General features: G+C 43.2%; 3 long non-coding RNA genes across 3 annotated transcripts; 1 reads left to right on the top strand and 2 right to left on the bottom strand.

The window, feature by feature from the left end:
* Nucleotides 1–17318: 17318 nt before the first annotated feature.
* On the bottom strand, nucleotides 17319–46011 carry LOC310678755. The gene is made up of 3 exons (XR_014511939.1): nucleotides 45937–46011; nucleotides 44869–44915; nucleotides 17319–17449 (listed from the first exon to the last, which is right to left on the bottom strand). It is a non-coding gene; the product is annotated as an uncharacterized lncRNA (long non-coding RNA).
* Nucleotides 46012–59200: 13189 nt separating this feature from the next.
* Nucleotides 59201–60771, bottom strand: LOC310678010. The gene is made up of 2 exons (XR_014511559.1): nucleotides 60659–60771; nucleotides 59201–59442 (listed from the first exon to the last, which is right to left on the bottom strand). It is a non-coding gene; the product is annotated as an uncharacterized lncRNA (long non-coding RNA).
* A 42-nt stretch (nucleotides 60772–60813) lies between these two features.
* On the top strand, nucleotides 60814–65347 carry LOC310677968. Its single transcript, XR_014511539.1, has 3 exons — nucleotides 60814–60875; nucleotides 62483–62617; nucleotides 65082–65347. It is a non-coding gene; the product is annotated as an uncharacterized lncRNA (long non-coding RNA).
* The last annotated feature ends 6742 nt before the right edge of the window (nucleotides 65348–72089 follow it).

Here is a 72089-nt window from a genome sequence, read left to right as displayed (position 1 = left end):
CTTTCATCTACCCTATTGATTGTGTTTCTGCATGCCGCTCCTCAACAATTTGGGAGGGCAAATTGGGAACCCCTGCACACCAGCACACTGCCCCTGTCACTCGCCCTTTCTCTGTCACCACCATCATGTACCCATCTTCTGCCTTGCCTGCCTGCCTGCCTGCTCCCTTCCCACCTTCTAATTTTCTCCGTCTCCTCCGCTGCTTTCTCCTCTGCCTCACAGTGGCCAAAGTGTCTTCTGAGAAGGTGATCATGAAAAGGTCACACCAGAGCGGAGGCACTTTGTTGTGTCCCTTTCACGATTGCCAGAGCAATACCAGAAGGCACTCTGGCGCTCTTCAGGAGTGACCCTGCTGACTCACACCAGGGCACCAGTCTTAAATGGACATTCTGGCATCAGAACTGAAGCCACAATTGACTTCTGTGATCCGGGATGTCCCACTTAAAATGGGACAGTTGCGGGGTATCTTTCTGCTTCCAGTCCTTTTGGGGCTTCGGTTCTGATGCCAGAATGTCCATTTTTACTGCACTCTGAAAACTCAGCACATTGCTATTTTTTAAAAAAACCACCTGTTACTTGTTGAAGCAAAATCTATTTTGGGAGCAAAGGGATGTTCCGTGAGTGGAATGCTGAACGCACGCACAGATGCTTTCCATCATTAGCATTTCAACCATTTAAACATTATCACTTGAGAACAAAATATTTATATTTGAAAGTGGATGGGGGTTAATTCTTTATGCTAATCACTTGAACTTAAAAGACGGTTTGCTGTTTTTCTCCTGGCCCTGCTGACGCATACATTATGGAGGGTAGGTTTTGTAGGAAATCTTCAAATTAGTAAATCAACCCACCTCTCCAAACATTATTACTAATCAGAAGAAAAATTATGGGACTGACCTCCAGCAGTGGCTAATAATAGAGAAACTGCAACCACTGGTAATGTTGAATGGTAATGTTTCAGGTGGGTGATGATGTACGCTGTCTGTGTTATTACGCAGACAAAATAGCTGGCTGGGGTCCCCACCCTCCTTATGAACATTGTGTCCAAAAGAAATTGTCAGGGTCACAGTCTACTCCATGGGGAGCTTTTGCACCTATTAAATACATCCTCTTTAATCTGTAAGAGGATGCATTAATGCTTTGTGCTGTGTGTGTGTGTGTGTGTGTGTGAGAGAGAGAGAGAGAGAGAGAGAGAGAGAGAGAAACTGTGCCTGTTCCTTTATTTAAAGTCATACTGAACATTTTTTTCTGAGGTGTTTGCATAATAATAATAATAATAATAATAATAATAATAATAATTTATTTATACCCCGCCCATCTGGCTGAGTTTCCCCAGCCACTCTGGGCAGCTCCCAATTGAGTGTTAAAAACTATACAGCATTAAATATTAAAAACTTCCCTAAACAGGGCTGCCTTCAGATGTCTTTTAAAAATAGGATAGCTGCTTCTTTCCTTGACATCTGATGGGAGGGCGTTCCACAGGGCAGGCGCCACTACCGAGAAGGCCCTCTGCCTTGTTCCCTGTAACCTCACTTCTCGCAATGAGGGAACCACCAGAAGGCCCTCTGAGCTGGATCTCAGTGTCCGGGCTGAACAATGGGGGTGGAGACGTTCCTTCAGGTATACAGGACTGAGGCCGTTTAGGGCTTTAAAGGTCAGCACCAACACTTTGAACTGTACTCGGAAACGTACTGGGAGCCAAGATCTCGCAGGTGTTATGTGGTCCTGGCGGCCACTCCCAGTCACCAGTCTAGCTGCCGCATTCTGGATTAATTGCAGTTTCTGGGTCACCTTCAAAGGTAGCCCCACGTAGAGCGCATTGCAGTAGTCCAAGCGAGAGATAACTAGAGCATGCACCACTCTGGCAAGATAGTCTGTGGGCAGGAAGGGTCTCAGCCTGCATACCAGATGGAGCTGGTAGACAGCTGCCCTGGACACAGAATTAACCTGTGCCTCCATGGACAGCTGAGTCCAAAATGACTCCCAGGCTGCGCACCTGGTCCCCCACCAGCGCCCACCCCCTGTCCCCCCAAAACAGTACTTCTGTCTTGTCAGGATTCAACCTCAAACTGTTAGCCGCCATCCATCCTCCAGCCGCCTCCAGGCACTCACACAGGACATTTACCGCCCTCACTGGTTCTGATTGAAAAGAGAGATAGAGCTGGGTGTCATCTGCATACTGATGAACACCCAGCCCAAACCCCCTGTTGATCTCTCCCAGCGGCTTCTTACAGATATTAAAAAGCATGGGGGAGATCTAAGCTGTAAATTATTTTATGCTTCTCCTTTGCAAAGTGGGTTTTTGCCCCCAGATTTTCATTGTTTGTTGCTGGTTTTAAGCCGCTATTGTGTACTGTGTGTTTAAGAATTTGTTCCAAACCTCCCAGTGAATGTTTATGGATGGGAAGCCATATAAATCTAATGAAAGAGAAGTAACAATAACATACCAACATTTGGAATTGCGTGCATGAAAGCCCCGGAGGCCACCACCGTAGATAGTAGCTATTGTATGTTATATTTAAAAGAAAGGTTCTTATGTAAGTATGCTAGGATTAGGTTCACAGTAGCACAGAATAGGAAGAATAAGATGAGGAATTGAATATGTATCACAATCCTTCCATAAAGGTGCTCTAGTTTATTTATATACTGCATTCAGGGCCCAAAGGGTGCAAAGCAGTAAACAGCAAGATACAATTAAAATACAATGAATGCACCAAAACAATATAAAATAGCAAAAGCGCCAAGTACTCATCAGTCACACTGGATATGCATTTGTAAGATGAATTCATGCTGTCACTACAGGCACAGATCTTGGGCATTCTACCTCTCACTCGGAAGCCAGGTTCACACACATGCCAGCCCCTGCCCAACCCAGCTGCTGCCCCCTCTCCCCTAGGAACAAGGTCAGCTAAGACCAATCACCTTGTCACATCCTGAAGGAACAACCAGAAAAGGAAGCCTTGTTGGTGGCCCACCAGGGCTGGCCTACCGAATAAATAGTTTTCCTCCCTGGAAACCAGCTACAGCTGTGGCAAAATTCTTTATGGCTGGTATAGCCAGGGGCAGCGAATTCCCTTTTGCTGCTTGAGGTGAAACAGGAAGTGCCACCCACCTCAGCTGTCTCTGTTAGAATCCCTGATCTAGGATTGCAGTCATGGGATTGTTGTCTATCACATGACGGTGTACGTTTTGACTTCACAGAGTGGGAAGTGACGGAGACAGGATGTTTGTGTTATTGTGTTCCGTGAAGTGGGACTATTGTCCTTTGTTCTTCTTCTCTTTGCTGTCTGATGCTAGAGAGAGAGGGAGCCATGTTGCAGTGCTCCGTGTGTGTTTATATGTGAATAAAGTAGATTAGCCAAAATGCTGAGTTGCTGAGGTCTGTTACGCAACTGTGCAAACTCTGCAGATCCCTAAGTGTGCTGGTGTCAGTTGGCATCAGTCGCTGTGATGTTCGGGCTGAAGAAAGCTTTTGAAGCTCCCGAACGATTGACCAGGAGGGAGAGAACATGCCAGTCGGGCATGTGTCTCTACCAGGGTCCTACTCGAGTGTAGGCTGAACTCCTGACAGTCTCTTCTAAGGGCGCCACCGCCATGCCACCAACCTCTGCCCATGCTGCTTCCGCCGGCCCTGTGTGTAGCCAACAAGCTGCTGTTTTCCACATATAGCAAAGTTCAGCTTGTGTCATATTCTTAACTTTTAAAAAACAAAGAGTTCAGATGTTCAAGACTGTGTTGAAGGGTAATGAAAAATGTTGTTTCAGAGCCAATCCTCTGTAACTTCTTTATCCAGCTTCTGGGTCAGATTATTTAGTATGCTCATATAGTAGAGAGACGGTTTTAATGATCGAGCAAGGTTTTTCCACTGGTAGTGTGATATTTAATTAGAACATCATGAAACAGACCATAAAGACATAATTAAGTACACATGCTTTAACCTTTCCTGGCAGAGCACAGTGTGTTTCAAAAGAGGCAACCACAGTAAAGCTTACTAACTGCATTTTTGGTTAAAGGGGGGAAAGGACAAAATGCCTATGGGTGGAGAAATGTCCATTTAAAAGCACAATGTCAATTTCACTTCTATAATTTATTTTAATCTTATAAATTCCATATTATTTCAGAATTGATATACTGAAGGGTACATAGATGTAAAATAACATACATAAAATGCCAAATGCCTCCTCCCCCTACACTGCGACTCCTATTCAGTTCTTTCTTCCTCACCCTTCAGCTGCTTTTAAATTTTATGGATTTTTCACCAGTAACTGAATATTTGTTGATCTATTGCATTCACATCCCAGCCTTCCTTCCTATCTGCTACCCAAAACACACAAACTAAGCAGCAAATGCTCCACAGTTTCAGGCATCAGTACCAGTGCCTTTTTCTTTTTAAAAAACATGTTTAGAGGTACTCTCATTTTGACTCAAGAAAATCACCATTTTATAGTTCAAATCAGGAAAAATAAATGCATTGACATGAATTTGTGTGCACTAACATCTTCCCGATTCCTCTGCTTGCTGTTGGTGTCCATCACCAGATGTTGTCCTTTCAAAACCATGAATTCACGGAAGGCTTAAACAAACTCAAAGGAGGGGAGGGCCTACCAATTTTGTAAACATCCACATTCCACACTGTTTCACACATTAAACACCCGCTTCCATCTGAGACTCAGGAAACCAGAAATGAGGGCGCCATCAGGGGTAGCCATGGAACTGACGATTCACCATGCTAGAGAAGAAACTATATTTTAAAAAATAATTTTTAGTTTCTTCTCTAGCACGGTGAAATTTTTAGTTTCTTCTCCAGTTAGATTCACAAAATGTTTAGGGGTATGTGTCCCCCTCTGTCCCCCCAGAAGAAAAGCACTGATCAGTACCATCACAGTGGGGGTGTTTGGTTGTATGAACTCCATTTCCAGACCATATGCCAACTATACTCCAAGTTACGTAACTGACTTCCTGACACAACTGACTTCTTGAGGAAAAGACAATTTCCAGGAGAACAATTTCCTAGCTACATGGATACTGTGACTTCTGCACTAACATCACCCACGAAGATGCATTATTGTTGGGGCTACAGCACACCTATCCACCAAACCCTACCACTTTGTTCTTATCCACATGCACTTTTCGGGAGAACATACATCTCCAGGTCAGTGGCATTGCCCTGGGCACTCACATATGCACAAACTCAAAGACTCCAAGTTTGAGCCCAGCAGCTACTGACAGTGTCTTCCATTGTAGGCTCTTCTTTCGCAGCGTTTCCCAAACATGGGTCTCCAGTGGTTGTTGGACTATAAATCCCATCATCCTTTGCTAGCAGGAGCAGTGGTTAGGGACTAAGGGAATTGTAGTCCAAAGACAGCTGTAGACCCAAGTTTAGGAAACCCTGGACTAGAGGATGCTTCCAGACTGTCACCATTTTGCAGGAAGGATTCAAGTGTATATCAGAGATTTTAAAATTTTGCAATTAAATTGGACTAAAGTTGCCCTAGTGCAACAAATCCTCTTTTATCAAAGAAACAAACAAGCAACAACAGATTTTTATTTTTATTTTTTGCAGTTAGGACAGTGATGGGGAAATGCACTGGCAATTCAAGACAACATGTGTAACCAACCCACGAGCAAATCAGGATGAATTCTCATTGTCCAAACACCTTTAGCTGTTCCTATTTTATCTGTAAGCTGCCTTGAGTCTCAGTCAGGGACAAAAGGTGGGATATAAATAAATATACAACAACAACAACAACAACAACAACAACAACAACAACCAGTAAACAAATAATGTGAATGCTCAGTAAGTCTAACCAGCTTTATGCAGACAAATCAGGATGAATGCTGAATAAGCAGCTTGTTTGGAGGAACCCCAGGAATGACCCCAAATAAGCAACTTTTCCCAAGAGAGGTGTGTTTCCTTGATGCACGGTTTGTGGGGTATGGAGGTTATAGGATATAAAGGAATCTTTTTGAAGTGCTAGAAAAGGGCTGATTTTCCCACAAAGGCTCATCCAGCTCCCTGCATTACATATCTTTAGGCTCCTGGTGAAAACGTTTCTCTGTAACCAGGTCTTTGGTCGATTAACATTCTATGTCCTTTTAAATGTTTGTGGAGGGGATGGAGTTATTGCTTTGCTTTTGTTTTACTGTGCATTTTGTGTTCTCATTTTGTATTTTTTATGTTATGATCTTTGGATGAAGGGCGGTATACAAATTTAATAAATAAAAAAATAATAAGAAAGCTACCAGGCTTTGTAATGTAGCTCCACTTGCCGGTTTCAATTGCAGTATTTTCAGTGGCTGCTGCCAGTTTTGCATATTAATGGACATGCTGCCTTCTAACAAGCTACTCACGACAATTTGCCCTGTTGGAACGGTGTCGGGAAAGCCCTCTTGGCACCAAGTGATCAAAACCTTCCCTGTTGTTTTGGCAGACATCGCATCCGAGCAGTCGATGGTGGCTGTTATTGCACAGCTGGCAGAGAAAAAATCAGAAGGAGGAAAGCACAGGGGCCTTCAACCCAGATCTCATGCTGCCCATGCAGTGCTGAGCGATTGTATCTGTATAAGTGGATTGACTCAACAGATGCATCCACTCCCTTCTCACCGATGGCCAGCTGTCTAGCACTATGTGAACAATTCCCACTTCCATTGTGCTGGATGCTAAGAATTACAGCTGGGAATTATTCAGGCCGTACCCTTTGCACACATGATTCTGAATCCAGTAGGGGCGTGTGTGCATACATAACCCTTGGCGATGGTAGGAATCATAGTCTTATCCACAGATGGCTTAATAATCAGATTCAGATGAGGAGCAACTTTGACAACTGCAGACGCTCAGGAGCAGAGGAAGAGAGCTGCTCATGTGAAATTATGAAGTATTCTACATATGTAAAAATGTCTGCATGAATATGGACTGCATAGGAGCCAACTCCTAGGGGCCCCCCAATAAAATATTTAAGGGGCTGCCCCCAAGTTGATGGACATTGCCATTCAAATGGTGTGTATGTGCCGTCTTGTGATTGATTATGTGGGGTGGGGCTTACCTGCCTTCCCCCCACTATTTTATTCAAGTTGGCAGCCCTGATGGGGTTGTGTCCAACCAAGTTGTCCCATTCATTCACAGACTTCCTCTGCTTATGCAATGGGGCTTCTCTTCCACCTGCACGTACCCAAATCTGTTCTGGAGGCTCCTCAGCTCTCTGCAGCAGATTTGGGGGGCACACAGGGAGATGAGACGGTAAGGTCACCTGTGCAAGCAGAAGTCCTTGCAAGGATTGGACACCTTGGCTACAGCTCTACATTTCTGGCAGCACAGTTGTCACAGCTGAGATAGGCTGTGGGCAGAAAGGCAGAGCTCTTCATTTCAGTCACTATGCTCATTTTCCCACCCTCAAATAACATAAACAAATGAGTAAATGGATGGGGAATAATTAGGATTTGAAGTATGGAAGCAGATCATAAAGGCTTTCTAGCAATTATGTAAATAATGTGGATTATCTTTATTTTGAATCCATGGCAATGCTGAATGACTTTTCATAGTTTGGAAGACTTATCAGGCCATAAATCATGTTGAACATTAGGCTGTGTTATTATTTCTAAAGCTGAATATCGGCACATGTGGGGGATTTTTCTGGTTTTTGTTTATGTGTTATATTTTGGCACACAGTATCACTGAAGATTTCCATTCCTCCCACAGGTATGAAATTTTCTCTTCTATTTGCATTGTTGTACTCCAATGCATGTTGTACTCAGATGAGTTCAGTTGGACTTACTCCCAGGAAACTGCGTACAGGGCTGCAGTCTTAATGTTAATATTAGGACAGTGTTTGGGCATTTTTTGTTCATTTAGGTTTATTTCAGTTTATTTATTTAAAAGCATTTCTAAACCGCTTAATATTTAAACATCCCTAAGCTGTATACAAAAATACAATTCAAAGACAATAAAAGAGTGTCATAAAAGCGAAGATACAAATGTTAAAAGCAACATTAGGAAGAAGACAAATTCAGCAATAACAAGGATCAATTATAGATCAAGGAAAGCCTGGGCAAAATGATACGACTTTGCAAAGCATCTGAAGCAAATCCAGAGGCAATGGTGGACAATGCCTGTTTTCAGGTCACCATATTCTATCGGTTGCAATGGCATGAGTAATTTTTTTACAGGTGATCTAAGTGATGCTAATATATAAAGCCCTGAACGTCTTGGGACCAGGTTATCTGAAAGCCATAGTATTTGACAATGAATCTCGGGTTTGAGTAATGTTGTCACTTTGCCCAACATCCGCTAAGCTTAATTTCCTTTAGTTGACAGTCCTGGGTTTCATCTTTCTGTTTCTACCTCATTCTGACCCTACAACATTCCTGTTTTTCTGACACTGCTCACCATCCAAAGTATTTGTAATGTTCTCAACTTTCTGGTTACTGTCATCTCCGCACAATCCTTTGGAGGGTTCCAATTACTCTGTCACCATTTGCAAGAATTTTTGAGAGTGATTAGGTCTCTCCTCCTGTGTATTGTCAGGAAACAAATTCCTGTAATTTTTCTTACTTTTTTTCCAATCCTTTGAAAAATAGTGTACTTAACTCCCATCATGTCTATTGTTGGTTTAATACTTCTTATTCAGTGGCTGAGCTCAGGCTGTTTTCTAAAGACTCTCCTTTCTTAAGTAAACGAGAAACATTATTTCCATATTATTTTCAACTCAGCAGGAAAGCATAGGAAGGCCAGTTATGCACCACAAAAGAGGACTCAGATTTGCATAAAAATAGCATATGCTAATTTGTAGGTATGAATGCAACTTTAGAAATAATTTAAATAGAAATGCAATACATCTTCCCATAGTGAGGAAGACAGACTGAGTGACCTATAGCTCAGTTGCTCAGGCTACTGTCCAAGGTGCTAACTGTTGATGGGCAACTTCAGGGCTCCCTCTCTAGTTCATTACCTTTAAACCAGGCATGGCCAAACTTGGCCCTCCAGCCAACAATTCCCATCATCCCTGACCACTGGTCCTGTTAGCTAGGGATGATGGGAGTTGTAGTCCCAAAACAGCTGGAGGGCCAAATTTGGCCATGCCTGCTTTAAACCAGACATGGATTGGGCAGCCCTTCAAACAAGAATACCATCTTCTCTAAAGCGGGCCACACAGCTACCCTAGAAAAGCAACATAAGCTATATTGCTTAAAGAGAATTAACCTTCAATATTGATATGTCAATGTGCAGCACATTATCTAAATTCATGTGTTGCTTCCCTTCCATTAAAGTTAAAAGCTACTGAAATTATTTAAATGCATACAGTTTCTGTATTGACTGGGGAAATTAGTAACAGAACACTGGAAAAGCTTGAGCTGCATCTTGATCCTAGCAGGAGCCACAGTGGAGCAAACACTTCCATCGCAGCTCTCTGCTCCCATCTCTGGTCAATAATTCCCCACCTCCATGAACCTCAGCAGTCAAGAATGAGCAGTTAGCTTCTTGGGCAGGAAAAAAAATAATCTTTAGCTTGGAAGATTCACTTGTTGCCACCTCTTGTGCATGTGTAGAGATTTGCTTAGATTTATATGTGGCATATAGGCATATATAATATGTTTCATTGTGCATAATAAAACTGTTTTCTTTAAACAGGCTTTGTTCCATTGATATAGTCATACTGTGTCACAAACCCAGAAGTGATTGTTCTGGTTTGCGAACTACTTTTGGAAGCTGAATGTCTGATGGGGCTTCCACGGCTTCTGATTGGTTGCAGGAGCTTCCTGCAGCCAATCAGAAGCCATGCTTTGGTTTTCGAACATTTTGGAAGTCGAACAGACTTTTGGAACGGATTCCATTTGACTTCCAAAATACGACTATACTTGATTATATTAGAAACTGATGGAGGAGACCAGGGAGGCAGAGCTGCTTGGTGGCAATCTTGTATTTGTCAGAAGGAAGATGCTAAAATGTAGTGATGACTGACCAGAAGTCCTTCTGGACAGAAATCCTGTGCCTTTATCAGTGGCCTGTTGGAGACAGATTCAACAGGTGCAGCTTTCCTATCAGTCATTGCTTATAAAGTTTGTTGATTTGAGTTTTCAACAAATGTTAAAGAACTAACAATCTGATTTCTTCTCGCTGCATGGACCCAACTCTGTAGCCAAATACCTTAATGAAAGACTTTAAAATCCCTACAAGCTGAGTGGGTGAAAATGTACCTGCCAAAAGGTTTTGTGAGATAGCAGGCGGACAGAACACACATTAGCCAAATTTGCCTCAGAGAACATGTTCTGCCTGGCTGCAGAAATTCAATAGTATTGACTTGAAAATAAAGCCCTTAACTGAGCAGTTTGAGCAATTTAATACTTAGGAGGAAAAGCCAATGTTTTCAGCAAAATGCAACAAATTCTTATTGTGGGCAATGCACACAGGGATTATCCATTCACCGGGGCTGCCGTTTCCTTTCAATGATGGCAGCAGAGCTGCATGAGGATTCCTTTGGAACAGAGACAAATGCCTTACCTGGACTCAGAACATTGGTCCATCCAACCTACACTGACTTTTCCAACCTTACTTGGATTTGCCAGGGACTGAACAAAGAACATTTTGCATGCAAAACATGTGATCTACTACTCAGCCACAGTCCTTCTTCCCAAACATCAAATCCTAGTACTCTTTGGATCAGTGACTTTATTCCAGGCATAGGCAAACGTGGCACTCCAGGTATTTTGGGACTACAACTTCCATCATCCCTGACCACTGGTCCTGTTAGCTAGGGATGATGGGAGTTGTAGTCCCAAAACATCTGGAGGGCCGAGTTTGCCTATGCCTGCTTTATTCAAAGGAGCATCAGAATCTGCCTTATTGGTTTATCAAGCTCAGTATTGCCCATTGGCAATGGTGCTCCAGGGTGTCAGATGGGGATGGGGCATTCAAAGCCCTACCTGAAGATGTCGGGGATTGAATCTGGAACTTTTCTGAATGTGAAGTGCATCCTGCACTGTACAAAAATTAATCTCTGATGTCTCTCTGCTTCTTCCTCCCAAGACCACTCCTCTACCTCTACCAAAGTTCCTTTACAAACTGTGCTGGCTTCTGGGCCAGTTCTGCCAAACTGACACCAGCAACAATAGAGATAGAATCACAGTCTCTGATTTCCCCAGAGTCATTTGTGTTCCTGAGGAGCTTGTTGTCTGGTGGTGGTGGGAAAAGAAGGTTTTAGCTGTGTGTAGAGATGCAAGTCCCAAGTAAAGCATGTGTGGTAATAGATCTTCCAGGTGTTCCTATTTTCCAGGGAATGTCCCAGATTTAAAGATGCCATCTTGATTTCTGATTTGACCCTGGAATGTCCTGCTTTTCCTTAGGACATCCCTATTTTCATCAGTGAAAGGATGGAGGTTATGGTAGGACGTCCCTATTTTCATTGCAGAAATGTTGGAGGGTATTTAGCAAGCTACAAGTCCTTCCCACCTTATCTTTGCAATGTGAAGCCACTTAAGCATGCTTCCTGCTCATGCTGCAAAGGTAGCAGGAAGGGCCTCAGGTCACATGAGAAAAACTTAAATTACAGGACGTCCCCTCAGCAGTGTCACTCAAGTTTCCAGGAATGAAGATTCTCTTCAGATGAGGAGCTACACCACTTGGTGGTGTCAGATCTTCTGAAGAAGTATGGGAAGGAGCTGCACTCCTATACTGGAATTCTGGAAACCTAGTATGAGAAGGGAACTTCTGCCACCACAGGATTCTAGAAGCCAATATTTATTTAATTATCAAACACAAATTTAAATTAAGCCAAGCTGTTTCCCATAGACAATTAGCACACATTCCTTTATATTTTTGTACATTATTCTCTCTCCTCATTAGCAGATGGCAACGAGGTCATCATGGTCTCGTGTCAGACTGACCTCAACCAGCCAGCCCCATTCCTATAATTTGTTCAGCATAGTGACAGAAGCAACTCAAATCACTGATGAAATCGGATTCAATTATTACTATGCTGAAGAAAAGTTCATCTCAGTATTTTGCTAATGACTGAACTGGAGATCCAAACATGTCTGAAAGAAGATAACATATCTGACATGGCTCTGGTGGAGATCTAATTAAGCATTGTCTCTAATTGGACTGTCACGGTCAGGGCATGGAGACCATTTTATATCTTTAGCTGATCTGGAAACAAGTTCAATTTCCTGAGAATCTTCCAGCTGCCTGTCAAGGGCACATAAGGCAAATGTTTCTGTTAGGAAGATTGCAGAATATATATGTGTTGGGAGAAAGGAAGTAAGGTTGCAAGAATTTTATCCATCATTTTTAAGAGGGAAATGCAAAGCCGTCTGGCATGGGTCAGCTTCAGAATTCAAATCCAAATCTCCCACCTAACCTGAGTTGCTGCCTTTGTAATTTTGAGGTTTTATTTTGAAACAGGGAGGGAGGGAACCTTTGCTCTATAAAATCCCTGGAGAGAAGAATTGGGGGGTGGAGCCAATGTTAACCATAGCTGGAGCCTGAGCCATAAGTGGGTGGAACATGAACATGGACACATGTCAACAGATACCTTTTACATTGGCAATGGTCTCATTAAGACACTGTAGTAGTGCATTTACAACACACACACACACACACACACACACACACAATCAAAACCTTTTTTTAAAAAATAATAATGCCCTGATTCATATATTTGTGTCTTAGTGAGGCTGTTACCACCCACTCACCTTCACAATTAGAGGGTTCCATACTGAGTGTGTTTTAAATTGATTGTAACCATATTTTAACTAGTTTTTGTTCATTAGAACTGCACTTGCTGAACCTTCATGGATCACTGCCTTGCCGTGGTGAAGGGGCTTGAAGAACTCAGAGAAGCTATGAACTATGCCGAGCAGGGCACCCAAGATGAACAGGTCATAGTGGAGAGTTTTGACCAAACGTGATCCACCTGGAGGAGGAACCGGCAAGCCACTCCAGTATCCCTGCCAAGAAAACTCCATGGACAAAGACAACAGGCATATAAAAGTTATGACGCTGGAAGATGAGCCCCTCAGGTTGGAAGGCATCCAACATGCTACTGGGGAAGAGCGGAGGACAGTACAAGTAGATTCAGAGCTGATGAAGCGGCTGGGCCAAAGCCGAAAGGACGCTCAGTTGCGGATATGCCTGGAAGTGAAAGGAAAGTCCAATGCTGTAAAGAAAAATATTGCATAGGAACCTGGAATGTAAGAACCATGAACCTGGGTAAGTTGGATGTGGTCAAAAATGAGATGGCAAGAATAAATATTGACATCCTGGGCATCAGTGAACTAAAATGGATGGGAATGGGCGAATGATCGCTATACGAATCCAAGGCAGACCTTTTAACATCACAGTAATCCAAGTTTATGCACCAACTACTGGTGCTGAAGAAACTGAAATTGACCATTTCTATGAAGACTAACAACACCTTATAGAAGTGACACCAAAGAAGGATGTTCTTCTTATTATAGGGGATTGGAATGCTAAAGTAGGGAATCAAGAGACAAGAAGCTACAGTTAGAACTGGATATGGAACAACTGATTGGTTCAAAATTGGGAAAGGAGTACGACAAGGCTGTATATTGTCTCCCTGCTTATTTAACTTATATGCAGAATTCATCATGCGAAAGGCTGGGCTGGATGAATCCCAAGCCAGAATTAAGATTGCCGGAAGAAATATCAACAACCTCAGATATGCAGATGACACAACCTTGATGGCAGAAAGTGAGGAGGAATTAAAGAACCTTTTAATGAGGGTGAAAGAGGAGAGCGCAAAATATGGTCTGAAGCTCAACATCAAAAAATGAAGATCATGGCCACTGGGCCCATCACCTCCTGGCAAATAGAAGGGGAAGAAATGGAGGCAGTGACAGATTTTACTTTCTTCGGCTCCATGATCACTGCAGATGGTGACAGCAGCCACGAAATTAAAAGACGCCTGCTTCTTGGGAGAAAAGCAATGACAAACCTAGACAGCATCTTAAAAAGTAGAGACATCACCTTGCCAACAAAGGTCCGTATAGTAAAAGCTATGGTTTTCCCAGTAGTGATGTATGGAAGTGAGAGCTGGACCATAAAGAAGGCTGATCGCCAAAGAATTGATGCTTTTGAATTATGGTGCTGGAGGAGACTCTTGAGAGTCCCATGGACTGCAAGAAGAACAAACCTCTCCATTCTTAAGGAAATCAGCCCTGAGTGCTCACTGGAAGGACAGATCGTGAAGCTGAGGCTCCAATACTTTGGCCACCTCATGAGAAGAGAAGACTCCCTGGAAAAGACCCTGATGTTGGGAAAGATGGAGGGCACAAGGAGAAGGGGACAACAGAGGATGAGATGGTTGGATAGTGTTCTCGAAGCTACCAGCATGAGTTTGCCTGGCATGCTCTGGTCCATGGGGTCACGAAGAGTCGGACACGACTAAACAACAACAAAGCTGAACCTACCAGTGGTGGCTGATGCCCATTGGGACTGGCAGGGTGGAAATGAGGGAAGGAGGAAGGCAGAAGGGGAAGCCACAACCAAGCACAGGCAGAGCCACCCTCGACTGGTTGCCATAAGATGGCAGGCAGGTGACTCAGTCTCTGCTGGATCCTACAGTATTCATTACTGTGCAGTTAAAAAAAGGAGAGATCTTGCATTTCCCATTACCTTCCTGGAACTTATGTGGGTATTAATTTGGCATAGCTTTTCAAGCTTCCTTTTAAATGAGTAATAAAGTAAAGACTCTTCCTTCCTTCTGCCTTTTCCCCTACAGGAATCTGAATGCTCAGTCATAGATTAATCATTAGCCTTCTGTTCTTCTAGCTGGAGTATGGATTGTTGATTCCCCCACACCCCACCCGCAAACCACTAGGGTGTACTTAAATCTGCTGGCCATTTCTCTCCCTATGTTTTATAGCACTCTGAGGACTCCACAATTTAACCTCCCTTTTCACAAGCATGCTTTGGGGCTATCATAATCACTGGTCTCTGATTTGATTGCCTTCATACCATCTGTCATTTCATGTGACTGATATTTATGTCCATCGCTGATTAGAAAACCCCTCTGCATGGAAAGACATCCACATTACTGAGACCTCTCTTTTACAAACATACACTCTGTTTCATTTATTCAGTCTTTTTTTCTTCCCACAGTCTATATCCAGGCGATTTCATCTTTTGCTTGGACGTTAAGTAAAGCTGTTAAAAGTACAGTACAGTGAAAATGCCCTTGAGTTAAAGAAATAATAACAAGAAGATCAATATTCTTCTTATATGCTCTGAACGATCATTATAGGAGAAAATTTAATCTGCTGTTGGTGAGAACTGAATGTGCATAACAACAAACCTTCAAAATTGACATTGCTCCACTCATTTCCTTATTTTACTCTGTTTTCTTCCCTCTTGGTGTAGGATGGCTCATTTTTTTATCAGGAAATAAGACTACATGATGACATTCAGAAATAGGAATGTCATTACCCATACCACTCAGGGCAAACTTTTGGCAACATTGAACAAATTATTCCAAAGCTACTGATTCCAAATAATTTCTCATAGTTTTCTCCATAGTGATGCATTTGGTATTTACAGGAAATTAGTCCTCTTTTCTTGCCATTCCTTCTACTCTAAAGATCACAATTCTAGACGGAGAATTTCCCTGTTGAATACAGATTTGTAGTATTTTATACGTGTTTATTTAAATGGAAACTTAACTGAACAACTTCCATCAGGGGGAAAAAAATATTTTCCCAGGGTCAAGATTTCTTCAGCCTTCTCAGATGGTTTTCAGAACATGTAAATGTTGTAAATTCATGAGGAATTATAAGTATAGCCAACAAAACCTATCATTAAACTTTTTAAGGCTCACTCTATAAACTTGGTTTATAGAAGGTCTGCATATTTGTAAGTATGCTGCTCAGCAGTGGTAAATTAGAACAATTGGTTTTTGAACAGATGGAAATTAAAGCTCTGGCAAGATGTGCTCTAACTGGCTGGGCCTAATCACTAGTCTTGCAGCAGTATTTTAGACTAATAAAAATTTCTAAGGAGACTCTTAACAAAGGACCTCCACATACAAAAGTTTACAACAGTCTGATCTGGAAGTTATGAGAATGTGGATAACAGCGGCAAGGCTATCTCTCTCAAGAAGGGACCACAGCTAATGAAAGGTGCTTATTATCACGTATGCCACTTGGGAATCCAAAGATAAGGCAAATCTAAAAGCATTACTCATCATGCACCTGTGCTGAAGCGAGCAACCCATTTAAGCAGGTCAAACATCACCACTCTGGTCCACAGAACCACCACAAATAGCTTTTTATGGCAAGCTTGGGGAATAACTTTTGGGAGGTTTCCACTTCTGGGGAACTTCAAAGAGATCCTGATTTCACTCAGGCAAGCTGCCTGAAACGATCTGCTTCAGTCTGAATCAAACAACTTTATTGTTGGGTCCCATTTTTACAAAGCAGAGTGAATGGAATTAACCTGTCTTTCATGTGTTTTGTTGGGCTAAAACATTCAGTTTTAGAATAACAAGAATCTTACTCCTTATACCACCACGAACTGTTTCCTCTAGTGAAACCACTTGTATTTATTTGGGTGATATTTAAAAAGCACTAGACATATACTTAATTTGACTTTTGACTGATTCCTCCTTGGAAGCACAACAAGGAGAATTTTGCCTCTCTTCCCTGAATATTCAAGTGGCAGTGATCATTCAGAAGCCTCTGTTTTGGACTCTTCATCTTGATTACTAACCTACTCATGTTTTTCAGAAAATGGCTTATCATCACTCAGGGGTCCTTTGAAGTTTCAGGTAATGGAGCTTGACAGTGAAAGTATTGCTCAGGACTCCAATGGCAGAGCCAGAAAAAGTGGGCGATGATTAGCGTAGATCAAAGAAGAGTTGTGCAGATAGCAAATTTAAAGGAAGCTTTGATACAATTGTACTGACCTGAATGACTAGCCATTCTTATTTTCATTTGTAAGCAGTCTTGGGTCCCTGTCAGGGGAAAAGGTGGGGTATAAACATACAACAACAACAACAACAACAACAACATGATGTAATGATTGCCCCTGGTATGGATATAGAGGGCACATCAGGTTGTAGACTCCAGCACAATAGTAACCAGGTCTACTCAGAAGGAAGCCCTATTGAATTCAACAGGGCTTACTCCCAGATATGTTTGAGATTGTATTAAAGAGCAGTAGTGGGGAACCTCTGTCCCACAGGACAATCTTGACCCTCTAGGTGCTCCAATTTGGCCCATGAGACTATTTTATCAAAGCCACACCCACCTGTCAATCAGGCTACATCACTCCAATGGGCAGGTGATGTCAGCTGATGGGCAAAGCATGGGATTCAGTTCTGTGTTGGCTGCACATACCAGTTCCCTGCAGGAATTGTTTAGGATTTCAGTTCTGTTGAGTTTGGCTGCACAACTTGTTTCTCCTGTGTTGGATGCACAGTCGATGGATCAGCTTCAGTAGACACTGTTCTCAAAGAAGTGGGGACAAGATTGCCAAAGAATAATTTAAAGGCACATGGTGTTGTTGAGCTGCTGAATCCAAGCACATCTATACCCCTATAATGTCACTTCCAGACAACCTGCTTACTAGCATTCATCCTGATCTCCCTGCAGGGAGAGTAGACATTGAGTATTCATTCTGATTTGTTTACAGAGAAGGTAATGGTGTTGTGCCAAGCAAACTTCCCCCAAACCTTCAGGCACATTTTCCTGTCACTTTTTGCAAAAAGTCCAATTCTTAGGGGAAGTAGGTTTGTTGTGGAGGAGTCCCAACAACTTCTAGTAATCCAAATTATGGCTAGTAGCTGTAATATGGTTATTAGCGGCATAATGGCTATGAGCTATTCCCCATGTATTTGTCTAAAAAGGTAAAAGACCCCTGACAGTTAAGTCCAGTCACAAACGACTCTGGGGTTGCGACGCTCATCTCACTTTACAGGCCGAAGGAGCCGGCGTTTGTCTGCAGACAGTTTTTCCAGATCATGTGGCCAGCATGACTAAGCCACTTCTGGCACAACGGAACACTGAAACCAGAGCAGCACACGTAAACGCCGTTTACCTTCCCGCCAGAGCGGTACCTATTTATCTACTTGCACTTTTTGGCGTGCTTTTGAACTTGTAGGTTGGCAGGAGCAGGGACCAAGCAACGGGAGCTCACCTCGTTGCGGGGATTCGAACCGCCGACCTTCTGATCAGCAAGCCCAAGAGGCTCAGTGGTTTAGACCACAGCACCACCTATAAAGTCAACAAGGGGCCCAGCTACATATGACTTTGAAACATGTGGAGGATTTGCCTTGTCCTCCCATACCATCATCTCTACAAAGAAATCTGTCTTTTAAAGCTCCTATATGGCATGGGAGAACAGCTACCACTGGCACCTATGGAGGCTTTATGCACCTGCCAAGTAGCAGCTTCAGAGGGGCAATATTAATCACTATTGCAGGGTGGAAGGAAAGACCACCCCCCATCCCATTTATTTATGTATATACTGATTGATTGTGGAAAAAAGAAGAACCTCAAAGCGGTTCACAAAAAGAATAAAACAATGAGATTATCAGTAATCAGTAACAATGAAATCATCATTGGTCTGCTATGATTAGGGTCCCCAGCTGCTATCAGCTGTAGAAGAAAAACACACTCTTATGCCACTTGTTTAATGTCAAGTGTAATTTGACACTAGACTTCTGGTCACCACCACCTCTTGTAGCCACAAATTGCATATATTAAGTGTGAATTGGGTGAAAAAGTACTTTCATTAATGCCACTTAGAAAATAACATCCAATGTTATTTCCTGGCTTTAATTATACAGACACTTGCAATGCAGCATTATTAAGTTCATCTGCACGACATGCTAGTGTTTGGAGAATAAATGACCCATATTGAATTAGTTCTGATTACTAGAAGCAAAGAGGGTCTCTCATATAGCAGGCCACCTTGAACACAGTGCTGCCTCCTGTGGATTATCGCAGACAGTCCTGACTTGGAAGATGCAGACAGAAAGCAGACACAAGTCATTTCCTCTGCATTTGCGTAGCTGCATACCCTATACAGAGTTGCCTTGAAACTTATCCAAATGATATGAAGTCAGTAGAAGACTGCTGGGAGGTATCACATGGGAACAGATCCTCTTGTGACATTTCCTCTCCATCCTGCTTGTAGCTGGAGTGGAAATAATGGCAACTGCAGCCTTTTCTAGAGCGATCCTGACAGCTTTTTTGGCTGCCACAACTGGATGGAAATAACAACCCAGTTGCATAATGTTGATAAATTTCAAAGTGGATCTATTCATTTATTTAATTCCATTTGTGCATCACTTCCCATCAAATATCTGGAAGCGATCTTAAAAGAAAAACAATGGCACATTTTGATATATAAAAGCCATTAGAACAATTAAAAGACAATGACCAACACATTTATATGTAAGAAAGATAAAAACCCTTCCATGCATAAAAAGTAGGCACAGAGCTCTCACCCAACAACAATGGCTTCATTCCAGTGAAGGTGACATGCCTATGATCAGACTTTACTTTCTGATCTCTTAAAGAGATAAGAGTGTACATCAGAGTAGGAATGCTGGTGGCACTGTGGTCTAAACCACTGAGCCTCTTGGACTTGCCATATAGAAGGTCGGCAGTTCGAATCCCCATGACGGAGTTAGCTCCTGTTGCTCGGTCCCAGCTCCTGCCAACCTAGCAGTTCAAAAGCATGCCAGTGCAAGTAGATAAATAGGTACTGCTCCGGCGGGAAGGTAAATGGCGTTTCCGTGTGCTCTGGTTTCCATCACGGTGTTCTGTTGTGCCAGAAGCAGTTTAATCATGCTGGCTACATGACCCAGAAAGCTGTCTGTGGACAAACGCCGGCTCCCTCGGCCTGAAGCGAGATGAGCGCCACAACCCCATAGTCGCTTTGACTGGACTTAACTGTCAAGGGGTCCTTTGTCTCTACCATTTTTTTTCACACCTGGATCTCTGCTTCAAGCTGTTAATGATCTTGACAGCACCTATCCAAATCTACTCAGAAGTAAGTCCTATTGAATTCAGTGGGCCTTCCTCCTAGGATTAGCATTGAGGTTAGGATTGAAGTCTAAAGCAATAAAAGAAATTTGGTTTGGTTTGCATGATGCATGCCTACTTTGTTTACACTTCAAATGTAATAAGCAGCCTGAAATATAATTGTCCTTCAACATTTGTGCTTCTCTTAATTTTGCTGCACATTTCTCCAACAAAAAAGTGTATATTAGGGAAAGCATGCATTTAAAATGTTCACATTAGTGAAAAACAGCATACAAAATACATTATATTAGGAGAAATGACTTGCAGAAATGTGTATATTAGAAGAAATGCAGACAAAAAGTCTGATTGAATTTTTATGATTCTTTTGAAAAACTAATCTAATGCAGAAATGTAGCTAACAGAATTTAAGACTGGAAAAAATTAGACATCACAAGAAACTGAAACTGATGGAACTACCCGTCCCTAGACAAAATTGAAGGTAGTGTCAGAAAGTCTTGTGGTCTCTATCATTACAATTTTGGGTACCCCTCAACTGTCCCTGGAAAATTGGACATCCCATTTTTCACGCTAGGGAATGGCAGCCAGTTTGGGTGCCGCAACCTTGTGCCATGGGTGTGCAGTCATGTGACTTGCCTGGGAGTGCTCCCCAGATTTTGACCTGGACATGTTGGAGGGTATGACTTATGTTCATATATTATCTTTATCCAGTGATTGTTTCATAAAGTCCATTAACACACATTGAAGAGTAACAACAAATGGGCTTTCTTTTTCTTTCAAGGCAGACAGGAAAATAAGAGAATATCCATCCCTTATTCAGGCTGACTGCAATCTCTGGTGTTCTCACATTCAAATGGTTGTGATTTTTGAATGGCAGATGTAAATGTAGGTTTACTTCCACTGACGATGACCCTTGAGTTATTATAGCTGATCGATTTGAAGGCATGACCATCTAGGTGTCTTTTTTGGCCTTTAGGGCAATCTAATCTGTATTAGATTAATACGTGCTTGGTTTGGGGGGGCAGGGCTTTTTTTAAAAAAAGAAAAGAAAAACAGACTTTTTGTTTTGTTTTGCAGACAGGAAGAACTCAGCCAACATGTCAGCTCTGCAGGAAAGCACAGCGGGGGATTTTCAAAGGGAACGGGACAGTTCGAAACAGACTTTGTGCTTCTCATTCCCTGAGACCCTTCACCTATCAATCTGCGCCTTAATCTCTACATGAAATACACAAATAAACACAGTGATGATCCTCTGTCCCAAAACCAGACAAACGCCCTTCACTTTTCCTGCCCCCTTTCCTCACTAATCTTGCCGGAGTCAAACTCTCTCAAGACTCATCAGAAGAAATGTAGACTAGCAAATGAAAACTTCCAGCCTGAACGGTTTAGCCAGGGTATCCATGTCGCAAATCTCATTAAATTGCACCGTGGAAGAAGCCGTGCGCACCTAGCGCTGGGAATAAAATGGGAATGAAGGCAATCAATCACCGCCAAGTCACTGCAGCCGCTCTCCCATTCCCGTTCCCAGTGGCTCCATTGCAATCATGCTAGACACCAGGTTAGCCTGCACACAATTAGAAGGTTATTGGAGGCATTCAAAAATGCACCAGAGGGGATCATCATTGCACACTAGGTTAGTTAAGTTCCTGTTATTAATGAATGATTGGAGCCCTCATTGAGCGTGGTAGACAGAGGGGTAGATTACAATTTTTGCATCAACTTCTTGCAACAACGTCTCTGAGACTCATTGCTTCCAGATTCATATTGCTTATTTGGAATACATCTGCCCCCTGTACTGTTAGCCTACTCTGTCAAGTTATTATTGAGTTCTGAAAACCTGCTGATACACAAAGAACATTCTTGATCTTGGAAAAAGCAACAGTTCCCTGTTCCTAGGCAGAGATGCTTGTCCCAATGGCTGAAATTGAAACCTCCCCCTAGCGGGAACAGGAAAAACTACAGTGTAGCCTGTTTCAATACGAAACTAAACACATATCTAAAAATAACTTTGGGGTCAGGCTCCATGTCCTCAATCTGTTACAGTGGTGCTTCAGGTTGCAGACTCCGCTAACCCAGAAATAGTACCTCAGGTTAAGAACTTTGCTTCAGGATGAGAACAGAAATCGCGTGGTGGCGACACAGTGGCAGCAGGAGGTCCCATTAGCTAAAGTGGTACCTCAGGTTAAGAACTGTTTTGGGTTAAGAACAGACCTCCAGAATGAATTAAGTTCTTAACCCGAGGTACCACTGTATATGGCAATGTACCTGCGGCAGCAAAGCCTCACCACAAACAGCACATGCAAGCTTTCCTAAGAGCCTTCCCCAGGGTTCTCATGTTGAATTGCCTTCACTTTATAACAGTAAACTCTGGCTAAAACATCGTCATATTTTTTTGCAGGGTATGTCTCTTCAGTACAAATAGGATTTCACAATCCTATAATGGAAACATTTAGAGGAGGCAGTAAAAGGATATCATATGCAGACCATTGTCAACTTCTGGGTGTTTTGGTTTTTTCCTGTGGACTTGGGGGTAGCGGGGATTGGTTGCCAGACCCCAAGTAAAGGCCACAGGGGGCAGACTGATTATAGGCGTGGTGTGTATTTGGACATGGGGGTGGGAAAATGGGGGAACACAAACAGCAAAATTAATACTGTTTAGTCTGGGCAGAACTTCTTGAAACAGAAGAAGAAGAAGAAGAAGAAGAAGAAGAAGAAGAAGAAGAAGAAGAAGAAGAAGAAGAAGAGTTTGGATTTGATATCCCGCATTTCACTCCCTTTAAGGGAGTTTCAAAGCGGCTAACAGAGCATCACTAATAATTATTTAGCAGAGAAAATAAGAACTGACAACTATTTAGAATACTGCTACTTAGATCCTGTTCAAAGAAACTGTTTAAAATAGCAGCTAGTTTACTGTTTTAATGAAAGTGGAAGGACCCGTAGTCCCACAATCCATCGGGGTGATGGATGTTGCTGGGCATTTCCAGACTTTTGCTGTCTTCAGGTGGGATTCAATCACACACTGCCAAATACAAGTATATTTGATTGGGAAATCTTGTGCGACAAAAGATTTCTGCGACAAACCCACTTCCCCAAGTGACCAGCCTTTTTGCGAAAAGGAAAGTAGCAGCAAAATGCACTGGGAAGTGTGGAACGACACTTGCAAACACCACATTACCTCCGTTCATACATATCTGAATGAATGCTCAGAAACAGCCAGAGTTGTCTTGCAACCTTGCAAACCAATCAGGGTAACACTCACGAAGAGGTCGCATGGTAGCATATCCAGGAACAATTGGAGAGCCACTGATTGGTTACCTACTGCAAAGTTTTATGCCCGCTCTTACTGTTATGATAAAATGGATGAAGACAACTCTGTATTCAGAAAGTACTTTTGAGACATAATCTATCCAAGACTGAGAACAAATAAGGAGTCCCCCCCACCCCACTTTGGACAATTATGTTTTTGTTAAGCATTTGTAATATATTCAAAGGCACCTGCAGGTTCTTTTGAGAATCGGTTCTTTGTTATGATAATGAAAACACCTTGAAACTAAGAAAAAAAATCTCTTTTAGTTCGAAAAGTAATTTGTGTGTTCTGTGGCGTGCATATGATGGCTGTTGTGTACAGATTTAGCAAATGTAGCCCTTAAAGAGGGAGAATCAAAATTTATCTCTTGATTTTTAAAGGAACAGTTTTACAGTGGCACATTTTATTAAAGTTTAGTTAGATAATATAGAGCAGAGGTGGGCAGAAGGTAGATCCCCGGGTGATTTGTGTTAGATCACCAAGGATTTCTGATTCCCTATTAGTTAACAATAGCAGCAACTTATAAATCACAGGTGAGTAACCTGTAGCCCTCCAGATGTTATTGGTATGAAGCAACTAGGATCTTAATCTATTTTTTGTGGGATGTGAAACATAGAGCAGTCAAATACAACATTCCTAGAGTGGACATAAAAAGGGGATGTCTGGACCAGCCAGTTGGGCTCAGACAGACTTCCTTTACATGTGACCAGAGGTGGGCGTGGCTTCATCTGTGCAGGTGACAAAATAGCACAGAGGAGGCAGCCATCTCTCTCCCTTACTCCAGTCCTTGAAGAAGCAACATCTGCTTAGCCTGAGATGCTAGACCAGTGCTAGTTTTGAGGAAGCCTTGGGCTAGGTGCCATTTGGGGTTCCTCCAGCACATCCCTGGTGCTCCTCTGATACTATCCTAGTGGATTCCACAAAGAGAGCTTACCAGGGGACAGAGGAGGTAGATGCTGACACCTGCCAGGATTATAGCAGTGGCTGCACCTTTGGGCTGAAGCAATTTTCTTGCCATTTACCCCCAACCGCTTCCGCTTATTAACAAATAATTTATGCGTAAATGCTGATTGTTTTCCCAACTTCACATTCAGCTGCAATCTTGCTTGCTCATCTGTTACTCACCAGTGATTTGTTCTTGGGGGTACATTATACTGATTCTCATTCTCCCCTGAATAATGGAGTGCTTTTGAGCAGGGAAATTTCACAATGCTACAATGCTGTGCTTTGCTGTTAAATTCTATTTTTTTAAAAAATGCAGGCTTTTAAGTATATGAGACAAAATGTACAAGACATTTTCTCTCTCTCTCTCTCTCTGTGTGTGTGTGTGTGTGTGTGTGTGTGTGTGTGTTTAGCAGAATGTTCACATATTCAGCCATGGTGCTTTAAATTACTTTAGTGTGCTGAGATTTGTAGGGGGAAATTGGCAGTTATGCCATTGCACCTGCTGAAGGAAATGTGCCCTGAGATACATTCTCAGTGGGCTGCTGTACACTCAATTTCAACCAAAATGTGGTAGAGACCAGCTGGGACTGTACCATTTCAGAATTCATAATGAAATGCTTTCCCTCCCAGCTTTATGAGAAGCTGGAATGTGAAGCAACAAGAGTTCTCGACTAGATTTCTTCATGGCACCCTAGTTTGCAGGAAATGTTTCTTTTACATTTAGGAGCATTTGATCATGTGACACACACCCCCCCCGTCCTGAAATGGTACAACCCTAAGAGGACTGAACATTGGGGAAAAGAGAGGCGTGCAAATCATTATTAATGGAGGGGGTTATTCATTTGTTTGTTTGTTTAGCTATTGTCTCTGGTTGTACACAGTTATTAGAGGGATGTGAGCTGATCTTAACCTTAGAAGGCTATGTCCCTGGGTATGTAAGTGGGGATCTTCCTTCAGTACTTGCTGTTTTGTATCCATGAGTTGAGAACAGAGATAAGCAAATTTGTCCATGGGGATTTATCCCAGTTTCTCATTTTCCCAGTCTTAAATTCAGTTCTCTACATTTCCATATGAGTTTGTGATTCTTTTCTAAGTCCTCATAAAAACTTATTACCATTTTAGTGCAAATTTCTCCTAATGCACACATTTTTCTATGCAATTTTGCCCAATACACACATTTTTGCAAACCAGTGTCTTCTATTATACTGCATCTTTGCATGCTATTTTACTAAGCTATGCAGTTTTATGCACACACTCCCTCAGTATATGCATTTTTGCATATAGGCTGTAAACTGCAATGCAAAATTCAGGAAAGCGTGGATTTCAAAAGATAGTTGTGTTTCCCTTGGGATATTGTTCTGGAAAGTGCTCATTATACGGTTAACCTTTAAAACTGAACGGAATCAAATTCCTCCCCAATCTCTGAGTGAGACTAGAAACCTTAGGTTATGTCATTCACTTATTCCTTCGCTAAAATAGTTCTCTTCAAAGCTCTTCAAGATGGCTTAGAGCATTAAAAAACTAGATGTGTGCTTAAAAAACAATATCAACACAATCAATAAACCAGAAGTGAAACAATGCAGGAGTGCTACTTGGCCCCACGGTGTGGGTGCCTGGGGCCATGGGTGTCATGCACCATGCAGGGCCCTGGCACTGAAATTTGTGGGTGCCCGGCCCCTTCATGAGGAATTTTGTGGGTGCTTGGGCACCCGGGGCCCCAGGCAGTTGGCACCTATGATATGGTTACCAGATTTTTTTCAAAATGAATCTGGGGACACGTTTTTGTTTTGTTTTTAAGCTGAGTAGCAACAGGGAGTCAGTAGTGGGGATGGTGAGGCAAAAGACCCTGGGCCCAAGCACACATGCAAAGCCCTTCTTTCACACCCTGTGAAACATAAATGCTCAGAGTTTTAAAAAAACTGGGCAATGGCCACCCGCCCGCATCTCCCAAGCTTCCCCCAATCAGTCAAAACAAAGGGGGAAGGGGGCAGGAGATCTGTACCGCCAGACATCCCTGGTTCCCCTTTGGCAGTGGCTGTGGCAGTGGCAGTCAGCAGCCTGGAGCCAGCCTGGTAGCGCAGTTGACTCTGGCTGGCGAGCAGCTCCTGAAGCCAGCCAGAGCCAACTGTGCTACCAGGCTGCCTCTGGGCTGCTGAGGCTGACGCTGCCACGTTTCCCGGGGACAGATTTGCAAATCTGGGGACATTCCGGGGACAGATTTGCAAATCCGGGGACTGTCCCCGGCAACTGGGGAGTCTGGTAACCCTAACCTATGATACAATGGCTCAGTGGCCAGGATGGAGAGTGAAATGAACACCCCATCACCATTACAACAGCCCAGAGAGCCCCAGCTATCCTGTGGGATAAAGAAATCTTAACATGCCATTGCAAACCCATCAACAGGAGATGGCTCTCTCCCCGGAGGAATTTTCAGCAAAATCATTTGTATCAGTTGTGTCATTCAGGGCATGTATTCTCTTAATTAGTATCTCAGACAAAGTCATTGTCCATAGGCTTTATTTCCATTGTGTGATGTGAAGATGATCAAGTCCTTTCCTTTTGTAGTTTCATAATGGCAAATGGTTTTTAGCAAATAAGTTTGAGCTACTGAGTGGCTGGTTGGCCTGGAGTTGGGTTACGGTTGAAAATGGCAGCCCATATGGAGTTTCCCCTGCCCTCCCCCCATAATACAGAGGCGGCAATCCTATACCCACTTATTTAGAAGAAACTCAGTGCTGCTCAGTACAGCTCACTTCAGAGTAGACATGATACCTGGCTGATCATAACACGCTCACACCATTCATTTGCCCACACCTGCCATGCATTGTTTGATGCCACTGGCAAAAGTATGGATTGGAAACACAAAATGTGATGATGTTAGAATGTAGGTGCAAAGGAGGACATGTTCCTTGCCTGGTGTAGTGACTCATTTGGGTCAGAGAGCTGCTCAGGGAGTCAGTGGACTGTCCCATTGATTTCAAAGGATCTTAAGTATGTAATGGGCTTACTTTTGGTTGGATTTTTACATCAAGGTGACTTTAAGGGTTAAAGCTTCTCTGGTCAGCAATATAAATGGCAATAAAGAAGCTGCCAGGATGCAAGAGTTCTGTGACTAGGATGTTCATCAGTATGGAAATCTTGAGGACTCAACCCTCCTCCCTTAAGGCCTTGCAGAAAATAGGCCAGGCAAGGGGAATAGGTGGGTTGTTCAGACTCAATCAAGAAAGCAGACCACAGTTATGACTCACTGGTTACATTGCCGCTGAGTCATACTGAGCTCTGCAGTGTTAGCACCGCATAAACAAAGGACAGCTAAGGGAACAGAACTGCTTGAAATGAAGAGCTGAGCCTTTCTTGTTTCTCTGGTAAGTTAAAAAAGGCAAGGAAGAATTACGCCAAGGTAGACCCCTCCAGATGTCATTGGATGACGACACCCACCATCCCTGACCATCCTGGCTGGATTTGGAGCCCAAAAAGATCTGGATAGCACTGTATTGGCTATTCTTTTTACCATAGCATTTACATCAGAAAAGCAGGCTTGGGGAACTGTAGCCCTCCAGGTGTGGTTGGACTTTAATCAGGGCTGATTAAACCCACTAAGTAAAACATTAGCAAACCACATATTTCATGGAACTTTGAAGTGTCAGGCATAGCTCTAATGGCTTTAGCCCAAACGTAGCAGAGTTTTCCTGCACAGCGAAGAAGCTAGTTGAGGTGGAAATGACTAGTCAGCTAGACTCAGAATAACTATTTACAGGATTTATTAAAAAGGGAAAAGAAAACAGCAGAGTTTCTGCATACAAAACAAAGCAAAATAAATCCTTTCTTTCTCTCTCTCTCTCAACCATACACAGCACTCCTACTCCTAACACACCCAACACACCAAACTGTGCTAGCATTCCTAGATAACTGAGTTGAGTGCTGGTCGTTAACCAATCAGAGTAAGCAGTTTCTAGGTCAAGCAGACCTTGGCTTTCTGCCAAGAGTAAATTGACACTGCCTTGAGTTAATTGTGTGAAGCCAGAATCTGTAAGTTTCCATGAGAATCAATTAACAGAAACTGAACACCCCCTCACAGATTCTGCTGGATAATTAACATCAAACAACACCTATGTAGGAGATTATTTTTCCAGCAAACCTAAACTCTTGCACATTTGCTTGTTCTTTATCTTTGCCAATGGTTTAGTTAATACATCTGCTACATTTTCTTCACTTGATACATAAGTACATGTGATTATATTGTCCTGTACACAGCAACGTACATTTTGGTATTTTACAGAGATATGTTTGGAACGCGATTTGAAACCCTCTGTTTTACTTAAGGTTATACAAGCCTGATTATCAATGTAAACTTGTACTGGTTCTCCACAATTTACATTTAAATCTGCTAACAACTGCTTGAAATAAATCACCTCGTTGCACAATTCACTCAATGCGGCGTACTCTGATTCCGTTGATGACACACTTACAATGTCTTGCTTGCGTGACCGCCAGCTGATTAAAGCTCCACCGACCATTATGACTAGTCCTGTGACAGATTTTCTATCTGGCAAATTTCCCCAGTCACTATCACAATAGCAAACCAACATTTCATCCTCTGAAGAATTTAATTGTAACATATAGCCAATTGTCTGTTTGAGGTATCTCAGAACTTGCTTTACCCCTTTCCAGGCATTTAGTGTGGGTTTTGAGACCAATCTACTTAATATGCCTACTGCGTAGCTAATATCAGGTCTGGACCACTGTGCTAGATACAATAAACTTCCAATTACAGAATGATATACATCAGGATGTTCAAATTCAGGACTCTCATCTATATGAAGTGTTTTTATGAAACCTGGATCCATAGGCACCACTGCCCTTTTGCAATCCTGCATCCTGTATGTAGTCAGTAGTTGTTTAACTTTGTTCTGCTGACTAATTAGGCAACTGCCATCTTGGGCCCAGCACACTTCCAACCCTAGATATGTCCTAACCGGGCCTAAGTCTTTCATTTTGAACTTACTGGACAATTGTTTGGCAAACCTTTTAGTTTGTTTATCAGTTTTGCAAGCATACAATACATCATCTACATAAATCAGACAAAACTCTTGATCACTGCCTGTACCACGTACATAAACACAATTGTCAGCTGTACTCTGCTTGAAACCAAATGACACTAAGGCCTCATGGAAACATTTGTTCCAAGATCTTGCAGCCTGTTTGAGACCATATAGAGCTTTGTTTAATTTCAACACTCTATTGGAACCTGTCTCATAACCAGGCGGTTCGGCTAGATACAGGTCTTCTGATATTGATGCATGTAAATATGCAGTCTGGATATCAAAATGGTTTAACAGGAGTTTTCTCTTTGCTCCAAGCGTTAGAATCAGCCTTACACTTTCCGCCTTAGCAGTAGGGGAAAAAGTCTCGTCATAATCTTTTCCAGGCCTCTGAGAGTATCCTTGAGCCACTAAACGAGCTTTGTATTTGTACTTTCCTGTCACCAGAGGTTTAAGTTTGTACACCCACCTGCAGCCTACAATCTTTGCCCCCTCAGGCGCTGCTACTGGTGTAAAGACCTTGTGCTCATTCAGAGAGGACATCTCTTCCTCCATTGCCTGTTTCCAGAGCTCTGCCTCCTCTTTTGGCAACTTTAACACCTCCTGGAAACTCTTGGGCTCTGCAATTACACTAAACACATTTGCAGTATCCGGAGAAAAACGCACCGGAGGCACTCCTTTGTTTTGTCTTTTAGATCTTCTGGGAGAAAATTTTTCTTCTGACCCACTTTCCTCCTCAGAACTACGACCTCTCTTTTGTTGCTTAGCAACTGGTCTCTGGCTAATTCCACTTTCTTGAGAGCTCTTATCTGAACTTTCCTCACCCTCAGACTCTGATTCTCTATGTTTACCTTCAGAGTCATGAAGCTCCTGAGAAGGTTCAAACCAAACCTCAGTATTGGCATGTAGTCTCTCCCAGCCACTATGTTCACAAAAACTGGCATTCCTGGAGATCACAATGCCATTTGTCCCTTCAGCAAAGCGGAAACCTTTCCCCAGCTCCTGGTAACCCACAAACACTAACTGTTTGGTCTTAGGATCTCCCTTCTTTCTCATTTGTTTTGGAATTAATACCCAGGCTTTTGATCCAAACACATGCAAATGGTCAATTTTGGGTTTTTTGTGAAACAATTTAAAGTACGGAGTTGTACCTATTGTTTGATGAAAGAGCCTATTTTGGAGATAACACGCGGTGAGCATGCTCTCCCCCCAATAAGACATGGGCAAATCAGCATCATCAAGCATGGCAAACATCATATCTTGTAAAGATCTATGTTTTCGCTCTGCAACGCCATTCTCCTCTGGGGAAAAAGCGTTCGTTTTTCTATGCCCAATGCCACGCTTTTGTAACCAATCTCTAAAAGCATTTGACATAAATTCGCCACCTCTGTCCGTCTGAATCCTTTTGAGTTTAATGGACAGAAATCTTTCCACAGATGCCACCCAGCCTTTAAACTTAGTGAACACGTCACCCTTATTCTTCATGGGAAAAACCCAAGAGTAACGTGTGGCGTCATCCACAATTGTTAATGAAAAACGCGATCCACCCCTGCTTACAGGAAATGGACCAATTACATCCATGTGAACCAGCTGTAGCGGTGACTCACTAACTCTGTCACTTCTGGGGTAAGAGACTCTGTGGGTTTTAACCTTTTTACAAACATTACAATCAAGGTACTTGTTACAACTCTTTAAATCACCCCCATCAGCCAATTCAGACATTTTTAGTACACTTTTCCAGCAAGCATGCCCCATTTTCCTATGCAATAAGTGCACACAGTTGTCATGTATAGCTTTGTTATTCACTGCAGGCTGAGATTTACTGACTACTGCTGCAACTTGAGATCCTGCTTTAAGCCAAAACAAGCCTCCCTCTGACTTAGCAGTGCCTAAAATCTCACCAGCCTTCTTAATAATGCAACTGTCTCCTTCAAAATACACTTTAAACCCAGCTTTTAGCAAACAATCTACAGACATCAGATTATTCCTTAATGAAGGTACATAAAGTACATTTTGCAGGCATTCACGAAGACAAGGAACAAAAACTGCACCCCCCGAAATCACTTCGGAAGTACTTCCGTCTGCTAGAGTCACCTGGCTGCGCTGTGCTGAGTTCTTGGAAACAAACAATTCATCTGAATTTACGATGTGCCGAGACGCTCCTGAATCGACCACCCAGACAGCTTGTTTCTCATCAGCAATCTTGACCTCTGCGGTCACCAGCTGAGCCGACTGTTTTCGTTTGAAGAATTTCTTTTTACGCTGCTGCTGCTGCTGATCTCGTCTCTGCTCCTGCACCGGCCACTGAGACTTGACCAACTCCGGACATTGTCGTTTTAGATGCGCTGAAGACCCACATCGGAAACAACGCCTAACAGCAAACGCTGACTCCTCACCGGTACGCTGCTTTTGCGTCACCTCTGGCACGGCATGAAAACTCCTTCCAAACCGCCCGCCTGTAGAAGCCTCTGCAGCAAACGACCTTTCTTGCCTCTTCTGCCATTCTTCAATCAAACGCCCAGTGACATAACTGACTGATAAATCACGCTCCTGTAAACCTTCTAGAGACAAAACTAAATTATCCCAGCTTTCCGGGAGAGAACTCAAAATAATAGCCACCTTCTCCTCCTGGTCTAACGCACAGTCTCTTTCCTGTAGCGCAGTAAACTTTAACTGTAAACTGTGTAGGTGTTCCTGCATTGTAACCCCAGGCTGTAACATTGCCTTGTACAATGCCTTGCGAATGAACAGCTTGGAAACCGCTGTCTCACGCACATGGAGTTCTTTAAGTGCTTGCCACACACCTCTAGCTGTCTTGATTCCCCTCACATACGGCAACTGGGAATCTTCCAGCCCCAAGACAATTGTGGCCCTTGCTCTTTGGTCTTTATCGAGGTCTTCATCATCAGGCTTCGCAGGAAACTTACTCACCACTTGCCAGAGACGATCCCTCTGCAGCACTGCCTGCATGCGTTCCGACCACAGCAAGTAATTGGAGTCATTCAGACGCTCAAAAGCCATCTGAACTGGTTGTGAGGCCATCTTGAGAGCGATGTCCCTGGAACCCGGAACCAGCTACTCACGACCACCGAGAGAGAAAACAGGAACCACAGCAACCAGCATTCACACGCTGCGTCTGTTGTCCTTGTGTCCACTGCGTCACCAGCTCACAACAGTCAGGAACCAGCCAGTGTCCATCTGCTGCACCAACAGGAACAACAACTTCTGGAACTACTGGAACTACTGGAACCAACACCGTTGATGCTGACACCACCACAACTCAGGCTGGCAGCACAATACCCATAACCTCATGGAACTTTGAAGTGTCAGGCATAGCTCTAATGGCTTTAGCCCAAACGTAGCAGAGTTTTCCTGCACAGCGAAGAAGCTAGTTGAGGTGGAAATGACTAGTCAGCTAGACTCAGAATAACTATTTACAGGATTTATTAAAAAGGGAAAAGAAAACAGCAGAGTTTCTGCATACAAAACAAAGCAAAATAAATCCTTTCTTTCTCTCTCTCTCTCAACCATACACAGCACTCCTACTCCTAACACACCCAACACACCAAACTGTGCTAGCATTCCTAGATAACTGAGTTGAGTGCTGGTCGTTAACCAATCAGAGTAAGCAGTTTCTAGGTCAAGCAGACCTTGGCTTTCTGCCAAGAGTAAATTGACACTGCCTTGAGTTAATTGTGTGAAGCCAGAATCTGTAAGTTTCCATGAGAATCAATTAACAGAAACTGAACAATATTAGCAGCACCATTTTATGCACATACACTCAGAGACATGTCCCCACCATGTTCAACAGAGCTGACTCGTAGGTAGGTGTGCCCATCAAACATCATTTTAAAGGTAAAGGTAAAGGTAAAGGTACCCCTGCCCGTACGGGCCAGTCTTGACAGACTCTAGGGTTGTGCGCCCATCTCACTCAAAGAGGCCGGGGGCCAGCGCTGTCCGAAGACACTTCCGGGTCACGTGGCCAGCGTGACATCGCTGCTCTGGCGAGCCAGAGCCGCACACGGAAACGCCGTTTACCTTCCCGCTAGTAAGCGGTCCCTATTTATCTACTTGCACCCGAGAGTGCTTTCGAACTGCTAGGTTGGCAGGCGCTGGGACCGAGCAACGGGAGCGCACCCCGCCACGGGGATTCGAACCGCCGACCTTTCGATCGGCAAGCCCTAGGTGCTGAGGCTTTAACCCACAGCGCCACCCGCGTCCCCTAAACATCATTTTATTGTACATCTATGATGATTTCGGTTCATGGTAGTATTGGGGAAGTTACATTCGACCCCAGTTGCAACACTGTTTGCATCTGCAATAGTTAGGCTTCAGGCAATTGCAATATGGCAAAGGGGGGGGGGTCCTTGGAAGGGAATTGCAAAGTCTGGGCACAGTTTTCTCTGGGGGGGAAACCCACATGCTAGTTCAGCCTTAGTGTGAGCTCCTGGAGCCTGGGGCAGGCATGCATGTGTGCCAGGGGGTATGCACACACTGGGGGCGGGGCACGGAGTGCAAAGGGTGAAGGATCCACTCATGACACCCCAGCCCTTGCCACTGACCCCGGTGGAGCGACCCTGCCCCACACTGAAGCCAAGTAGGGCTGTGCTGTGCCGCCTGCCTGCACAGGGTTCAGCCTGGCCAGCCAACACTTGGTGGGCGCAAACCTGGTGTCACCATGCTGGCACTGGTGGAGGAAGGGGGTGCGGTGGGGGCGGACTTCCCCGGGTGCCATCAAGGTTTTTTTTTACAAAATGCAACTCGACTCTGCCTGTGGAACCGAGCAGGGTTGAGTTGCCTTGTGGTTGAGTTGCTTCAAGCACAGCCGCACACACATACACACTGAGGCGGGTGACATTCAGCGCGCTGCCCGCCTGCGACTCCCAAGCCTACCCTGAGCCGTCGGAGGAAGGTGCCTAGCTGTGCCGCTTTGCCGGCGGCCTTCCACCCTTTCCCCTTCCTTTTGACAGCTCAGGGGAGGCTTGGGAGTCGTGGGCGGGTGGTGCGCCATTGCCCCCCACGCTCCCGGGGTGCTGGAGGAGGGCAGGGCATGGCTTTCTTTGACAGGGTGTGGAGGGAGGGAGGGGGGGGGAAGGCAGGATCTACATTGGATAGCTGCCTGTGCGGCTTTCTTTGATGGGGGTAGAGGGAGGAAGGGGGAATTTCAATGTGGGGTGCGTGACAAAAAAATTCTACACCGGGTACCACCTGACCTTGCTACGCCACTGTATGCTGGTGCCCCCAGCCCAGCGCAGCCCAATGCTTCTCTCCGCAAGTGTTGATTCCTCCAACTCTGGGAGAGGAGCGCTAGGCCAGGCTGCACTGGGGGCATCTGCCGGGGGTGCCTGCTTTGCACCCCCTCAAAAAACCATGCCTAGGGGCATGGCCCCACTGCCATCCCTCATGCTACACCCCTTTTGCTTTACTGGCTGGTATTTAATATTGTTCTTTCTAATTCAGTGAGGGCTTTCAGTGCTTGCTACCACAACAGGCAAACATATACAAAAATGAAGTGGTTTTCTTTCTGTTTGGTTTGTGAGAGATCTTTGTACTTTTGTTCCCAACAATGTGCAAATGTGCTATTTTTGCTATTCAGCAGACGATTGTTCACCTTCACCTTGGCTTAGAAGAAAATAGCAAAACCAAGGGTGAGTCCATAGAAAGAGCTCAGAGAAAGGAACGTGCGTGAGAATTGCTGTCAGCATCCATGCTGACCTAAAATCCTCTTTCTCACTCCAAAATTACATTTCAGCGAGGGCCTCCGCTGTGATATTTATTACTTTGAGCAACACTAAATAGACCTCTTCATGACGAGCTTTGAAGGTCTGTGTCATCCCAGTTTGAAATCACAGTTGCAATTTAAAGCACCTTGTTTTAACTGATAAAAGCTTCCCACCCACTGGGATTCAAATGTTTCTTACACTCTCGTGGTACAGACATTCTTATTTTTATTCTAGAAACCACAGAGACTGAGTACTTTGGGTCCCCACCCCCCGTGTAGTCCACATACAATCTAGATTTCTTGCAGATTTTTGGCCTCTGAATACTACTCCTTGAGAAACTGATTCCATTCCAAAAAGAAAAACTCATTGCAGTTTGATTCTGCAATTCTCCCACAGTGTGTCCATTTCAAAACAGATGTAGGCAGTACCAGCAATTGTGTTTGTGTCCGTGTCCCCACACCTGCCAAATGATGTTGTGGGTGGATGTATACCAAGTCTGAAACCACCATGTGCTCCTCCATTAACCTGGGACATGTGCAGGAAGGGAAAGGTGTGGACAACCTAATCAGGGGAAGGGTTTCCAAAGAGGTATAAAGTAACTATATACCTTTGTGGATGGCAGGATTCAGAATCAATCTGGATTGAAAGCAGCATATTGAGGACAAGCATAAATGATTCCATATTGAGACAAAACACATTTTTGTACTACAGATAGGTTAGCATGTATGCAACCACAGTGAATCCATTAGGCTCACATTTGAACCACAGAAAGAACAATGAAGCACAGTTGTGCCTTGGAAGTCGAATGGAATCTGTTCCAGAAGTACATTCAACTTCCAAAATGTTTGGAAGCCAAAGCACAGCTTCCAATTGGCTGCAGGAAGCTCCTGCAGCCACTTGGAAGCCCCAAAAGCCCCGTTGGACATTCAGGTTCCAAAGAACGTTCACAAACCAGACAACTCACTTCTGGGTTTGCGGCATTTGGGAGCCAAAATGTCTGAGTACCAAGGCATTTGGGATCCAAGGTATGACCGTACTGTTTCGTTTTATGTTTATGAAACAAAACTTAGGCAGCCCAATCTTTTTTTAAAAAATCAACTTTATTGTGATAGTGCAAATTATTATTGCTACTACATTTTTAGCCCATTCCCCCCATTACTCCCCCCAAAGAATCCTGGGAAATGTAGTTTATCTCTCACAGAGCTACAGTTCTTAATACCCTTAAGAAACTACATTTGGCAGAATTCTTTGAAGGGGAGGGAGTCGTGTGCTTTCAGTGTATGCAGCCTAAGTCTCATTGATCTCAGTGGGGCTTACATCTTAAGTAAACCTGCCCAGGTTTGTACTGTTACTCTACTACAGTAGAGTGAAAGTATTATGCTAGAAGGAAGACGCTCTGATTGATTTTAAATAAGCAATTCTGCTTAATTTGTTTTGTTAGTGATGACCTGGGCTATGGACGTCATGGCCTATTGTTAAGATTTGCCTTTGGAAATCTGCTTGGGGCTTGTGCTTGTGACTGTTAAGTCAATATATGACAGAATCCAGGCAAAGCATTAAGTGAACCATCTACGCCGTTTTACGCAAATGCTGAAGATTTGACAGGTAACAGGCAGCTCTGCCTCTCCAGGTCATATTATCTATATTTCACTGTATCACTACATAGATTGACGTGCAGTATTGTGAACAGCTGATACTGTTATTGTAAACAAGTGGACTGCAGGCTGCTTAATGTTCTGCACCAGATGCTTTACTGATGAATGTATGTTCCCCTGGCAGCTCTCAGGAGAGGCTGAAATTGCAATGAAGCCACAGAGAGATGCGAGGAGCCGCAAAGCAGCGTTGTTACATCGTATTGTGATGTCAATATGATCAGGCCTCTGTCAATCAAATGGGGGAAAAACATGTGGCTGCATTTAGGGAACTCTAGATCCAAAGGATACATGCTGTGTTCAAAAATCCATGCTTCCCATCTTGGGTTCCAAATAAAATCCATTCTCTTGAAGGATTAAGTGAAGGCTGGGGAATTATGACAGGGAGTCTCATTACATTTTTTGTGTGATTGTCTGCTGTTTTAAATTGTTGCTAATGTTGTATTTAATTTTTTTGCAACCTGCCCTGGAAAGTGGGTAATAAACACAACAAGACTGCTAACAATAATAATGATAATAGTAGTTCATCATTGTTTGCCTTAGGCGTGGTGAGATGAATGAACTGCGAGGCCTTTCAACAATTTTAGTGGTAGAATTAAGCAGTTTTAAATTAGTGGATTAGGTCAGTTTATTTTTATTGTTTTAAGGAAAGTTGTATAGTTTGATCAGCATTTTATTGTTGTCTTTTTGATGTCTATTGATGACCTTCCTCTACCAACAAGCCTTTTGCATGTAGATTTTTTTATCCCGGTCTTTAACTGTACTGCCCTAGAAATTGTGTTTCTGCATGTTTGGCACCATATGTGCCAACTCCCTGGGGCCCTGGGTGCCTTAGCACCCACAAAATTCCTCATGAAGGGCCTGGGTACTCACAAATTTCAGAGCCAGGGCCCCACAACCCATGGTTGTGGGGCCAAGCTGGCACTCCTGCTACAGATCCACTAACACTATCACCATGCTAACTAACACTGCTGTGTAAAACCCACAACCTCTTCCCTTGACTTTCACAGATTATGAACCAGACACTGACAGCAAGCAGGACATGCAGCAGGACAGGACATCAAGATACGACCACCAACTTAATGAAAGCAATGCCCTAGAGACAGTGATACTCATCTCTAAACCTAGGCATATTTCATTAACCAATGGGAGGGTGAATGACTCGGCAAATAATACACAGGTACCCCTGTGACCTTCTCTCTTATCTCTGAACATCTGGAGAATGGGGTTTGTGTTCCTCAAGACATGAGACCAAGCATGTTGAAAGTTAACCCACTGTTTAAATCACACCAACACTGGTGACAGCTTGTGAGCTGCTTTGGGCACAGTCTTGTAGGAAAGTGGAATAAAAATAAATGGTTGGAAATTACAGGATTGCGGCAATCAGTGGCTGTGTACACATTACCATCTTAAAACACAGCCAGGTCATTCTTTTTCTTGATTCAGATTGCATATGCTTTTGCAGGGAAAGGCAGATGCATCAAAATGTGTTGTTTCATAAGAAATCTGGATAGAGACGGGAGAGATATGGATTGTGGTTAACGTTGTGTGCTCACCACCTCCCAAACCAGCATCGGGAGCACACTTGATGCAGAGTAAACAGGACTGTGTACACAGTCTGTATCAGGAAAAATCTATTTACTCTTCCTATTTTGCTCTGCTCCCTTCTCTCATTGCTTTTCTGTCTGTATCTGTCTCACACACCCCTTCACACTTAGAGTTATACACACATGCACACACACACACAAACAAACAAACAAACACATACCCCTCAGGTGTCTTTCAACATGAAGCATGGAAGCAGCTGGCTGCTAATTTCCAAGTAAAGAACTGAGCTAGCTTTTAGCACAGTCTTCCTCCCTATGCAATTGCTTCTGTGCCTCTACTTAACCTGTATATTTGTGAAGAAACAGATTACTACAAAGAGGGTATCTGCAGGAATGGGAGCAGCGGTCCCCTAACTGCTACCATAGCTGCAGCTCTGATCTAGAAATGTAGTATGCAGAATTCTTGCTGCAGAGGGGAGAAAGCTGATTTGCCTTCACTTAACTTCTTGTCAAAGTACATAGAGAAATATTATCAACTGACAATATACTGTCGTAATATGAATATACTGTAACATGAATTTGACCCTTTCACCACCTACAAATGCCATCTTCAGGTGCTTCCTAAGTGACATTTTTATAAATGTCCCTAATAACAAACTAAATCAGTTTCCATGTATTTGTTTCCTGAGCTGTTTTATTGCTCCAAGTTTGGGACTCCCTCCACCCATATATTTTTTTTAAAGACATGCTGGGAATAAACCTGGCACCCTCACCCAAATAATTCAACAATTCCCCTTAAGCACCCACACCTCAGAATATAAGTAACCACAGGAGGTAGGGCCAGTCCCAAATATTTTGGTGCCTGAGGCAGAGTTACTGCAAATGTTGCCCCACATCAAAGTATGTTGTATCCAAAGCCAACCAAGATATTTTGTGGCCTGAGGCAGAAAACTCTCAAAGCACCTTACCTTTCCCCCTCTCTGGCAGAAAAATAACAATAATGACAAATTAAATAGCAATTTACTGCCCTCCACAACAGTCAATATCACCTCATTCTGCCCAATAGTGACAGGTGACCCTGGCAGAAGGAAATGGTGGTTGTGGGTGGGGGTGGAAACCTCCTTACTATGTGTTAAATTCCCTACGCCCTCCAGTCACTAACTGCCAATATTCAATTCCTTCCCACTTTTTGTTTGGATTTTAGTAGCTTTCTCTTCCTCTGTGTATAACCCTCTACCTCACAGTAGTATGGTCCAAGTAATTGAATTGTGGTCCTCATGTGAAATGAAGCCAACTTCAACCCACAATTTTTCTTTCATCAATTTGTCAGGGACAGTTCAGTGCAGCAACCGGCCATGTGTAGAGAGCTCCTGAAGTCTTGCCGGCAGGAGAATGAGAACTGAGGAACCACAGGGAAGCAGTTGCTGTTATAGCTTCCTGTTACTGAAGCTTAAACTTCATGTTGGGATGGGTGAGGATGTCGATTTCGGGCTTCAGTTTCCCATTTTTCCAGGTTTGATTCTCCACATTTGGTTTATGATTTCTTTTGCACCACGTCAGTACAAATTTCTCCTAATATACACATTTTGTATGCCGGTTTGTCTAATATACACTTTTGCAAAGCAATTTTCTCTCATTTAATGTGGTGTTGTATGTTATTTCACTAATAAATGCATTTATATCAGGACCTGTTCAAGATGTTTTGATGCCTGAGGTGAATCAGAAAATTACGTCCCCCAAGAATTCCGAGAAATCATAGCTTGTTATTGATTCATTTTTCATTATTTTAAGAATACAGGAAAGGGGACTAAACCAGGGGTATCCACCTAGGTTTCATCTTCCCTGCTCAAATGAGCTGAGCAGCTACTACAATGATGCCCAGAAGGTAGCCTTAACAACATCAATGAAACAAGTCTCAGCTCACTTGAAGGTATGATGACAGCCACTCTCCCCTACCTTCCCTTATGCGGAAGGGACATTTATTAGCTTGCAGCAGTTGCATGACATGGGGAAGTGAAGGGTCTAGGCTGTCCTCCTCAGCCATGAGTCCAGGCAGGTATTTGTTATTGAGCTCGGCCTTGGCTGTAGACCTGGTGCTGGGTACCAGCGGAGTGAGGGTGATGCTGGGCCCAGTGGGACAGAGTCAGTGGCTGAGGGTGGCAGGAGGGATGAAGGCTGGGGCCTGAGCACCCTGCTGCTGCCGCCTCCTCTTCTTCCTCCTCCGAGCTATGACACTTCACAAGCTAACAGATGTATTTCCCATCAGCTGCTACTTTGAAATAGAAATGCCTGGGATTGAACCAGGGTCTACTGCACGCAGAGGATGTGTCCTGCATATTACTGTGGCTCCTTCCCGATAATTCAAGAGCTAACTTCGTAAAGGTAAAGATACCCCTGACCATTAGGTCCAGTCACGGACGACTCTGGGGTTGTGGAGCTCATCTCGCTCTATAGGCCGAGGGAGCCGGCATTTGTCCGCAGACAGCTTCCAGGTCATGTGGCCAGCATGACTAAGCCGCTTCTGGTGAAACCAGAGCAGCACGCAGAAATGCTGTTTACCTTCCCACCAGAGTGGTACCTATTTATCTACTTGCACTTGATGTGCTTTCAAACCCCTAGGTGGGCAGGAGCTGGGACCGAGCAACGGGAGCTCACTCCATCGCGGGGATTCGAACCGCCGACCTTCTGATCGGCAAGCCCTAGGCTCAGTGGTTTAGACCACAGCGCCACCGACGTCTCTGATAACTTGGTAGCTTGCCTCAGATTGGGATATTGGAAACTGGTTAATAATTATCCAATATGGTGGGATTCCAGAAGGATCTTATAACTGTGTCCTTTAGGCCTGCTGAAACTCTGCTTATTGCAAGGAGGCAATGACCACTCCCTTCACCCACTCAACCAATCAACTGCTGGATTTTTTTGATGAGCCAGGAAGGGCAAGGATCTAGAACATGTGGTAGCTCTCACATTTCCAAGCAGTGCCGGCCCACCCATGAGGCAAGGTAAGGTGACTGCCTTCAGCGGCAGGATCCACAGGGACAGCAGAGCCTGATGTAGGTCTTCATTTCCCCATTGTTCCTGATGTAGTTCTCCACCCACCCGTTCTTCCCTGGTGGGGAGCAGGGCTTCATTTTGTGGTCCAATGCCAAAATGTCTTGGACCAGCCCTGTTTCCAAGGATCCCATTCACATCCTTGGGTTGTACAAGTTGAAAAGTATCCATTAACACTGGACAACTAAGGTGCCAAATTACCTGCACCAGACCTGTAAACTATAACATCCAAGTCAGAATGGAGCTGATTTTGTCAGCAAAGTGCTGAGCAAATTGTTCACAGCAAGTGGTCTAACTGCTCCTCACGTGGACCAAAGTGTAAAAGACCCCGGACCACTCAAAACAGCCATGCTAGATGGCTCCTTGATAACACAATGCAGGCAGGGGGAAAAAGACATTTCACTGCCTGCATTGCTGCAAAAGAAGAAGAAGAGGAGGAGGAGTTTGGATTTGATATCCCGCTTTATCACTACCCGAAGGAGTCTCAAAGCGGCTAACATTCTCCTTTCCCTTCCTCCCCCACAACAAACCCTCTGTGAGGTGAGTGGGGCTGAGAGACTTCAAAGAAGTGTGACTAGCCCAAGGTCACCCAGCAGCTGCATGTGGAGGAGTGGAGACGCGAAGCCGGTTCACCAGATTATGAGTCTACCACTCTTAACCAGTACACCACACTGGACTTCAAATAACCTGTAGCTTGTACTTGGTTGGATTCATTCCAAGTTTTCTGCCAACATGAGTTTCATAATCACCAAGTCCTTCGAGAAACAGGGGGCTGGGCTGGCTCCACTCTCTGAGAGGGTATACTCAGGAACGACCATGTCCACCATTCTGGTCATTTCTCCATTCCAGAGGTCCGCCAGGGCTTTGACAGAATTGCCTGCTAAGGTAACAGGAAACCCCTGAAGAGCTATCAGGAAACCATCCAGATCCATCAGCTTCCTGGGGTGAACCATCTTAATCATTCCCCCTATCCCTGAGTATACTACAGTATACTACTGATTGCCTTCAAGTGTACCGTAGCTTCATATATAAGAAGAACTCTGTCCCCAATTCTGTGAAAACGGGTCTCTCTGCTTTTAAAGTTGATTATAGCCCCCTCCCATGTTCATGAGAGCTCTTATTTGCAACAAGCTGGATACTTCACTAGAGACGAGAACCAAGTATGAAATTGGGTTTTCTTCCATCTAAGTAGAAAGGCCAACCAGAGTATTTTGTGCAGTGTAGTCACGTACCCTGGAGCTGAGTGCAGACAGATAAAATTAATTTGATAGGTGACTCACTTCTTGCCCTTGTTAGTTCACAATGATTCATTTGATCCAAGCAGATTTTCTAACTCCAGTAAATGCAGGCTAGCGAAAATATTGCCTGCAATATATTAGTACACTGGACAATGACAGTTGTTAAGGTGCCTGCCTGCCAGTTGGTGATGCCCCTCAGAGCACATTCAGAACAACTTCCTTTAAAACTGAGCTGCTTTTTTAAAAGGAGAAATGAATATGCAAAGTGTTCAAACCACCCCAAACAGATTACTAGCGATAGAACCTGGGCACTGCTGACGTCGAAGCTGTCAGTTAAAATATGTGCCTAGCCTATCTGCATTTCAGTAAAGCCCCCCTAAAATAAATTCTGGTTATGCCCATGCTGGCATGGCAGGAACAAATATCCCTCAAAAATGCCTTATTTCTGATGGCAAAACACTTTGAGCCAGGCCTGAAATGGAAAGGGAAAGCTTTAACTCTTACGTGGTTCATGGTGGGAGGGGGAGAAACACCCTCAAATCATGTGAAAATATCAAACGGATAACAGGGAAATGCGACTAGCTAACTAAATGATATCCAAAGGAAGGCTTCAGCCTAGGCAAATGCACTAAAATACATTCTGCACAACTGGAGCCAAATGTGATTAACCATCATCATCAGACCACATAAAGTTATTAAATGCAGCACGGCTTATCTTCTTGTTGTAATATGCTTTTAGGGATGTTCTTCCGCTCCCCAGGAAAAAAAAATTAGCCATGTATGAACGAACAGGAACTGGGATTATAGAATATAAAATGCAGTTTGGGCCCAGAGGGCTGCAACTATTACAATCTGGGTAGCCATTTTAGGATATTTCCAGCAGGTTCTTCTTCCCAGACCCTGCTGGGAGGCAGGCAGTTATCCTATTACAGTATATTAGAAAGCAAGAGAGGTTAGCTGATTTTTTTGCATGCATTTTGCTGCAGTCTTGTCAACCAGCACAGCAATTAAATCCATCCATTAAGAAATCTAACAAACCGAGGATTGGTGATTGTATTTATCCCAGGCATGTTTCGCTAACAATGAATTCCTAATCACTGTCTACTCAGAAATGAGCACTATTGAGTCCAATGGGTCTTACTCTCAGGAAAGTGGGGAATGGATTGCAATGTACATTTATTCTTTTTGTTGCCCCGTTAAACCACCTAGGGTGCAATCTTAAGGCCTGATCTGCTGGGATGAGCAAGCTAGGATCCAGTGAATCTCCAACTGAGCAAGGGAGGGTTATGGCTCAGATAGGTTATGCTGGTGTAAATCCCAAACCCTGGTTTAGCTGAAGTTATGTTAAACCTGAGTTCCTCATTCAGCTCAGCCAGGGCTCAGCCAGCAAAACTGGTCTGGGCAGATTTTAAACTAGCATAAGCCCTGGAAAGCAGGTGTTCCTTAGGGCTGGTGAGGAACCTGAAGGGGGACTTAGATGGGATCCTAAGTTTGTTCAGCTAGACCAGGGGTCTGCAACCTTTAAGACAAAAAGAGCCACTTGGACCCATTTCCGAAGAAAAAAAACTGGGAGCCGCAAAACTCATCATTATAAAAACAACTTTTTTGTCACTTTTTTATTATTTCTTTGTTTGACCCCTCAGAATTACTCCTCCTCATAGAAATAAACGTTAAATTAACAAGTTACCTTTTTGTGTGTGTGTGTTCTTCACTCCCCTTCAAAACAGTGACCAGCGTACATGCCCCCTTTCAATGCAGTGACCAGCGTACATGCCCCTTACAATGTAGCGGGCGGGCGGGCGGGAAGGTGACGTCGGGACGGTGCATGACTAATGCACACACCGCCCCCATGTGACGTCACAGCCAGTACAGGCCCGCCACAGTGGGGAGTGTCAGGGCGCACAATGCGCCTCCTCCCCTCGCTAGTATCCGCCCCGGAGCCGCAGCAAAGGTGTAAAAGAGCCACATGCGGCTCCAGAGCCGCGGATTGCTGACCCCTGAGCTAGACCATATGACCTGCTAACCTGGTATAAATCAAGCTGGTAAAAGGGGTGGTGAAACTGAAACTCTGGTGACAGAACTATTTGGTATGGTGGTACCAGGAGGGTATACAAGCCCCAGTCTGGTGGACCAGAGAAGACAAAGGTCTCCATAGCCTGCTAGAATCTACAATTCAGCTTGCCAGATTGCCAGGGGCAACTGCTACAGACAGACTGTCTTTGTATTGCAATTCCAGCACATTAGACATTCCACTGGCAGGCTTAGCTATAAAATCCATCTTAGGATAGACAGTTAGAATGAAAAACATTGCTCCATGCCAGCCCCAATCTCCAAGTGGTGAGAGATTTTTAGGGGTTCCAATGCTTACCTGGGGTTTGGTTGTCTTGGAATGAGGGTCGGCAGAGACTGTGATGCCTGCAGGTGATATGGTTTTATTGACACATATGTACAAGCTAAGCATAAGATCATGGGTAGGCAAACTAAGGGCTGCGGGCCAGATCAGGCCCAATTGCCTTCTGGATCCAGCCCGCAGACGGTTCGGGGATCGCCACGTGGATCGCCAGCACACACATTCTTTCCCTCCTCCCTCCCTCCTCCTGGCTTCTCTCTGCCCTGCCTAGAGGCAGAAGGGGGCTGGGCTTTGTTGGTGCCAGCAGCAGCAGCGCTCAAGCGGCCGCCATTTTAAGTGGCCCCTCTCTGGAGCCCTTTTGCGCGCTGCTCATCGTCCCTCTGCCACCGCCAGCCCCTGCTGCTCACAAGACACAGGTAAGCAGCCACAGGGGCTTGTGGTGCTCTTGCATCATTCCCCCCCCCAAAAAAATATAGTCTGGCCCCCCCGTAAGGTCTGAGGGAAGGGGACCAGCCCCCCTGCTGAAAAAGTTTGCTGATCCCTGCATAAGATGGAGATGTTCACAGTATTAACTCCCCAACATATCTTGTTTCTCCATTAATCACAGATTTGGATCCAGCACAGATCAAGCATGTCTCCAGCTTTCAGCCTGCTTCAGTTCAGCTCTCTCTCTCATACTCCAGCTATTGTTCTCCTACCTAGCAGCTAGGTGAGGCAAGACCCACCCATTAGCCTGGAGGGCACCATCACTTAGTTGCAACCTAGCTCATTCTTTAAGTGGCCAGCAAAGGACCAGCAAAAAAACTTGTCTGACCAGTTCTTCAAACTTCTCTGTTGGATGCTCTCACTGGGTACAGAATTCCAAGAACTGGAAGAGAATCAGGACATTCTAGACTGACCCCCCCCCCACAAACCCACAACAATATGAAAGTACATCTGGGAAGAAAAAGATCAAATTATCATTTATAGCTAGCCATTCTTTCTCAGTATGCATCTTACTACACTTTCAGTCTTTGCCCTACTGTGAGGAAATCAATGTGAAAATGCTAGCAAAATGTCCAACAATTGGGAATATGTATGAAGTGCCTGCGTGCATTTTTAAAAGCTTTTGCTGAGAGGCCTATTAAACATGCTGTTTGTAGTCTGTTGCTTACTAGGTGTGCATATCAGTCTGCAAGAATGAGGTCAGTCTGCAAAAATGAGGTCTGAGGTAAAGCTTATGATGTCACAAAGCTATTTATGGTTACCTAAGGCAAAGGTGCTCCCTGAATACCCTGTTCCTGCAGGGAAGGGATATTAGGACATCTCCCTCTCATATTGTATGCCATAAGGTTGCTAATCCACTCTGTTACTTTCCTCTTCATCTTAGCTTTCAAATAAACACCTCTCCCTGGTGTGATAGAAAAGTTGTTCTGGAAAAGAAACCATACTTTCTGAATAAAACAATAGATGGTTCTGCCTCTTTCCATTCTGTGTCATTTTTCACGTGTTCACTCATACATCTGTTGGGTGTCATGACTCTCTTAGAGTTTGTGGGTTCGGCCCTAGGATGGAAGGCTCTGGAGGAGGAATAAGATAGAGAGGAAGAGGTTTGAAGAGATGGAATTCATTCATTCCCTCCATCTGATCCCATCCAGTTTTAGTATGGCGATACGACCTCCAGTTCCCTCCCTTCCTAAGGGGAAGAGAGAATTGCTGGAATCTAAAGAGGGCTCTGAACAGGAGCCTGGAATGGCTGAGCAGGATTTGGGATAGGGGGTTGAGCAGGTCCAAAGCTTTCTCTCAGAATCAGGCACCATCTTAGAGAAGGGAAGAGACACACCCACTCAGTGACTCAGACACAGTGCCCATGTGCAGACCTGCCGCATACTTGGGGACAGAAACACTTGTGAAAACTTGATGGGTGAGCGTCAACCTCGTGGAACAACTAAAGAAGAATGGCAACTAAAGTTGACAGAATATGCACAACTCGCAGACTTAAGATGCAGAATAAGAGAACAAGAAGAACATACGTTTAAAGGAGATTGGAAAATGTTTATTGAATATAATTGTGTACAGCTGAAAACGCAGCATTAAGTTGAATTCGACAGTGTACACAAGTTTTGATGGAAGCAAAAATTGAATACTTAATGGTATATTTTCTGTAACATATGCAGGGATTTGTGATATGCAAAATGAACCATGGAAGGAGAAGAATGGAAGTCATTGATATCTTAAGAATGTGAAATGAGTATTTTAAATGGTAAAACAGAAAATTTAATAAAAATTATATACACAAAAGAAACAACCCCACCTCGTGGAACAACTTTTCCACTCTTGTGACTAATTGAACTTCTTGTGGTTGGACCCAGAACTTGTGGACCTTAGCCTCACCCCTAGACTGGGATCTGGGAGTGTAATACTGTAGCTGTTTCCCTGATGCTGAGCCTGTGTTGTTTCTTCCTTAATAAAGGTCTTGTTCTTACCTGCATGGCAATAAGAACATTGTCATGTTTTGGGTGCGGGAACCAGGACAGTAGGTTGTATTCAGCTAAGACCTATTCAGAGTTCACCCATTGAAATGAATGAACCTAAGTTAGGCATGTCCAGTACCTTCAGTGAATCTACTCTGAGTAGGACTAGTGTGGCATACCACCCATTATGTTCCATTTTCTGTGGAGTGGGGGGGGGGGAGGGTACCATACAAAAAATTGCATTTACCCGGTAAATTGTTCACAATTTCTCACTAAAGGCATTTCTCATTAAAATATACGATTTCCTCATATTCTCACCTAAAAATATGGATTTGTGTCAGTGGCGTAGCGTGGGTTGTCAGCACCCGGGGCAACGCAAGTAATTTGCGCCCCCTAACCCGTGGATTTGCGCCCCCTAACCTGTGGATTTGCGCCCCCTAACCCTAACCCCCAGATGTTGCGCCCGGTGCGGCCGGCCCCCCCTGCACCCCCCACGCTACGCCACTGATTTGTGTACATATTGCTCCCTTCAAAAAAAGAAAGAAAGAGAGTTTTGTATGGATTTCCTTGGAGAAAAACTGAACAAAATTTGGGGAAGTACACAGTCCTGTTGATAACTATGCTGCGTTCCACATACAAATCCAGGAATTGCAGATTAGGTTGTTTCGCCCTAAAATGCAGACTCTCCACCATGCCTGTCTCTGTGAGATATTATTATATAATTGTGCAATGCCTTGCTTAATTGAGGCCTTTGTTCTTTTATTTATACCCCTGCAGCAAATTGAATGTGTGCATGGAACTCATTTGGCAGGGAAGATGTGCTTAAAAGCAGCTGTGAGCATCCATTTGAAAGGTAGTAAAAGCCCACATCCTTTCTCATCTTTTTGCCTCTATCCAAATTGAGTTGATTTTTCTGTTCCACAACATATGCAGAGGTTGCAAAAGTGGGAAATGAAGGAAGTGCAAACGAAGCTGACTCAGCATCTTCTAAGGTCTGGTTTGCTCCAAGCTATTAAAGCAGACGACAAAAATTAATTATGGCTCGAGAAAAATCATAATTGTACATGTAAACGGCATTTGACAGGGTTCCAACTATATTGCCACTTGCTTCCTGGCTAGGAAAGAGAAATGAGAAAACGTTATTGCAGAAGATATTTTATAGATGATATAGATATAGATAAAATGTGTGTGTGTGTGTGTGTGTGTGTGTGTAGTGTATATGTTTGTCTATGATGTGAAGTGATTTGAAAATTAATTTTTTTCGAAGTGGTGTGTGTGCAGAGGCACGTCTTAAGAGTCTAGACAATGACCATCCATCACTTTACCAACTCCATCCATCATGCCCTTTTCCAGTGTATGTGTCCCTGCAAAATGGTGTCTGCTTTTCACCATTACTGAGGACTTGTATAAAAGACCTTATCATTCCAGTAGCCTGCCGCGTATTTCAATCAAGTGACCTAGAGATCTGTAGGCAAGGAAATCTGCAGCCTCGTTTTCTCAGATTGTGCTTGACTTCCCATTTGGGCTACCTACCCTATGTTTTATGCCATGTACTTTGATATTTTTTGTAGTTTTTTAAAGCTTTTTCCATTATTATTATTCAGGATTTTTCTTTTGTAATTTTGGTTGTTTATATTTATCTGTATTTGTTTAAAGCAAAATAAAAGTATAAAAAATATTTTTTTAAAAAATATATGCAATGAATAAATATATCAAGTAGAATATTAGCAGCAAACTAGTTACACCACAGCCTTTTTCACATTCACAGAAGATAGGCTTTGCTTCTAAATCTTGTGCTTGCTTGAAACCTCCTTCCGATCCCTTGGCTTCATTTGCTATCTAGAATTATTTTAAAGGTAGAAAGAAAGAGTTAAATTCAATTTCAGTACGGCCATACAGCCAAATTATCATCTTCCTAGGGAAGGTATTGATTTAAACCCCCTGCGGCACAAAAGTCAACACCATCTTCATTTTTTAAACAGTAAATCTATCTGTATGAAATATATAACCATACCTGTTCCATATTTTTACAATACAGTGTCATTTTAATCACATACTGAACTCTCTGTTCTAATAAATATCAGCTCAGCTCACAATTTTATATATATCTAAAATGACTGAGCTTTATTGCTAACTACCTCTCAGCTTTGTGATGGTGGCAACACAGTAAAATACTTGTTTCAAACTGATACACAGAACATTCAGGCAAGGTAGGAAAAACGCACAGTTATTGATTTTTTGGGGGGTTCCTAGTACTCTTATTTTTAAAGGTGTTTCACTGAAATAAAAGTAGTGAACGCTGGGGTTTTTGTTTTAAAAAACCACCACAGTCAATATTTCCACAAAGAGCTAAAAGATCACGTCAAAGATCCCCACACATATTATTTACTTGTAATGGAATTGTGGTTTGGAAAACAACTAGGGACCACTTCTAAATTTAACTTTGTAGATGGACCTAAGCACTTCAGAAACTACAAAAATGGTCTGCTTCAGCCTTAGCATTGTATCGATCGAAATAATACAATATTCATCAAGAATGTGTGGTTTGGAAAAGTGAGCTAAGAAGAAAGAGTGCTTAGGGTGTGTAATAATGAACCGTGCCTCATCTAAAGGAACGTTCGTGTAAAGAGAGGCTACATCTAAAGAAGCTAATACCATAGTATCAGTAACTCTGGTGTGCTCTATAACCCTGGTGAAGTGAGATGTGTCTTGCAGATAGGCAGGTGAGTCCTTCTCAAAAGGTTGCAAAAACGAATCTAAATATTCTGCAATGGGTTCCAGAATAGACCTGGAGCCCGGTACTATAGGTCTACCTGGGGGAGAACGTATGTCCTTGTGGATTTTGGGTAAATAAAAAATAGGCGTGCGAGGATAAGGATAATTCCCAAATCTTTGAAATCTAAGGAGGCTCATCTCTGTGCTCCACTACTGTGGGAAATTCATTATGTCATATTGTGCAATACACTTTCGTCATAAGCCGGGTCCACTGTCAATAGTTAAAAGTCCCAGCAATGGTTGATTAGCCTGTTCAGTCGTTTTAGCTTCCATTTTAAAAAAAGAAATAAAGACAGGTGTACAATACTTTATTGTTTTATTATGCATTTTATCATTTATGTTATATACCCTGCCCTGGTATTTATATAGATGCTGAGTGGGCTCTCTCTATTTTTTTAATAAATAGAATAAATCACAAAGGGAGTGTTGGGGTAAGAGTGGCAGAGCGAAATAACACCGCCATACTTGCAAAATACTTGAGTTCAGCTTAAGCTGCTGGAGCAGAAGTTACTGAACCAGAGGATTGGCACCATTCAATCTAATGTAGCTCAACTGAGATAATAGGATGTGACTTCAAGTAGTTTTCCATAGGCTTCCCTGGGGAAATCACAACGGATGCAACACGTTAGCATTGCAAAGATAATAGATTTTAGATAGTAGGATTCTCTTTTAAATGCTTCTTAGAGAATGGGAGCAGGCTTCTAATATCTGGTCCTTTCATTTCTGCTAATAACATTTTCGTGGGGGTCTTACTAAGTCAAATAGTTTCCCTTTAAAAAAAAGTTATGGTTGGAATAGCAAGTCCTGGGTGGGAAATTTCCCATGTGATGTATCCTGCAATCCTTTCTGCATTATTGCGTTCAGCAGCAGAGTAGGAAAGGAATTCCTTATCCTGTGCAAAACCATCCTTTCTTGCTGCGAACATCACAACACCATCTGCTGCTGTGAAACACTGCTTAGTGCTTAGTGCTGCTGGCTTCTCCTGACTCATATAATAAATACCCTGCTCCTGTTGTTCTATTGCCATGTTTCATTATGGAGCACTTAATGAGCTCTTATTTGGGTGTTAAAAATGCTACATTACATGCGCTTCATTTTAAAATAATCCCAAGCAACCCTTTGGGTCAGTTTTGCAAGTTGAGAAGATTTTAATTGATGATCATGATGATATGCCAATAACGTTATCATATGCTACTTTGCTAATTTAGTGGCTGATGCATTAACCCTTCCTTCCTTTATATATGTCCCCAGGATAACAACAGATAGACAGATGCCACCACATTATCATGGCAAGTCCAAGATGGCATTCATTCCAGAAATACCCTTCAGCCATGAATCATGCAAAGAAGAAACCACATGACAGAGCTTTGCTGTTTAGTTGGTTCTATCCCCAGGCCACCATGTGTTGACTTGGACTTTCTGCATAGGGGAATCCTACTCAAGATCAACTGATGTGAATACTTGGAAGTCTACACATGAGCAGCTACTTACACATTGCCATCTGGGGGTGAGCCAAGCAATAGGCATGCTCTGCACTGTCACCCTGCTTCCATTCCAGTAATGGTATGACATCTCTTTCATGTGTGAAGGCAAGGCCAGGTGTGCTATTAGACAGACTGAGACACCTGCCTCAGGTGGCAGGAGCTGGGGGCAGGTAGAGATGGCAAAATGTTGAAGGACAGAACAGAGTGTGCCCTGTGGTCTGCCCTGTATTCCCTAACCTAGGCTGCTGCCCTCAGGTGTGGTGGTGGACACTTCCCTGTTTTTATTTTCTCTTTAACAAAATTTATATACCACTTGAGAGTAAGAAACCCACTGAGCAGTTTACCAAAATATAAAATTAAGCATTAAAATTATAGATTAAAAAAACCAGTTAACAGTATGTTAAAAGTCTTTAAAATCAACAGACACGTGTCAACGTTCTGCATAACTGGATAGGATTTCCTAAACAAAAATGTTTTAAGCTGGACAAAAAATACAGTGAAGGCACCTGCCTGGTGTCAGTAGACAAGGATTCCAATGTGTAGGTGCTACCACACTAAAATATTGATATTTTACAAGTGCAGAAAAGGTATTATGTGGCATCTGTAATATGGAATAAGGTGATGACACTACTCTTAAGCTGTTAAAGGCTTTATAGTCTAATAGTAACACCTTGAACTAGGCCCAACAGCAAATGAGAGACCAGTGCATATATCTGAGCTGAGGTTTTAAATGCAGATACAGTGGTACCTCTGGTTACAATGCTTCTGGTTACGAACGCTTCGGGTTACGAGCTCTGCTAACCCGGAAGTAGCTGCTCCTGCTTGCAAACTTTGCGCCAGGATGCGAACGGAAATTGCGCGCTGGAGCCACGCGCACAGCGGGTTCACAGAAAAGACAGCAAACATAGACAACAATATATATAATCAAAATAAAAACAACCCAATAATATCTCCCCTCACAAAAAAGAGCCACATTTTACAAGGGCATAGGATGTCCAACCAAAGGCCTTGTTAAAAAGGAACGTTTTTGCCTCGTGCCTAAAGGTGTATAATGAAGGCACCAGGTGAACTTCCCTGGGGAGAGCATTCCATAGACGGAGAGCCACTGCAGAGAAGGCCCGTTCTTGTGTTGCCACCCTCCGGACCTCTCGAGGAGGAGGCACACGAAGAAGGGAATAAATGTATCATCCAACAATACTTGCAGCTGCCCTACCACAACTCTCTCCAACAACTTCCCAAAGAAGGGGGTGAGATTCCATAGTTATTGCAGTCCAAGGAGTCCAAGGCTGGTTTCCTTAGGAGAGACAACACCCACTACCTCTTTCAAGGCAACAGCCACCATTGCTTCACCCAGCATAGAGCTAACCATGTTTTGGACCCAACCAGTTTACATGCTGCCCATGTTAGAATAGTATAATAAGAATAAATTTCCAATGTGGAATGGGGTGCCATCTTGTCCTTCAGCTTTGGCAGCAAAATGTATTGGGGCAGCTCTGTGTGAAAGGAGCTACTGTTGAATTGTTCGTAGAATAGATCCACATGGATTTTTTTTCAGAATGAGTGGCAAGATGGGCTTCAAGAAGAGCTGGTCCACATAGACTTGCTCATCACCTGATGTCTGTAACATCAAGGGTTGTCGCCAACAAATTTTACTCAGAGTAGACCTACTGAAATTAACAGACCTAAGTTATGTTCATTAATTTCACTGGATATACTCTGAGTAGGACTAGCTTTGGCTATCACCCCAAATAATTGATCCTCTTTGTGAGTTGTGGACCACTGCAGATATAACATTAACAGATGAAACAGCCATTAGAAATCACATTCTGCTGACAGACTTTTGCCTCAAATGCAGCACTATGCTTGTCAACGGAGAAAGTTTCCACATTCAGCTGTCAGTTATCAAATCTGCAATATTCCAGTATAGGGAAATCAAATCATGGGCATGAATGTGCAAAGCAGACCAAGGATCATGAGACTCACATTCCGACATCTTATAAAAATGAAGCAGGGAGGGAATGCTGTTTGCACCAAACCTTTAGAAATTGAGTTCTGATGACAGCCAGATGGAAAAAATAACCACGAACAAAGCAAAAGGTTGTATATATAATTGTTTCCATCGCCAGGCAGAATTCTGTTTGATGTTGTTAATACAGATGCTGCAGCCGGTACCTTTATACACCTGTGTCCTTGAAAAGAAAGTTGTTATAGCAACAGGCTGAACTGTTATACAGATTTAATTCTGCAGCTATACTGTAAGAGCTATAAATAATTAGCAATTATTTGGTACCACAGACAGACTTTAAAAGCCCATGCAATATCTCTGTGCGTCAAACTGTGAAATAATGGACACAACATCATTTGCTTCCGCAACTGAATAAGAGAGGGATGCATTATTTATGTACACAAACAAACAAAAAGTGGGAAATCCTTTATTTTTCCTTAGCAAAAGAAACATGCATATATAAATCTAGGTTTACAAGATTGTCATTCATTGTTGACATACATCCCTTTTTCATCCTTTCTGTGTCGGAAGATAATTATGACCCTGTCAATAAGCTATCAGGCGTCCTTGCTCAAAGAGATTCTAAATCAATCTCATCTGAATTTGAAAAATAAAATTGAAAAATAAAATCGAGTTAGATCTTTTAGTAACCAAGTGAAGACTTTCATTGTGCCTTGCAGGATAAGAAGGCTTGAGATCAATGTCCATGTCTGAATTTAGAAACAAACAAGTTTTAGAATGCAAAGCAATCATGGAAACATGGTTAGAGACAATTTTCTCCAGGTGGCAACATCTGAAAAGATTGTGCTGTGAAGGTAGTGTTAAAAGTAACATTAACAATTCACAAATGATGTTTCAGTTGACTTGAGAATGTTATAGTTCAGAAAGCACGAGTCCTCTAGAGTAACAAAGAAAAAAATGATGTATTGAGAAGCAATTTTTTTAAAAAAGGCGTACTGCCACATGGCAAATACAATCAAAGCTTTGTGCAAAGCTGCAGACAGAAAGCATAAACTGTATTAGAAACAGTCACAACTGCGAACTAGATGTCATTCCCTATTTTTATGAGACAGAAGGCTGGGCTTTTAGGGAAATTTGACATTTTGCTGAAGAGCAAAGTGTTTTGTTTTCTTCTTAAATACTGGAAAATTATTCATAAATTATTATTTTCATACAAAATATCAGATAGTAAGTTAAGGGTTGACTATAATCAGAGAGCAAGTTCTGAACTGTCCAGCTCAAGATACTGGCAGAGCAATCCAAAAGCTCTTTGTTCTGGGCAGATGGTGGTTGGATTGGGCAGAGGTGTCTTTCTGCCAGCCCTGTGGACCTCCACCATCATCTGCCTGCTGGTACAGAGATCCCTATTTCCACCTGTTGAACAGGTGAGCAGAGGTGCTGCTGGCCTCCTGGCAACAACCAGCAGAAAGCCCTGGAATGGATCTGTTGGAGCCATTGGAACCATCTCTGATGCTATTGCATGACTTCATCAGATCCTGCCAAGCCTGAATTGCTGTGCTGGCTCCAGCTTGATGCAAACATCTGTCTACCCCTTCAGCTTCTACCCTGTCCACTGTGCACAGCAGGGCTAAGAACGCAGCAGTGTCCCTCTCATTTATAAAGCCCTGCTGGGCTGGAGTAATATTATTGCTCCCCAAAAGCATTACTAGGCTCATTAATTCCTTTCTCAGGAAATAGCTACCAGTTTCTCTACTCATAGAGCAGATGACCATGGTGCAGAACAGCCTTCCTCAATTTGATGCCTTCTGGAAATTCCTGGACTACAACTCCCATCATCTCTGACCTCTGGCATTTGGATGGCACCAGGTTGAGGAAGGTATGTCTAGAACTTCCAGGTACAAGCTCAGCTGAGAGCTGTACAGTGGTACCTCTGGTTAAGTACTTAATTCATTCCGGAGGTCTGTTCTTAACCTGAAACTGCTCTTAACCTGAAGACCACTTAAGCTAATAGGGCCTCCAGCTGCCACCACGCGATTTCTGTTCTCATCCTGAAGCAAAGTTCTTAACCCGAGGTACTATTTCTGGGTTAGCGGAGGCTGTAACCTGGAGTCTATAACCTGAACCTGTAACCTGAAGCGTCTGTAACCCGAGGAACCACTGTATTGCCAAAATGCACCTGTATGTTTTTGGTTCTTTTTCAACTGCTTCCTCAAAATTTCTCAATCTAGACATAAAGGGCCAACTCATGCATGATAGGGCCAGCTGCTTCTTTTCTCTGTGAGATATTCAATATCTCCCAAGCAAACTGCAGCAGGAGTTTATTTGTGGGCCATACATTACTTCTCTCAACAAAATGTCTGCGCGCACAGAGAGAAAAAGTGTCCATTCGCCTGTGCGAGATCAGACCCAAACCATTTCTTGCTAACCCTTCACAATCATCAACATGAAAAAGGCTTCTGCCTACAAGTGTTTGCACTGTAAGAAATCAGAATTTATCTGAAAAGAGCAACAAAACTTTGAGATTATTAAATCTCAAATTAACACGGATCTTCTTCTGCAATGTATCCAGCAGGGGGCAATCATAATTTCATTAAATTCTGAAATGGAGAGAAACCAGTAAATTAACTTGCCTGCGAATATTTCAAAACACTTCTGGTGCTTTCATTCAAAACTTTAATGAAAAAATGCCCTTATTTTTCATTATTCTTATCACCTGAAGAAGCAGAAGTATCATAGATTTGCCCATTTTGTTGCTGTAATTTGTATGGCAAATCAAATTCAGTCATTCGCTAAAAGGTTTAGTGATGTTGATGCTGCTGGAATTTTATGTCCATAATTAAATCTAGATTATTATTTTTGCCAACTTCAGCAGTTGGACTTCTCTTTCCTTTGTATATTCCTTTCAAAACCATAACTGATTGAAAATAATGATTCACAAATGTACTCTGTTGGCTAAATAAAAACTTGGCAACCATGCAAGCGGAACCTGGAGTCTCAGGCTATCTCTAAATGCAGCCTTTTGCAAAGCCACAAGCATACTGAAATGAAAATCAAATGCAGTTTTCAATCAACAGTGTGTTTTCTTTGTTGTTGAAGCTGTATCAGTTCTGTTGCCGCACTTTTCCTGATATCAATAATCTAAATCGGTTCACAAATCTTCCTATGTCTGAGGCAGCATATGCTCTACACCTTTGAAGCACATTCTCACTGCAAAGAATTCTGGGCACTGTAGTTTACCCCTTGCAGAGTTACATTTCCTAGCATCCCTTAACCAACTACAGCATCCAGGATTCTTTGAGAGGAAGGTGTGCTCCACATGTGCAGACACATCTAGAGAAGGATTGATACCTATTTTTCATCTCCAACTTACTGAAGAAAAAATAAGTGGACCTTCACATTGTCCTAAGTATATCTAGTTTTCCTGGGCTAGCCACTGCCAACATTTCATTTTCTATTCATGGGTTGCCTTTTTAAAAGAATTGTATAAGCAACCCACAATTATTTTATGTATTTGTTTCATACAATGCACATGCTGTGTTAAATATAATTGGTTTAATTCACACTGAAATGGGGAATGGCTCGATGTATATTTCTGAAAGGGTTTAACTGGGATATTGAAACTGAAGCTTTAGAAAAGCAAGGAGAGCTCCCTCTGAGCTTTTTGCCTTTTGTTGTAACTTATTTTGGCCCCAATATATTTGTTCCTTGGTGCTGGAGGAGACTCTTGAGAGTTCCATGGACTGCAAGAAGATCAAACCTATCCATTCTGAAGGAAATCAGCCCTGAGTGCTCACTGGAAGGACACATCCTGAAGCTGAGGCTCCAGTACTTTGGGCACCTCATGAGAAGAGAAATGTTCCTTGGAAAAGTCCCTGATGTTGGGAAAGATGGAGGGCACAAGGAGAAGGGGATGACAGAGGACGAGATGGTTGGACAATGTTCTCGAAGCTACTAACATGAGTCTGACCAAGCTGTGGGAGGCAGTGGAAGACAGGAGTGCCTGGTGTGCTCTGGTCCATGGGGTCACGAAGAGTCGGACATGACTAAACGACTAAACAACAACAACATATTTGTTCCTAGGTTCAGCCCTTGCCTGGTTCAATCCCTGGCATCTCCAAGTTTGGCTAAGAAAGACCCCTTTCTGAAAGTAAACCTGGCTAGTGGCATTCAATGAATGTAGACAATACTAAGCTAGGCAAATCAGTGGTAGTTGTGGTATAAGGCAGCTTCCAATGTTTGTGAGAAGAAAAGAGGACATCTACAGGCACATGTCCTCTACTGGAAAAGATTGAAGACTCTCACGCACTATTGTAGCAGTAGCGAGTGCTGATCACTGCAGATAGTTGCTGAACATTCTACACAATCCACGGATGGAACTATGAAATTACACATATCCGTTTCCTCTGTCTACTTTAATACACATTAATTCTTATAGCCATATTCTCCATAGTGCCAGTGGCAGAGCTTCATGTTCCAGCATTGGGGGGTGGAGAGCAGGCGGGGCTGGTGTGCATCCTGGGGGCATGGCGCACCACCCTCAGGGATGTGGTGTGCATCCTGGGGGCATGGCGCACCATCTGTGGGGGTGTGGCACCCACCACAGGTGGGTGGGACAGCCGTGATGGCACCCCACTGGGATCGCGCTGCTGGGGGCGGTGCGCTCCCCCCGCACTCCTCTTCCTCCGCCACTACATAGTGCTTTGTGTCCAGATTCCTTTGGCTTATTGAAAAAAGAGAACTGCTTCTTCTTTTCTGCACATGGCACATAGTCGTACAAACCTATAACGATTCTATTTGTATTTGTGCAGTGCTTTTTTCTATAAAAAAAATGCTTAGGGGGTCTTCTCATTTTGACTCAAGAAAATCACCTTTTTATAGTTCAAATCGGGGGAAATAAATACAGTAAATAGACAAAAGTACAAAGAACACGCATTACCTCATATTACACAGCTGACAGCTCAAAGGAACTTCCACATTGGCATGAGGTTGTGTGCACTAACAACTTCCCAGTTCCTCTGCTTGAAATACTGCCCCTCAATGAGGCCAAACTTTCGTCAGTAAAACACCACACATCCACATTCCACACTGCTTCACACATTAAATGCTCGTTTCCATCTGAGACTCAGGAAAGACCAGGAAAGGAAAGGAAGCCGCCATCGGAGGCAATAACAATGAAACTGACCAATCACCGTGCTAGATTCCAACTCCTACTTTACACATTAAATGCTCCCCTCCGTCTGAGACACAGGAAAGACCGTGACAGGAAATGAGGCCGCCATCGGGGGTAGCAACGGAACTGACAATTCGCCGTCAGTTTAGGTGTACGCGTCCCCCTGCGTCCCCCCAGAAAAAACCACTGCATTTGTGCCTGTTTAATATTAGTGTGTATGTAAATCTGTCCCTCTGTTGAAATGAATAGGGGAGGCCTGCAAGCACAGGAGTTCCTTGTATGCAGCAGATCTTATCTGGGGCGTCAATCAGATGTGCTGCTTGGTCGTTAAGTCTAATTGTCATTTTACACATTAGCAGAATCTCTTAAATATTTAAATGCTTCCTTAAAATGGGGGGAAAGAAAACTATAGAGCCATAAATCTCTCTAAAGTGCAAGCAGAACATATCCTGTGGGACGAGTGAATAATTTCTCTAATAAATAAGAACTCAGTCTCAGACAATTGGTTTTCAAAATATACTTAGTGCCAAAATAATAGTTAATTGGTGGTGATGATGCATAGCTGTTTGTTTGTTACAAGACTCTTCCAGGCCTTCCCAGGAGAACTCAGGATGGAAGATGATACTGGAAGCAGCTGACAAGAGTTTCTTCATGCTAAAAGCTCAGACATCAACGTCTGGAAATCAAATGGCTTTATTCTGTTTGTGACTGATCAGGTTGCTTGAGATGATTCCTCCTTAATACCTGAAGGATAAAAGAATCAAGATGCCAAACACATATGGTCTAATTGGTGCACACACATGTTCAAGGAACAATACAAAAAGGATGCAATGCAGTAAAGATATTTCCATGTAGGGCAATTGAGCCAATTTTAATCTAAGGAACTCGATACAGCCCCCCAAATGTATCTCACAGCAGTCAACTGAGGAAGGTTTGGCTGAAAAAACCTCTTACTAAACCATGGTAATAACCCACAAGGAGCTTGGAGATAGAACCCCATGTGATAGAATCCCATTTTTAAAATGAACATATCATTTCTATTTAAACCTGGAGAATGCTGTCCAAGTGTAATCTACAGGGTCAATCCAATGCATTTTACCACCTGAGGCAAAGGACAAAGAGGGTGTCCACTCCCAGAAGCCAACTCAACTGGCAGTCGAATCTCACTTCAACACTGGTGATGCGATATTATCCCCTACCACTCCTGATGCAACAGGCCAGGTTAGGGCCCATTGAAAAGGCCATCTGGCAACAGAAGGGAATGGCTGGGGACTTCAGAGAAAGATCTAGAGCTGCTGTTCCTGCTCCTGAGCAGCTGACACCTGAGACGGTTGCTTCACTCTGTCTAATGGTAGGGCAGGCCCTTGTAACCTATCAGAATGCTATTAGCTGTTGTTCTTTGGAATTAATCCAATTAACTTTGATGACATCGTCTAGTTCCCTCCCTCTCCTCCAAATTCTGAAAATAGTACCATTTGGGGCTTACATCTGTAGTCTAGCTTACTGGCTATTTTTTACAGTTTACATTGTTTTGTGCATTATTTTATTCATTCTTGCCAACTGTCTTGTAAGGGTTCCACCCCAAAATGAACATATTAAATAAATAAGCAACATAGCACCATATTCATAAACATTCGTATGAGAAGCTCCACTTTGAATTTGTGGTGAGATATTAGATTTATTTTGCAACACATACCAGAGCAAAATATTTTTACATTTTATATTAATGTGCTAAAGCTGATGGCAGTTCTAGGCTTATTCTGATGTCAGACAACTGTTATGTAGCGCTAACCCCATCTCTTAATCTTCCAGGTTCCTTAAAAACTGAAGTCAAATCAAACCAACCTTTAAGAACTGACAATATTAATAGGGGGAAAGAAACAAGTCATGGATCGTGATGGAAGACAAATGTCAAGCAACAACAGGTCAGATATATTTAAATGTTTAAATATGATCGTACCTGTCTGCCTCATCTCAGAAGCATTTTTCAACCGTTTCTGGACCCAAAATGTAACAAATGATGTGATTTTTCACATTTAAATGGCAAGCAATGCCACCAAGACAGAACATCCAGTGCTTCTGTGATTCTGGTTGCTAAGTACCCAGTGTTTATCACTTTGACTTAAGGTGGAAGTTTGCGAATCCAAAGATTTCCACTGTCTTCGCTAGAAAGCCATGTAAGATCTCTGGCCTCAGAGAATCAGAGCTTCTCTTATTAAGTTAGAGGGTTAGATACTGGCCCAGATTTCCTCCACCTTCCTCACCCCCCTAGTAAGCAGCTATTGATGCAGCTCTGCCCCAAGAGAGCCACAGGAATGGAATGGTAAATCTCTAGAATATTTGCAGGGGGTTGGCAAGGTTTTCTGACTCCCAGTTGTTTAAGAAAAGCAACAGCAATACAACTTTTCTCACCAAAATCAGGCTGTTACAATGAAGAAAGCTAGGCAGGAATGGACTTCTGTATGAAAGCACTGTGATCTCAGTTCAATTCTGCTGCATAAAATAAATTCCTAGGCCCAGAATGTGCTCACAGGAACTTTGTTTTTCTGTTCTAACTGTTCGTCTTCCAAACCCTGGCTCTGACTGTTAGATCTTAGTGTTCCACACCTGCCATGGTTTTTTAAAATATAAAATAAATAAATAAACAATACATCACAAATTGCTGCAGAATATGGAGAAACAAATTTAAGATTGGAAAAATGAGAAACTAGGAGAATCAAAACTCAGAGATCCTTCCATCTAGGGCTTTTTTTTCCAGCTGGAACTCAGTTCCAGCACCTCTCAGGTGGGTGCGATTGCAATTATAAGAGAACAAGGGAAGTATTTGTGGTGAGTTCAGGCACCTCTGTTTCTAGAAAAATAGCACTGCTTCCATCCTTCCATTAATGTCAGGAGCTTTTCATTTGGCTGGGAAGCTTGTGACATTGGCCCAAGGGCTCTGCAAAGTCCCTAGGCGAGCCCCAGATGAAATGTCTTCTAGCTCACTAGTCTGGATTCATCTGTGTCCATCCATTAGAAGGCAGGCATGCATGTGCTTTCTTTGCAGAAGTGATTGCCAAATTAATTTAGAGTCTCTCTCTCCTCCCCCCCACCCATAGATATAGGTTGTGTGTCTTTATCTGTTTGATAAAGCACTCACCTGAAGGAAGAATCCCTTGTCTTTGTTTCACAAACAAATGCAAAAAGCCATGTGTATATTGCAAGGATGAACGTTAAATTGCCTAAAGGAGATAAGCAGAAAAGCTCCAAGTGGAACAAGGCAAACCCTTCATGATGTGATGCTTGTTTGAGCACCAAGTTCAAGTGAAGATGAAAGCCATGTGAGATGTTTGTATTGTAATGCTGAACTGCTCTCTCTCTCTCTCTCTCTCTCTCTCTCTCTCTCTCTCTCTCTTAAAAATCCCTTCGGATTTCATTTCCATCTCTCTCTCTCCCAAGAAACCCTTTCTGCCTCGTTGCTTTTAAAACACATCTCTCCCCTCCTTCAGATCACTCAGAGCGTCTAGGCCTATTTTGCATGATCAAAAAGCATGCTTAATATGACCCTCCCACAAACCGTGACCCACAGCGAATAAAGAGGATATAACTCCAAATAATGGTTTCAATGGTGGTGGTGATGGAGGGACAGGAATAACAGACCAGCTTTTCTCCCAATCTAATAGATAGATGTGCATTTGGGTATGGGAGAAGTGGTGGGGTGGGGCACAGCCTGTAAAGAACGGAACTGAAAGACTGTATTCATCAGTAAAGAAACAGATGATAGCATTTTGCTGATCATCCATAGGGAAGAGGACATACGATGAAGCATTGTCTTATGAAGGACAAATCCAGCAGGCAGCAGGACGTGAAGTCACAATGTGGTGAAATCAACATACATAATCAGGCAGGAGTTAACGTGAACCCACTGCAAATAACTCTGGTGAGAAACACATTTATGCAATTGAACAAAAGAGTTATCTAGCAGTGTGTATTTATGACTTCACTGAACACAGATAGAGGACATGTGCATTAGAATGTCTGCACAGGGCTCCATTGCCTCTTACAAATTGCAAATTCAGTCTCTCCCCTGGTCCTTAAATGTTGCTTTCTAGCTCCATGGCTTTGCCAGGCCTCTTCCTGCCAGCCTGTTCCCAATGCCTCCCCGCTGCCTGCTTGGACTGCTTTCTTGGAACTGTCCTTGACTTCTTGAATATTCATTTCACTTATTCCTCAAGAGGGATGCAATGTTTTGAAATCAGAAAGTCCAGTATTGATGAGCTCAGAGCCCAAAGTAGGCCTGAGAGTTAGAACGAGGGGCACAGACTGTTTTGCTGTTTGCTTGTTCACCAGGGCCTAGATGCCAGAAACTTTCAATACCATGGTCTATATCCAACATTAGTCATCATCAGTGTAGACCTATTAAAATCATGGTCCTAAGTTAGTCGCGTGCATTAATTTCAATGGCTCTGCTCTGAGGAAGACTGCTGTTGCATACAATCCCATTATTTGTAATAAAATATAAAAACAGTGACAATATGCTTATTTTGTGTAGGCTGATTTTCTTCTTCTAAATCCTATACTAAGGTTGTCCAGGCATGTCCTCCTTCTTTTGTCCCTTACAGATTATTCAATGCCCCTAACTACTATTATAGCATCACTTGTTCACTCACTGTCATGAATTGTCCTTGTCCTCATTAATTCATTGTTTGGTGCAGCCTCCAGCTGATTATTCTTGGACCTCCTCAGGCAATTTAATCCTGTCTTCTGTCAGAATAGTATGTTTGTTCTTACTTACTCATACTTTTTTGCCTGAGACAGAACCATTTGATTTACTTTTAAAACATTACACAGGGTTTTTAAAATTTCCCATTTTTACACTTTGGTCCTCAAATGGATAGCCATGGTACCAACACAAGTATTGCCCTGAAGAAAGTTAGCCACCCCTGTTTTACATCATAAGCATTCATTGTTCCCAGTATTACATTACATCTGTTGGACTCTGACATCTTCAAAGCAGTTTTGCACAACTTGTCTACTGATGGGATAACTCTCCTCAGCTGGGTTTGGAACAGAACCAGCATTTTGAGTATGATTGGAGGAAGTTAAAAAAAAAGTGAGTTTTCAAGAGTTCTTTATAGGCTTGTCATCTTTGCACCCATGCTTGCACAAATAAGGAGTATTTCTCAAGAAGCTACAAGATACCAATGGATTGTGGTTAACATCATGTGTTCTCAGCTTCAAACACCAATGTCGAGAGCATGCTGGAGACAGAGTCAGCAGTAGTGTGCACACAGCCTACATTAGGGATTTTTCCTTTTCCTTTTTTAAGCGTTTTTGTGCAAATTTCACCCAATATACATATTTTTGCGTGCATTTCCCCCTTAATATAATGCTTTTATTACATGTGATTTTTCACTAATAAGTGCACATTTATGCACACTTTACCCTAGTTATATGCATTTTTCTCCACAATACTTGGCTGGAGAATCGAACTATGAAATTCCAAGGAGGATTTCAAAAGTGGCTGTGTTTTGCTTTGCAAAGGAAAGCTGCCTTTAAATGTAAACTGAACCAAACTTCTCCCCCATTGCTAGAAGAATCCCTCAGAGGGCTGCACTCTCCTGGACTTATAGCCTCCATCATTGTTCTAGTAAGAAATAAGCAACAGCCAGTGTTTGTTGGGCACATTTAGAATGTTCTTCAATAGTTTTGCCTGCTCCACACCTCCAAATAGACCCAGCCAGTCATAATAACTAAGCACTAGCTCCTCTGTATCTTGTTTATAGCCATTGTACCTCACAACACAGGGTGTCAGTGAAAATGCAAACCTTTTAAGCCCTTTTTTTAGAGGGAGGGGGTAATTGCAGCCAGTGGAAGGCTGCAGGCAATTCGGTTTTCATTTCTGAAGTCTTGACTGGGGAATCGGAGTTATTAGCTTAAAAATAAGAGGTATTGAATGCTTCCAGTGAGTGTAATTGCCATCTTGGAAGAACCTGCCAGGGGTAGCGTGGTATCACTCACCCTAGTAAATGGTGCTGAAACCATTCCATTCCATTGAATCAAGGAAATAGAGAAATGGATATAGAAATAGCTCTCATGGTGGCTTTCTGTTGTGCCAAGGATAATGGAAGGGTCATTCCAAGCGCCCAAGAAGCAGAAGGAGTGAAAGGCATTAAGCTTCACATCTAGAGCAAAGAAATAGTCCAATGGGGCTGTGTATAGCTATATACATGGGGTGATAGTGCAATAAGGAGGACCACAGCACTGCAGAGGAAATTTAGCAGTGACCTCTGAACGCCCCAGAGAGGTTGTCAAATGAAATGACAGCCACGGATGGCTTTCACAAAGGACGGAGCGCAGTTCTTTTATTCCCTTTCATCCCAAGAATTATCTGCTTCTTGCAGAAAGAAGAGTGAGAGAAAGATACTGCTTTTGTGCTCATCGGCTGAAGTGAGTCACCGCTCTCTACATCTATTCAGTAAAGCTCCATCTCCTGCATCGGTATGAGCAGATACCACTGAAATATTGGGGATTGTCTGTGTGTGGACCTGTGAATGCCGCTGGACTCACTGCTGGTATATTTAGAGATCTTTGGGCATGTTAGAGCCCCCCCCCCCAAATTGTATCCGGTGTCTTTCGTAATTGGAAAAGCTTGCAAATACCAGATAGGCTCAGGGTTTAAATATGTAATGTGATGAATTAATACATTTAAATGCCGAATGGGAAAGGAACAAAGATGTTAAGTGATTAAGTTAATTTTATGAGAATATTGGTTTTGGAAAACCGTTAAAATGATATACACTGAAATTCAACCAGGGGGATATGAGATTGGTTTAAGGAAGGTTACTAAGATTGGTTTAAATAAGGTTATGATGTTTGTTTGTTTAATTTTTTGTGGAAAATCAATAAAAAATGTTGGGGGGGATTGTATCCGGTGTGTGTGCATGCACAGGGGAATTTTCTTTTTTTTCCCCCATATAATTTTTATTAAATTTTCCATTTTAACAATCCAAATCACATTAAGTACTCCAAATTATACAAATACATATCATATAGTCCAAACCCTTGCCACATAGTCAACACTGGGTTTTTGTTTGCCGCTTTTTTGGCCTGGTTTCCCTAGGAAGCAGTGAGAGAAGGCGCTTGTGTAGGGCAGGGATGGGGAAGTTGCTGTCCTCCAGATGTTATGGTACTACAACTCCTTGATGATACACCATCCCTTAGGATTGGCCATGCTGGTGGGGCCAATGGGAGTTGGAGTCCAGTGACATCTGGGGGACCACAGGTTCTCCATCCCTGAAACACAGGTCAGATCTAGACCCCATGGCTGTTTTTTCTTCACATAAAAGTGGCTAGCTTAAGCCTGTTGTGTGTGTTTTTAAAGGACAGACAGAGTAACACATAGTTTGCTTCTAGGTTGTCATTTAGATCTTCTTCTTTGGCGATCACTTATAGCAGAGTAAGATTGTCTTCCATGAACATGATCTTAACAGTGAGTCCTTAAGCGACTGTGGAGGCCAATTCTGTATCTGCACGTTCTTCCACAGTGGGGACATAAGTTTCCGGGCAGGAGTTCATGGTGAGTGTTTGCCAAAGGTGCTGTCCTCTTAGCTGATTTCTCCCTTTCATCCTGAGTTTGATCATCTTCAAAGTCCACGAAACCTTTGGAAAAGGCTGTACTCCAACTGGAGTGCTCACAGGCCAGTGTTTCCCAATTTGTCAGTGTTTATAGTACATTTTTAAAGATTTGCCTTGAGAGATTCTTTAAATCTCTTTTGTTGACCACCAGCATTACACTTTCCATTTTTAAGTTCAGAATAGAATAGTTGCTTTGGAAGATGATAATCAGGGATCTGAACAACATGTCATTTAGATACACCTAGAAGGGCATGCAATATTTTTTTTAAAAAAAATACAGTGATAATAGCACCTGTTTCCATACAACACGTATTGAAGTCTCAATATGAATGACATATGCACATCTACAAGGAATCGAAATGGAAACTTCATATTGTAGCTTAGAAAGGATAAGCACATTTTATTTCCCCTTGTTATTTTTAGGACACGAGAAGCATAATGAAGAGCATATTTATTTATCTCAGCAGATGCATAGGACTTGCAATGTTTGTAGCTTTTCCTCAGCCTTCCCCTCTTGCTTGCTCTCTCAGCCTAGCAGAAATATTTTTGTAGTTTAATGCTCTGGAGTTTAAAGTTCTGAATTGCAAGGAAAAAGCAGCAATTAGGTAGACTCCCTTTCGTGGAAACCTTTTGTAAAAATGCTACTGCTGTTGCTACCTGGTTGCTACCTTGACCTAAGATCCACCACTTGTGATTCAGCAAGCTCCATTTCAGTCCACTGAGGCCTCCCGTTTTTGTTGACTGGGATTGGGGGGGGGGGGAAACTGGAGGAGTTTGACAAAGAACCTGGCAAGCCTCAAAACATCGCTGGTGGGCTGAATTGAGCCTGGCAAGTCAGAAGTTATCTTGACCTGACTTAAGACAACTTGATTAACTAATTATTCTTCCACAAGCAAAAGGGTAAAGAAATGCAGGAAGCATGTTTGTCGTGTGTTAATCATATTTCCGTAAAAGGTTATATAAAAACAACCCTACGGGGCAGAAAATGAAGAGAATCAGCAGCTCTGTTACAAAAGGTTTTAATTGTTGACATTTGCAGAACTTACCAGTGGTGTTAATGAACCTTTGCATATTCTGATGCCAATTACATCTCATCAGTTGCTTGGGTCCTTAATGCAAATGAATTCATTTTCTATCTCAGTGAGCTCTATTTATAACTCTAGTGCTGTTGCTTTGTGTTTAAATTGCTAGATAAGGTAAAAGGGTTTAATTAGCTAACAGTTTAGCTGGAGGCTATTTCCCTCTGTAACCATGCTTTAAATCCAGTCTTCTTCTTCTTTTAAAAGCATCTGAAAATCATTTAAATTAGCAAGTGAAATTCGACACGAAACCATGTTCATATTAACCCCACAGAAATGGTACTGAATTCACAAATCACTTCAACAGTGAAAGACCAGAAGAATAGATTTACTCATAAATACACAGGAAGACCCAGTTCTCTTGCTCAAAATGTTACAATACAAAGAGCATGCTTATCAGGGGTCATGAACATGTCCAGGCACAGCAGGTGAAATTCAATACAGCAGTAAAGGAGGTAGCACTTGAGAGGTGGTTGGACTCCTATCACTCCTGTCCATTGGCCCTGCTGGCTGGGGATGATGGGAGTTGGAGTCAATGACATGTGGAGTGTCATTGAATGTCTAGTTCCTTTATTCCAAACACTTTAAAATAAACAAAACAAGAAGCACTGGAATCCATTTCCATGCATGTGCACTTAGAACCACAGTAGGCAGACCACAGACGAAGAATGTTTCCTTTGTAGTTTGAATCCAAACTGTGCCTACAAATGGACTTCAAAGGTACTCACTGTAACAGTTGATCAATGGTTTTGAACTTTGACAGGTGTACAAGGGCTGCCCACATCTCAAAATTGGTTCATGGCAATGGGTAAGGGAAAGAAAGAGCTGGCCCACTATCAGGATTCATCTCCTTGCCCCTAATTTCCAGTTTATGAGATGATTCTGAAACACGCATGCATGCAAACAAGTGATCATTACTTGCATAAACCTGTGCAAAGGAATAAATCGATTCCCAGAGATTTGCATTGGAGTAAACCTGCATAGGATGGCAATATACCATTTTCTCACCTTTTATGAGTGACCTCTTTGTCTGCCTCAGCCCTCAGAACTACCTCACTCTTACTTAAATTGCCAGTTCGCTCCTACGTCAACTTTACAATTGCTTCCCATATGTGATAAGGAGGTTCCACTGGCTTGAAGGGACTGGCTCAACTTTACACCTAATTTAAAAGTAAAAATAAAAATTCCTGAGCTAATCTCAATGAAATGAATACTGTTCCCAAGATGTACTGGGAGAAACCTTCTAACCACTATACCACACCACCCTCCACATTGTAAGGTTGCCCAGCAACTCAGAAAAAGTATTCAACTGCAAAAATGCTATAGCCTAAACACTATACAGTGGCACCTCGGGCTAAGTACTTAATTCGTTCTGGAGGTCTGTTCTTAACCTGAAACTGTTCTTAACCTGAAGCACCACTTTAGCTAATGGGGCCTCCTGCTGCTGCCGCGCTGCCGGGGCACAATTTCTGTTCTCATCCTGAAGCAAAGTTCTTAACCCGAGGTAATATTTCTGGGTTAGTGGAGTCTGTAACCTGAAGCGTATGTAACCCGTGGTACCACTGTATCTTGATGCCTCTTAAGTTTATATTGGGAGTACTGTGGCGCTATGCTGCAAAGTCAGTAGGCGGCATTGTCTACTGGTTTAACTATTGGACTGGCCTGCAACAGCAGTCACTGCCATCTTTACTCCCCCTGCCCAAGCCTCTGGGCTCCAACCCTTCTTTTTGGAGTGGCTCCGGGTGGTTCTGGGAGCAGTACAGTGGGTAGGGTAGAGGAGTAGTGTTGAGCAATGTGGGGGATCCACTAGGGAGGTGCTAAAGAGCCCCCCCAAACCTGGCATCAGCCCCACCCTTATTTTCTTCTTCAGTCTAAACTCCACTACACACCAGCTACCCAGATTTGTTGTAAGTGAAACCGACATGAACTGGTAGCCTTCTCTGGAAACCCTGCTCAGTTTTTCATTCAGTTCTTTTCCTGAGCACAGCTGAGCAATCTGCAGTAAATCACCTGCATGGTAAACTGAATGCAACCCGCCGATACGGTTTCCTAAATGAATTATCGCTCACAGCGCTTGCAGAGGAAAGGGGAAGGTGGGAGGTATCAAGGAGCAGGCAAGCTCTTTAAGACACAACAAATGCTGAAAGCAAAACTTCCTTTAAGAGAGACAAATTGTATTCATCTTTTGATGGCTGCAGGCAGAGCACTCCTGAGCGGGGGACTCATAAAAATTGTGTTAATATGTCGAGCTGTTGGTGCTTTGATGGTGAAAATAGCAGTAAATGTTAAATGGCAACAACAACAACAAAAATGTGGTAAAATATGCAACTGAGCACAGGCAGATCTTAATATAGTGAGATTAAACTCCTTCTCCACCCCGCTGCACCCCACCTGTTGAACCTTCCTGCTCAAAGATGAGCCGTGAAATTAAAAGTTGTCCTCCTTCTTAGTGACAGTCCTTCGTTGAACAGTAAGAGATGCTAAACCATTACAGAGAGGAGCAATGCTTCTGGCATGAAATGGAGATAAATGCTAGTGTGTGTGTTTTGTCATTGCCATATGTAGAAGTAGGAAAATAATATTGCGGTGCTGAAGTGCTGCTACTAAAGCAACATCCTAAGATCAGTGACTGGCCAGAGTGGCCTGTCCATCAGGCGATGTGAAGCCATTTTCTTCAGGCAGTGGATCTGCCCTTCTCCCTAATGCCTCCTCACACCCTCCCTCCCCTCCCCACCACTGCGCTGATACCAGTCTCACCAGGGCATGACCCACATTGCCAACCCAGCCCCATTGCCCTCGCTGCCTCTGTAGCCTTGTGGTGACAGTGCAGGTGCAGATGAAGGTACAATTGGGGTGCTGAGGCTGGCAGCATTGCGTGGATGACAGCGGAGGCAGGAAGGGGTGGAGACCCAGATCTGGGGGCATCATCGTGGGGTGAGGGCATTGCCAGGCAGCAAAACATCTCTGGCCAGCCCTGGTGATTGGCAGTGGCGTAGCGTGGGTTGTCAGCACCCGGGGCAAGGCAAGTGATTTGCGCCCCCCCCCCCGCTGCACTGTCCCTCCCCCAGATAGTCCCTCGCTCTCTCTCCGCACTGCACCGCATGCCTGGAACCTTCCCCTCCACAGTGGGTGGCGACCCGGCGGCTCAGATCAGATTTGCACAGCCAGCACTGCAGTGAGAGAGAGTGAGTGAGCCAGGTAGGGGCAGAGAGCTGCGAGTGCGAGCGCCCCCCCCCCCCAGATGTTGCGCCCGGTGCGGCCGGCCCCCCCTGCACCCCCCACGCTACGCCACTGGTGATTGGGATATATCCCAGCATTCACCCTACAGACCAGTTTTAAGCAGAAATTGCCCGAATGGTGACTTGTACACCCCCCTCATTTAAAATATCCATCTCACCCTTGCTATTTGGGTTGAGATGCTTATAACTCAGACAGCACTGCTTTCGAACCAGCTTGCACGTGACCATGCGGCTAAAACTGAAATCTCGTCTGATCAAAGGAGGAAAACTCTCACAAACACACATCTGACATCTAAGGTTATTATGTGGCTATTGTTGCCATGGTCACAGGAAGAAGAGTCTGGGAGTAAAAGGGATGGCCTGATATTGAACTGAATCCATGCAGCGACTGTGTCTGCCTAGCTTGGCTAATGTTTTTGAGATGTTTAGAATGTCATGGTGGTGAGGAACACAGGACTCAAAAAATTATTCTTCTCCACAGGAGCAACCTCTACTATGACAATAAGGATCATTTCAAAGATGTTATAAATAGAACTGAGCCAGAAAAAATTTCAGAATATTTTTTTCCCCTGAGGAAATTTCTGAGACTTCCCTTTCCTTTTCTCCTACCCTCCGAAGAAAAAGACAACTTTGCAGATTATTTTTGGCAAGAAAGAATCCCATTTTAAAAAAACAACACAGGCTGCATACACCTTGTGCATTTAAAACACATGTAAAGCACACTTAAAGCACATGACCCCGCCCCCCCCCCCGAATCCTGGGAACTGTAGCTATGAGTGGGATAGATTATTTGTGGGAAGCAATGTGCTAAAACTGTAGGGTGTATATGCAACCACAATGACAATTCTATGCATCTTTAAGAATATCCCTTCCTGTGGTCTTGACTTAAGGTTTCCTTCTTGATCTTCCCTGACTCCAGGCTTTGCCCCACAGCTCACGACTCACCATCTCACAGTATTGCAGAGTGCAATGAAACCAGAGGATTATGCAGCTGTCTGGTGGGCTTTCATGACATACATCCACAACTGTATGTATCTTAACATGGTCCCTGCTAAGTTGCTCTGGAAAGACCTCTGACTTTTACCCCGGCTACTTACCTTTTCTCTATGCATTTTGGCAATTGCTTTCATTCTCCACTCACTTTGTGCTCCTATCCCTTATTGCAAACCCTGTACGTATTGCATTATCACTTTTATGTATGCTTAACATGCTCATAAGGGACGCAGGTGGCGCTGTGGTCTAAACCTCTGAACGTAAGGCTTGCCGATCCGAAGACTGGTGGTTCGAATCTCCGCAACAGGGTGAGCTCTCGTTGCTCGGTCCCAGCTCCTGCCAACCTATCAGTTTGAAAGCACATCAAAGTGCAAGTAGATAAATAGGTACAGCTCCAGCGGGAAGGTAAACGGCATTTCCGTGCACTGCTCTGGCTTTGCCAGAAGCAGCTTAGTCATACTGG

Source organism: Podarcis tiliguerta, assembly GCF_965153285.1.
Source record: "Podarcis tiliguerta genome assembly, chromosome: 5".
In the NCBI taxonomy this organism is placed as follows: Eukaryota; Metazoa; Chordata; class Lepidosauria; order Squamata; family Lacertidae; genus Podarcis; species Podarcis tiliguerta.
The sequence above is the reverse complement of the archived record's forward strand: the minus strand, read 5'-3'. Positions and strand labels throughout refer to the sequence as shown.